This window comes from Oncorhynchus tshawytscha, linkage group LG21 (assembly GCF_018296145.1).
Source record: "Oncorhynchus tshawytscha isolate Ot180627B linkage group LG21, Otsh_v2.0, whole genome shotgun sequence".
Classification (NCBI taxonomy): domain Eukaryota; kingdom Metazoa; phylum Chordata; class Actinopteri; order Salmoniformes; family Salmonidae; genus Oncorhynchus; species Oncorhynchus tshawytscha.
This window is the reverse complement of record NC_056449.1, coordinates 37555801-37627889: the sequence shown is the minus strand read 5'-3', so window position 1 is coordinate 37627889 and position 72089 is coordinate 37555801. Positions and strand designations below refer to the sequence as shown.

The 72089-nt window shown below is 43.5% G+C and overlaps 2 protein-coding genes across 6 annotated transcripts in view; both read right to left on the bottom strand.

The window, feature by feature from the left end:
- The window catches only part of LOC112237239 (mothers against decapentaplegic homolog 5-like), a 20369-nt gene extending 7661 nt beyond the window's left edge, over positions 1–12708 (bottom strand). The window contains exons 1-6 of one of the 5 annotated variants that reach the window (XM_042303454.1): positions 12544–12708; positions 8113–8411; positions 7770–7963; positions 7357–7572; positions 6403–6681; positions 1070–1171 (exon numbers count right to left, since the gene is read on the bottom strand). In XM_042303454.1, coding sequence (XP_042159388.1) covers positions 1070–1171; positions 6403–6681; positions 7357–7572; positions 7770–7956 — 784 coding nt within the window. In that variant the 5' untranslated portion in view covers positions 7957–7963; positions 8113–8411; positions 12544–12708. Of the gene's footprint in view, positions 1–1069; positions 1172–6402; positions 6682–7356; positions 7573–7769; positions 8412–12543 lie in introns of all 5 variants that reach the window. The other 4 variants (XM_042303456.1, XM_042303455.1, XM_042303457.1 and 1 more) reach the window with 4 other exon arrangements.
- A 24877-nt stretch (positions 12709–37585) lies between these two features.
- On the bottom strand, positions 37586–71857 carry LOC112238133 (transforming growth factor-beta-induced protein ig-h3). Its single transcript, XM_024406722.2, has 17 exons — positions 71679–71857; positions 71289–71387; positions 62400–62464; positions 62025–62182; positions 59048–59212; positions 58400–58546; positions 57872–58013; positions 56676–56888; positions 55817–55954; positions 55495–55637; positions 54349–54485; positions 46899–47029; positions 44875–44999; positions 40152–40254; positions 39987–40045; positions 38375–38402; positions 37586–38275 (listed from the first exon to the last, which is right to left on the bottom strand). Exons 1-17 carry the CDS (start codon positions 71792–71794, stop codon positions 38214–38216), a joined length of 2031 nt encoding a protein of 676 aa, XP_024262490.1. The 5' UTR covers positions 71795–71857; the 3' UTR covers positions 37586–38213.
- Between the last annotated feature and the right edge of the window lie 232 nt (positions 71858–72089).

Here is a 72089-nt window from a genome sequence, read left to right as displayed (position 1 = left end):
CCACGTAAAACCTTAATACGACTGACTGACATGAGAAATAGTCGTTTTTGTAATTAGTGATCATAAATCGTATCCAGAAAATTGCCCATTTCTGTTACAAGACTCGTTTGGTCCAACTACTCAGCACATCCCCTAATGTAGTAGTAGTCTCCTTTCATGTTTAGAAGAAGTGGCGGCTAAATGCTAATTCCCGTTCCTATAAGATGATTAGCATAGCTAGCATACAGAAATCGGTGGTGTTTTTTTATTTTTACTGTAATGCAGTTCATTGGTGTTGACATGAACAAGTGTTGGTCTTGACATCCATACAAGCATTATACTCCGATTTTTACTTAAACACTGACATACATGTAAACAATTCCCTAAATGTAGGTTCGTTTTTCTGGGGGGGAATGAGGAGACACTGGATTTCCCCCCCCCCCAAAACGTTTCCATGGCAATTCCATTGTTTTGGTCTAGTTCGATTTACCTCTTTACTGCATCTATATAAGGGGTCTGACTTCATCCAAGCTATACAGTCTCACGTTTGAAAACCTGTCCATGTTTAACCTCTAAAAGTACAAGCAGTTGGGGGGGGGCTGTCCCTGTTCCAACTGGGTTACAAAACTGCCCATTTTAGAGTGGCCTTTTCTTCTCCCCCAGCACAAGGTGCACCTATGTAATGTTCCAGCTGTTTAATCAGCTTCTTGATATGCAACACCTGTCAGGTGGATGGATTAGCTTGGCAAAGGTGAAATGCACAGGGATGTAAACAAATTTGAGCGAAATCATCTTTCATTTTAGCTCATGAAACCAACCCTTTACATGCTGGGTTTATATTGTTGATCAGTATAGATCCTTCAACCGAAGTCACGGGAGTGCGACTCCCCGTAGTATGTTGTACCTCGTTTCTCTCCTTCAGGGAACAGTAGGATTTCAGTTTGTATTGACTGCCATGTGATCAGGTCAACGTAGACAATTAGGATAAATCAGTTCCAATGAATAAAGGATATGATGTCAGGAAACAGGAATTCCCAATTGATTAAAGTAGAGGTAAAAACATCCTAAAGTGTAAGGTCAGACTCCTCACCCCCACTAGGCATGTTCCTGGGCCCGCTGCTGCTGGTCTCCATGGACCCCTCCTGTCCCATCTGCTCGTCAGGGGGCATGTAAGCCGGGGGTGGGGTATCAGCTGGAGAAAAAAAACACCACAATGGACAGATAGTTAAGAGACCAGATGCAGCTGATGACAAATGGCTGTCCACACACACAGAGGACGGACACATATATACACACACACACACAGACGGACAACTCCCATGAGGAGTTAAAACCCATCCGCCACCACAGGATCTTTCTCTACCCGGAAACAGGTGTAGGGTTTCACACACATCCGCCACATAGAACACTAATGTATGGACAGTCCCATAAGTGTTGTATTACACAACCACTGATGAAGACTGAAATTGAGAAACCTTTCAAGTGGGGTATGGGTGGGGACTGTTGGTAATGTTTTCTAATGAGAAGACTGGTCTTCCTACAGACCAAGCACCAGTGACTCGGTCAATAATTTAAAAAATAAATGTAAAAAAGTGGTCAGATGAAGCAGATGCTAACACTACAGGTCTGTTGTGCTAGCACAGACTGGTTTTATGTTCCGAGATTCTTCCAATGGCATTGAGTACTACACCACATCAGTCACTGGCTTTATCAAGAAGTGCATCAAGGACATCATCCCCACAGTGACTGTACGTACATACTCCAACCAGAAGCCATAGATTACAGGCAACATCCGCACTGAGCTAAAGGGTAGAGTTGCCACTTTCAAGGAGCGGGGACTCTAACCCGGAAAAGAAATCCCGCTATGTCCTCCAACGAACCATCAAACAGGCAAAGCGCCAATACAGGACTAAGCTCGAATAATACTACACAGGCGCCGACACTCGTCGGATGTGGCAGGGCTTGCAAACCATTACAGACTGAAGGGAAGCACAGTCGAGAGCTGCCCAGTGACAGGGGCCTATCAGAAGAGCTAAACTACTTCTATGCTTGCTCCAAGGCAAATAACACTGAAACATGCATGAGAGCACCAGCTGTTTCCAGACGACTGTGTAATCATTTGATCCGCAGCCAATGCGAGTAAGACCTTTCAACAGGTCAACATTCAGAAGGCCGCAGGGCCAGACGGATTATCAGGACGTGCACTTCGAGCATACGCTGACCAATTGGCAAGTGTCTTCACTGACATTTTCAACTTCTCCTTGTCCGAGTCTGTAATACCAACATGTTTACAACACCCTAGTGCCCTCAAAGCTCATCAATAAGCTAAGAACCCTGGGACTAAACATCTCCCTCTGGACATCCGCCAAGCTGATCCTCAATACAGGGGCCACTCAGGGGTACGTGCTAAGTCCCCTTCTGTACTCATGACTGCATGGCCAGGCATGACTCCAACACCATCATTAAGTTTGCCGATGACACAACAGTGGAAGGCCTGATCACCGACAACGATGAGACAGCCTATAGGGAGGAGGTCAGAGACCTGGCCGTGTGGTGCCAAGACAACATCTCCCTCAATGTGATCAATACAAACGAGATGATTGTGGACTAGAGGAAAAGGAGGATCGAGCACGCCCCCATTCTCATCGACGGGGCTGTAGTGGACCATGTTGAGAGCTTCAAGTTCCTTGGTGTCCACATCAACAAACTAACATGGTCCAAGCACACAAAAACAGTTGAAGAGGGCACGACAAAACCTATTCCCCCTCAGGAGATTGATTTTTTTTAGCATGGGCCCCCAGATCCTCAAAAGGTTCGACAGCTGCACCAGAGCATCCTGACGTTGCATCACCGCCTGGTATGGCAACTGCTCGGCATCTGACTAAGGCGCTACAGAGGGTAGCGACTAAGGCCCAGTACATCACTGGGGCCAAGCTTCCTGCCATCCAGGACCTCTATACCAGGCGGTATCAGAGGAAGGCCCCAAAGAAAATTGTCAAAGACTCCAGCCACCCTAGTCATATACTGTTCTCTCTGCTACCGCACGGCAAGCGGTACCGGAGTGCCAAGTCTAGGTCCAAGAGGCTTCTAAACAGCTTCTAACCCCAAGACATAAGACTCCTGAACATCTAATCAAATGGCTACCCAGACTATTTGCATTGCCCCCCCACCCACTATTTTGCACCAATGCTACTCGGTTATCTATGCATAGTCACTTTAATAACTCTACCTACATGTACACATTACCTCAATTAACCGGTGCCCCCGCACATTGACTCTGTACCAGCACCCCTTGTATATAGTCGGCATTGTTATTTTACTGCTGCTCTTTAATTACTCGTTACTTTTATTTCTTATTCGTATATTTTAAATTGCATTGTTGATTAGGCGCTTGTAAGTAAGAATCTCACTGTAAGGTCTACACCTGTTGTATTCGGTGCATGTGACAAATAAAATTGGATTGGAATTATTTTTTTAAATAAAAGCAACAAATAATTGAACAGCAGCAGTAAAATAACAGTAGCAAGGCTATAATCAGGGTGTTACGGTACAGAGTCAATGTGGAGGCTATAATCAGGGTGTTACGGTACAGAGTCAATGTGGAGGCTATAATCAGGGTGTTACGGTACAGAGTCAATGTGGAGGCTATAATCAGGGTGTTACGGTACAGAGTCAATGTGGAGGCTATAATCAGGGTGTTACGGTACAGAGTCAATGTGGAGGCTATAACAGGGGTACGGTACAGAGTCAATGTGGAGGCTATATACAGGGGGTACCGGTACAGAGTCAATGTGGAGGCTATATACAGGGGGTACCGGTACAGAGTCAATGTGGAGGCTATATACAGGGGGTACCGGTACAGAGTCAATGTGGAGGCTATAATCAGGGTGTTACGGTACAGAGTCAATGTGGAGGCTATATACAGGGGTACCGGTACAGAGTCAATGTGGAGGTTATATACAGGGGGTAGGGTACAGAGTCAATGTGGAGGCTATATACAGGGGGTAGGTACAGAGTCAGTATGGAGGCTATATACCGGTACAGAGTCAGTATGGAGGCTACATACAGGGGGTACCGGTACAGAGTCAATGTGGAGGCTATATACAGGGGGTACCGGTACAGAGTCAATGTGGAGGCTATATACAGGGGGTACCGGTACCGAGTCAATGTGCGGGGGCACCGGTTAGTCGAGGTAATATGTACATGTAGGTAGAGTTAAAGTGACTATGCATAAATTCTAAACAGAAAGTAGCAGCAGTGTAAAAGATGGGTCTGGGTAGCACATAGAAGTGACAGCACTCTAGCACTGCAGTGATTCAACCCTGGGGGTAATTCACCATAATTAAAAAGACAAAAAGCTATTTTCCCTGCTGCCATTATGCTACAGCGGCCCATGCATCTTTTCATCAGCAAATCTCACTGGCTGGGGATATATAGTTGAAGTGGGAAGTTTACATACACTTAGGTTGGAGTCATTAAAACTCATTTTTCAACCACTCCACAAATTTCTTATTAACAAACTATAGTTTTGGCGAGTCAGTTAGGACATCTACTTCACGCATGACAAGTAATTTTTCCAACAATTGTTTAGTCAGATTATTTCACTGTATCACAATTCCAGTGGGTCAGAAGTTTACATACAATAAGTTGACTGTGCCTTGGAAAATTCCCGAAAATGATGTCATGGCTTTAGAAGCTTCTGATAGGCTAATTGACATAATTTGAGTCCATTGGAGGTGTACCTGTGGATGTATTTCAAGGCCTACCTTCAACCTCAGTGCCTCTTTGCTTGACATCATGGGAAAAATCAAAAGAATATCAGCCAAAAACTCCAAATTATTTTTTTAAGACCTCCACAAGTCTGGTTCATCCTTGGGAGCAATTTCCAAACGCCTGAAGGTACCACGTTCATCTGTACAAACAATAGTACACAAGTACCATGGGACCACGCAGCAGTCATACCGCTCAGGAAGGAGACGCAGTCGGTCGCCTAGAGATGAACGTACTTGTGCTAAAAATGCTAAATCAATCCCAGAACAACAGCAAAGGACCTTGTGAAGATGCTGGAGGAAACAAGTACAAAAGTATCTATATCCACAGTAAAACGAGTCCTATATCGACATAACCTGAAAGGCAGCTCAGCAAGGAAGAAGCCACTGCTCCAAAACAGCCATAAAAAAAGCCAGACTACGGTTTGCAACTGCACATGGGGACAAACATCGTACCTTTTGGAGAAATGTCCTCTGGTCTGATGAAACAAAAATAGAACTGTTTGGCCATAATGACCATCGTTATGTTTGGAGGAAAAAGGGGGAAGCTTGCAAGCTGAAGAACACCATCCCAACTGTGAAGCATGGGGGTGGCAGCATCATGTTGTGGGGGTGCTTTGCTGCAGGAGGGACTGGTGCACTTCACAAAATAGATGGCATATTGAGGGAGAAAAATTATGTAGATATATTGAAGCAACATTTCAAGACATCAGTCAGGAAATTAAAGCTTGGTCGCAAATGGGTCTTCCAAATGGACAATGATCCCAAGCATACGTCCAAAGTTGTGGCAAAATGGCTTAAGGACAACAAAGTCAAGGTATTGGAGTGGCCATCACAAAGCCCTGACCTCAATCCTATAGAACATTTGTGGGCAGAACTGAAAAAGCATGTGAGCAACATGGCCTACAAGCCTGACTCCGTTACACCAGCTCTGTCAGGAGGAATGGGCCAAAATTCACCCAACTTATTGTGGGAAGCTACCCGAAACATTTGACCCAAGTTAAACAATTTAAAAGGCAATGCTACCAAATACTAATTGAGTGTATGTGAACCTCTGACCCACTGGGAATGTGATAAAAGAAATAAAACCTGAAATAAATCCTTCTCTGTACTATCATTCTGACATTTCACATTCTTAAAATAAAGTGGTGATCCTAACTGACCTAAGACAAGGAATTTTTCCTAGGCTTAAATGTCAGGAATTGTGGAAAAACTGAGTTTAAATGTATTTGGCTAAGGTGCATGTAAATTCAACTGTATTTATACACACACTAGAATAGGAGCTATGTTGGGCCCAGCGATGAGCACAGTGACTGACAGTCAACCTGATGCCAGGCTTTGTGACACTAGTTTAGTTGGCATTTTGATTGTTCCTCCTGGCTGTCAGAGGACCCTGGTTTGTATCATGGACCATTATCCCAAACTGTTAGAAATCAAACCAAATTGTCCTCCACTGATTTCTAAAATCACATTTTCACCAGGATCTATTTTTTCTACATTCTCAGAGGTCAAAGGGCAGTGTGAGACCAGGTGAAGTGTACAAGTGTGAATATATGACATGAGCTAACAACATATTATGTTGTAATAGCAGCCATGGTAACGGACCATCAATAAACACATAGGTGCATGATATATGATAGGAGTGAATACTGACATCTACCTGGAAGCTGGAAGGGGCTGGAGGGTCCGGAGCTGGCAGGAGAGTTGGGGTAGGTGCCCACCCCTCCGCTGGAGGCTGGGGAGGGAGGGTAGGGGGAGTTGGGGGAGATTGGGAAGGAGGAGCCACTGCCCCCGCTGTGCTGCTGGAAGGACTCTGGGAAGGTGGCGTTCAGGGGCATGTGGGGCTCGTTGTGAGTCATGTTCCTGAACTGGACCAAGAGGCTGTGTTGGGGGTTGAACTCACTGTGGCGAGGCACCAACACCGGAGGCAGCACTGGTGGAGAAGATATTTTTTTTTTTAAATAATATATACACTGGGATTGAAGAGACTTTTAAAAAGAAACCTTGAGACACTACAGTATTTCATCTGAAACTTGTGAAAACATATGTTCTCATCAGCATGACCAGTCATCATTTGGCACTGTTGTGCATGTCAATTGAAAGGACTTGCATCTAGCCTTCACATTTGAATGAAAGTGCTTTCAATACCAGTTCTCTTCTTATTTCCATTACATTCAACAACAACAAACAATATACTATGATGCAGATCCAATTGATCAGGTCATTTTGAAAGTCCTTGTCCTGTGCTCTGCTCCTCCCCCTCCCTGACTGACAGCTCCGCATTAACCAATTCAAGGGTAGATGTCACTCACGAGGAGACAAGAGAACACTTCCTATCTCGAAGGAAGCAGCCAGAATGCCCCATATTGTTTTGATGAAATCACCTTGAGGGATATTTATTGGAAACTCTAATCTATAGTGTGAATAGTCTGTACTCTCCTTCACTTAATTTAAACGGTAACTTAAGACAGATTAGCCTTACTGTGTCCTACACATTTCTTGTTGAAAGACATGGACAAAAGCCACAAATTAATCACACGTTTAGACTAAGGTCTTGCAATGCATTAGATTGAGTCAATACTGTAATAGGAATGACCACATGACGTACCTGGGCTCTCTACTCTCTTGTAGTGGTAGGGGTTAATGCAGACCTCCTTCTGCTTGGAGCCGAAGGGGTAGTCACACACCTCCAGAGGTTTGAGCTCGTGGTGAGACTGTAGGTCAGGCCACCTCCACACTCTGCAGTAGATAACGTGGGGGAGACCCTTCCTGTGAGACACCTGGAGACGACCGTCCAGAGACCGAGGGATGGTCACACACTTACCTGGCAGGGCAGGAGGTAAGAGAAATGGGTTTTAGGGAAGGTGAGAAAATATCTGGACCAAGTATTATGATGATCGCACTCTTAGTCATCTAGAACACTCTATGATCCAGAGAGAGACACACACACCTGGTCTGAAATGGACCAAGTATGACACCGCACACACACACAGTACACTACAGACAGACAGGGTCACTCACTGGGTTGTCCTGGGCTGCTGAGGGCTTTCTCCAGGTCCTCCATGGCTCCCTTCTTCTTCTTCAGTTTCTTGACCAGAGCGTCAACAGCCTTCTCAGCCCATTTCTCCTCCTCGTCCCCCTGCTTCCACCCCAGCAGACGCTTCACAGCTGGACTGGTGAAGGAGAACAGGCTGGACATAGAGGTCATGGTGCTGCTGTCCAGGGTGAGAAGGAGTGGAGGGAGGGAGAGAAATGTACCAGGAAGTTAAGGGATTGACGATTCCTCTTCTTGGATCGTGTACAACAGGGAGAGTGTGTGTGTTTGGGGAAGGGGAGTGTAGAGAGGAGGCTTAGCCTTGCACACCAAGGACAGGAAATAGAGGCAGGACGCAGGCAGGACACAGCTGCTGCTGCTCAGGAAAGGAAAGCCTGCCGTGAGATGTACCTTGGAGCTGGGTCACAACCAACCCCACTGAGGGGAGTGCAGTTTGTGGAACAAGTTCAGCTGCGATCAGGCCTCTGGGACACAACAGCCCAGAGGATTTACAAACGTAGCTAGTCAATAGGCAGACATAAATAGGAAAAGGACCCTCCTCTTCTCCCTCTGGTTAGGTCCGTACCATATGAGGTGGCCAGAGCCTGGGTAAAGGTCTAGTGTGGAACCTGGAGGGGGAAAAAGAAAAGCTGTGTTGGAAATATATTGCACAACAGAATCCTCAGGTCAGGTGACATCTACCACTTAATATAATGTTTACATACCCCACATTACTCAATATCATCTACTGCATCTTGCCATCTTTATGTAATACATGTATCACTAGCCACTTTAAACAATGACACTTTTATATGTTTAAATACCCTACATTACTCATCTCATATGTATATATTGTACTCCATACCATCTACTGCATCTTGCCTATGCAGTTCTGTACCATCACTCATTCATATATCTTTATGTACATATTCTTTATCCCTTTACACTTGTGTGTATAAGGTAGTAGTTTTGGAACTGTTAGGTTAGATTACTCATTGGTTATTACTGCACTGTCGGAACTAGAAGCCACAAGCATTTCGCTACACTCGCATTAACATCTGCTAGCCAGGTGTATGTGACAAATAAAATTTGATTTGATCTAAGCCCGGGACGATACTAGTATCACCATACCTCTTTGTATCATGGCAAGGAAACAAAACACTTAGTGGATTTGACTTGTTTAGGAAAACAGCACCAATGTTGGAAACACAAGTCATAATGCGGTTTTGTCATTTACCAACCTATAGCAGACAATATTTCACATACAGCCGCTTTTTAAGGACCAAAGAGTTGGTCGACAAAGATGTTTTTTGTCAAGCAGTGGCAAATATTTAAGTAATAAGGCACGAGGGGGTGTGGTTTATGGCCAATTTACCACGGCTAAGGGCTGTTCTTAGACACAACGCAATGTGGAGTGCCTGGACACAGCCCTTAGCAGTGGTATATTGGCCATATACCACAAACTCCCGAGGTGCCTTATTGCTATGATAAACTGGTTAACAACGTAATTAGAGCAGTAAAAAATAAATATTTTCTCAAAACCCATGGTATACACTCTGATACATCACAGCTGTCAGCATTCAGGGCTCTCGAACCACCCAGTTTATAAATAAAAATATTTTATGGCACACCAGATGCCTGTCTGAGTGGACTAGTCTATAGTGGAGGCCGCAGGGATGGCACACCAGATGCCTGTGAGTGGACTAGTCTATAGTGGAGGCCGCAGGGATGGCACACCAGATGCCTGTCTGAGTGGACTAGTCTATAGTGGAGGCCGCAGGGATGGCACACCAGATGCCTGTCTGAGTGGACTAGTCTATAGTGGAGGCCGCAGGAATGGCACACCAGATGCCTGTCTGAGTGGACTAGTCTATAGTGGAGGCCGCAGGGATGGTACACCAGATGCCTGTCTGAGTGGACTAGTCTATAGTGGAGGCCGCAGGGATGGCACACCAGATGCCTGTCTGAGTGGACTAGTCTATAGTGGAGGCCGCAGGGATGGCACACCAGATGCCTGTCTGAGTGGACTAGTCTATAGTGGAGGCCGCAGGAATGGCACACCAGTGAGGAAAGTTCCGCTTTATTTCATTCCATTTATGACTTGTTCATTTTAGTAGTGGTCTTCTGTTTGGAGTGCTCCTGTCAATCTTGAGTAAGGATGTGCACCTGATTAGGCCTACTTCTATGCCCATCGGCTACCTGGCCTGCGTGCAAATGTAGGCCTATAAAAATGTGTCCATTTGGGGATCTGATACTGTTTTTGGAGTGTTTTCTTTACCTCAAAAACAGCAAGTAAACTAAGTCCGTCTGTACATCCATTGAGAATGACAATAGTTCCTCAACGTAGCCTATTTGACAAATCTTTCCAGCTCTCTTCCCCGTCGATGACCACTCAGCATTGAAATGGGGGGGTGTCACGCTCTGATCCGGTGTAAACGTCATAAAATAGGCCTACCTGATTACTTCTTATCCCTTGCACAAATAGCCTTCAGCTGTGTCTGTCTGGGGCACACTGGTGTTAATAGTTTATACAATGTTTCAGGTTCTGTGAAGACAGGCCATGCGTGGCCCAGGTGATTTATAGGATTTTTAAAAATATTTTTAAAAGAAAAATCAGGCTATTTTCTACCTGTGAGCTGCAATGTTTTTATTTGTTGGCTTTATGTAGGCTACTTTTACATATTGCCAATGGCAACAAATGTTACATTTAAATAGAATTTTGATTAACCACATGCCATTGATTTTGAGCTATGAAGACTATAAATTAAACTGTTCCACGAAAATGTGCATATGAAAATCGTAACTGACACACAGACCAGCGAAAATGGTACGTTAACTTGGCACTCAGTTGTCTATTACCGGCAACTGCAGGAACATAAAAAGGCAGAATCTGCAAAGGCCAGCAGCAGCAGAAGGATCGGGAAGAGGTTTATTTGCGATATTGATCTCTGGCTCCCTCTTTAGTAATTTGCGTCTTCATTTTTAATTCACAGTGCTTAAAGCATCAGACTTGCTCAGTAGCCTACATATAGTTGATTTTATTCAAACACAGGGTGTGTCTATATATGGAAAAACGTTTTAAAAAATTGGTCGAATCGATTGGTTGAAAGAACAGACTCCTCTCGGTCGACCAATATATATATATTTTTTGTCTGGGACAGCCATACTGGGTGGACAGAGACAGAAAGAAGACAGAAAATACAGGCATTGCTGCACAGCTGTTGAAAACAGCCCTAGCAGAGAGGATGTGAGGCCACTGAAAGCTCCTTTCTCATCATATCCCTTCCCTTACGGCACACAGCTGTCCAACAGCACCAGGCAGTTTAGAGCTTCATGTTTCATTGTTACAATAGGGAAAAAAGCAATAGTGGAGTCCTATAGGGAATGAAATATACCCTACACTTCAGTCAACACAGGAAAAAATTGTGAGCTTTGCATGTGTGAAGAAGTGAGATGGCAGGGAATACAAGGACAACAAAATGTAGCAGATACTAGCTAGGCTATTCACGGACTCTCTAAAGATCCATGTAGGTGTGTTGTTTCATCCATGAACATATGGATAAGTTGGTAAGCAAGCTCTCTGGACACAGCCTGTCTGGTTTCTGTTGCTGTGAGGCTGTAACGCCAAGTGAGCGATGACAGCAATACAATAACATTAACGACAGGAAACGAGGTGCACAGAGCCCCGAGTCCAGTGACTGATAACATCACTTCACACCTAAGTATTTTCCTGCCTGGCTGTCCTGTAAGCAGGGTCAGGAAGCAACAACACAAACAGTGTCTGGATGAAGAGTCTGACCGTCACCATGGGTACCAGGTTTGGAGAGTGCCTCACTTCAATAACCATAGGGCAGAACAACATAATCTTGTTGAGATGAAGCTGAGAAATTCATCAAAATGTATAGCAACATTCAACAGACTTGAGAAAATAATACTGAACGTTGAGACAATTCTGACATGGTATAGGATATATATACACATCTGGCTACACGATGAAAGTGAAGGGCGAAACAAAGGATGGTTCTGGTAACTAAGCATGAGATGTCTCCCCATTCCCCACCCAAGGTGATACTCGACCCATAATCACAACCATTATACCACTGAAGCTTGAAATCAACACAACATGTCCCGATTCCCTGGAATACACCTTTTGTCGACGTTGAACAAAGTAGCTAACTTCCAAAGTAGACATTACAGTTAACTAGTAAGTTTTCAATTGGATTCAATACACATAGCTAGCTAGCCATGTGTATTTCGTTTTCAGATATTCTCTATTTAATCATTTTACGTATGTAGCTAAGTTTAAGTGATTATGGCTAAGAGTGGAAAATATGAATTTTATATCCATTTCGCTCATTTTGCTAGTTCGTTAGCTCGTTGGCTAATCTTAGCCAAGTAGCTACCGTTAGCTAGCTCGACACGCTACCAGTTAATGAAGTCAGCCAGTTGGGTTATCGACTTGAACCGAATTGATGGTACAATCAAAAGTTGTTGTTGTGGTTTTATATGGCTGACGTTAACGAGAACACGTCCTATTTTGACCACAAATATCGTCTTTATCCCCACCCCAATTCCTAGCTATGTTCTCCTTCTCCACCATTCCAGAGATAACTTTTTCAATCACTTCTCCAGCTAGCTACACCCCACCCCCCTCTGGAAAAGTACCCAAGCCTAGCTTTACTGATTAAAACTTGGTAATTGTGTAGCCTACCCATGGAAACATGCTTATCTAGTGGGTAAAGCTATCATTTCATCGCATACCTTTCAAGAATTGAGGCAGGCTGGTCGCTTCCTTAGGTACTTTTTTCTCTATTTAAAGCCGGGGTTGTTTTTTTTGTGTGTGTGTGTGAGTTTTTTTCCCCTCCAAAGCCTTCGCCTAACTCTCCCGACTCATCTGTCCCAGCGTCAAGTAGACCCGGAGGCGGAGCGCAATATCCCTCCGCTAAATGAGAGATTTGACTCTCAAATGTTCTTCATCATCTGTTTCTTCTTCTTCTTCTTCTTCTTCTTCTTCTTCTTCTTCTTCTTCTTCTTCTTCTTCTTCTTCTATTTTACACTTTGTCACGAGTCTTCTTCAAATGAGGGCTATTCCATGTGAACAGAGTGATGCTGATACATTTTAAAGTGAAACATCTGAGTAGGTCAAACAAAAGCCGACGATTGCAACCATACACACACAACTCTATGTAAAATGATGACTTTTAAACAATTTCACCAATTTTATTGGTCACCTATTGGTCACCTATCTGGTGACCAATAACACAGAGACAGGAACAATCACCCACGAAACACTCAAAGAATATGGCTGCTAAATATGGTTCCCAATCAGAGACAACGAGAATCACCTGCCTCTGATTGAGAACCGCTTCAGGCAACCATAGACTTTGCTAGAACACCCCACTAAGCCACAATCCCAAAACCTACGAAAAAAACCCAATACACAAACACACCACAAAATAAACCCATGTCACACCCTGGCCTGACCAAATAAATAAATAAAACACAAAATACTAAGACCAGGGCGTGACAGAGCCCCCCCCAAGGTGCGGACTCCCGGCCGCACACTTAAACCCATAGGGGAGGGTCCGGGTGGGCATCTGTCCACGGTGGCGGCTCCGGCTCGGGACGTGGACCCCACTCCAACCAAGTCTTAGTCCCCCTGTAACGCGTCCTTTGATTGGCGACCCTCGCCGCCGACCTTGGCCTAATAACCCTCACCAAGGACCCCACTGGACTGAGGGGCAGCTCAGGACTGAGGTAGAAGCTCGGGACTGAGGGGTAGCTCGGGACTGAGGGGTAGCTCGGCACTGAGGGGTAGCTCGGCACTGAGGGGAAGCTCAGGCAGGTAGTTGGCTCTGGCAGATCCTGGCTAGCTGGTGGTTCGGGCAGATCCTGGCTGACTGGCGGTTCCGGCAGATCCTGGTTGACTGGCGGATCCTGGCTGAATGGTGGATCCTGGCTGAATGGCGGATCTGGAAAATCCTGGCTGACTGGCGGATCCTGGCTGACTGGCGGATCTGGAAGATCCTGGCTGACTGGCATCTCTAGCTGCTCTGGCTGCTCCATGCAGACAGGCAGCTCTGGCTGCTCCATGCAGACTGGCAGCTCTGGCTGCTCCATGCAGACTGGCAGCTCTGGCTGCTCCATGCAGACTGGCAGCTCTGGCTGCTCCATGCAGACTGGCAGCTCTGGCTGCTCCATGCAGACTGGCAGCTCTGGCTGCTCCATGCAGACTGGCAGCCCTGGCTGCTCCATGCAGACTGGCAGCCCTGGCTGCTCCATGCAGACTGGCAGCCCTGGCTGCTCCATGCAGACTGGCAGCCCTGGCTGCTCCATGCAGACTGGCAGCCCTGGCTGCTCCATGCAGACTGGCAGCTCTGGCTGCTCCATGCAGACTGGCAGCTCTGGCTGCTCCATGCAGACTGGCAGCTCTGGCTGCGCTAAACAGGCGGGAGACTCCGACAGCGCTAAACAGGCGGGAGACTCCGACAGCGCTGGAGAGGAGAAAGGCTCTGGCAGAGCTGAACAGGCAAGGCGCACTGAAGGCCTGGTGCGTGGTGCTGGCACTGGTGGTACTGGGCCGAGGACACGCACAGGAAGCCTGGTGCGGGGAGCTGCCACCGGAGGACTTGTGTGTGGAGGTGGCACTGGATAGACCGGACCGTGCAGGCGCACTGGAGCTCTTGAGCACCGAGCCTGCCCAACCTTATCTGGCTCGATGCCCACTCTAGCCCGGCCAATACGAAGAGTTGGTATGTACCGCACCGGGCTATGCACCCGCACTGGAGACACTGTGCGCTCCATAGCATAACACGGTGCCTGCCCGGGCTCTTTAGCCCCCCGGTAAGCACAGGAAGTTACCGCAGGTCTCCTACCTGGCGTAGCCATACTCCCTGTGAGCCCCCCCCAATAAATTTTTGGGGCTGACTCTCGGGCTTCCATCCGCGTCGCCGTGCTGCCTCTTCATACCAGCGCCTCTCCGCTTTCGCCGCCTCCAGTTCTTCTTTGGGGCGGCGATATTCTCCAGGCTGTGTCCAGGGTCCTTTTCCGTCCAATATCTCCTCCCAAGTCCAGAAGTCCTGTGATCGCTGCTCCTCACGATAAACAGGGGGAGTTGGCTCAGGTCTGAACCCTGACTCTGCCACACTCTCCCTGAGCCCCCAAGACATTTTTGGGGCCGACTCTCGGGCTTCCTTCTGCGCCGCCGTGCTTTTCTCTTCAACTCCATTCTCCTATAGCCCTCCTCGCACTGCTCCAGCGAATCCCAGGCGGGCTCCGGCACTCTCTCTGGGTCGACCGCCCACCTGTCTATTTCCTCCCAAGTCGTATAATCCAACCTTGGTTTCTCCTGCTGCCGCTGCCTGTCACCACACTGCTTGGTCCTGGTGTGGTGGGTGATTCTGTAACGGTGTTCGTCTGTCGAAGGAGAGTCGGACCAAAATGCAGCGTGGTTAATACGATACATGTTTAATAAATGAATAAACACGACAATACAAAAACAAGAAACGGAACGTGAAAACCTATACAGCCTATCTGGTGACCAATAACACAGAGACAGGAACAATCACCCACGAAACACTCAAAGAATATGGCTGCTAAATATGGTTCCCAATCAGAGACAACGAGAATCACCTGCCTCTGATTGAGAACCGCCTCAGGCAACCATAGACTTTGCTAGAACACCCCACTAAGCCACAATCCCAAAACCTACGAAAAACCCCAATACACAAACACAACACAAAATAAACCCATGTCACACCCTGGCCTGACCAAATAAACAAAGAAAACACAAAATACTAAAGACCAGGGCGTGACACATTGTGGTCTACTGGCCAGTGCCAAAATTCATTATGTTCAGTATGTAAATCTTAGTAGGGAAAATTCACATTGTTTATTTATATGCATGCTAGCAAAGCCACAACACAACACTACACAACACTACACAACACAACACAACACAACACTACACTACACAACACTACACAACACTACACTACACAACACAACACTACACAACACTACACTACACAACACAACACAACACTACACTACACAACACAACACTACACTACACAACACAATACTACACAACACAATACTACACAACACTACACAACACTACACTACACAACACAACACTACTACACAACACTACACAACACCACACAACACAACACTACACAACACAACACTACACAACACTACTACACAACACTACACTACACAACACAACACAACACTACACAACACAACACAATACTACACAACACTACACTACACTACATGACACAACACTACACAACACTACACAACACTACACTACACAACACTACACAACACAACACTACACAACACAACACTACACAACACAACACAACACTACACTACTACACAACACAACACAACACTACACTACACTATTCTTGGATGGGCACTTCTAATGTAAATCTATGGCAGCACCCAGTGGTGGAAAAAGCAAGGCGGCTTGAACCTCGTAGCTCTCTATGTAGATTTAGCAGTGAAATAGTGTCCCCATGAGTGACAGAACACTGAGCCAATCACGGCGCAACTAGAGAAGATTACTAACCCCTACACTCTGTATTTTTTGCGGCCTTACCCAAGAAAGCAAAAAGAGACTACTTTATTAACTCGGTACATTTTTTTTTTTTTTTACATTGTTTGCAAACTGTTGTGTCATGACTCTCATGTGTGGATCCAAGGATCAGGTTACAGTGGACCAGCGTTCAATAGAGCCCACTCACCCGTGATTAATGTGGGGGTTTTATGACACCTCACGTCGATCGTAAATTGTAATGCAGCAGACCGACTCCTTCCTGGTTTCTAGTTTGGGTGAATGGAATGTTCTGTTTTTACAGAAGATGTTGCCGCCCAAAACTTCAACATCAAACAATGGACACTGTGACAATATATTTCAACATCCGAATGTTGGGAATGATGAGAGATGGAATATGGAAAATCATTTTTTTGTGATGCCATTAAAATTGTTGTAAAGACATTATAATGAAAACATTGTAACTTGAAGAGCATTTACACAGTGTATAGGTTTATATTCTTTACGTTGTGTAGAAAATATCAAGGATATTTTTTTGTGATTGATTATAGGATTGTGATTTTAGTTCTATAACGAGATCATAGTAATTATGATGCCTTGCCTCGTAACTAGCCACGCCCCCAGAGAGCGTTTTACCCGAGGGTATAAAAGATTGAGTTAAAAACGAACATATCAGACTAAAACGGACCACAGCTGCAGCGAGGTCTATGATAGTCACGACCCCCAGAACGCAACACGAGGTTGAAGAAGACAAACGATCCTCTAACGATCCGATGCTACGGTTGAGTACTGTATCTAAGAAGGGGAATTTAAGTAGGATCATCCGGTTATTCTCTTCAAATCATCGTCGCCTACCACTGCTCTCATCACCACTGCTTTACGTCCCTGCATATCAGTCCCTTTCAGATGATCCCCCCCCAATCAATTTTGACTTGACGTTCCCCTTTCAATCCCCATGTTTTAGACATGAGGCGTGACATGTGGAACATCAGGCTCATCCCACGAGAAGCAGTTTATGATCAATAACACCCTCAACAATGAGAACTGCTGGAAGTGATGTACTCTCTCATCTGGCATTTACCAGAAAAGGAAGATCCACACAACAAAGGGGGGTAAGAAATAATTTAAATTTGTATGTAATATAATCTATTCTGGCAGCCTAGTGTGTGTGTGTGTGTGTGTGTATGAACAGGTACTGACAGGAGTACCGATGAGAATGCTGATTCAGTGCCCCCCCCACAAAAAATAAACTGATTGGAATAAAAAAGATTTCTAAGAAATGTACAGATGTCCACTGTTCAGTGCCAACTTTGGGAGCATGTGGTCTATGACAAAATCCTGCAGTCCAGCAATATGTGTCTCCCAGCAGTCGTCATGGGAATGGTGATGGAGGCTTTGGTGGTCCACATGATGAAGAAGCAAGAGTCTCCTTCCAGTGATGTACACCTGCCCTTGGACCTGGTCTCCTCCTCCTGGATATAGAAGTCCTTCGACTTAAGTGCCTCTGCAATGGTTCAATGGTAAGGTCGCCTTGCACCATACGGACACTTGACATCCACCACTGCCGTGGTTCCCACCAGACCGTCCGGTGAGGCGCCCAGGATCCCAGACCCCGCGACCCAAAGCCCTGACTCCTGCATATCCATCCCTGTAGACATTTTGAATGCCTTGATACCCTCATCTTCATTATCTGGGTGGCAGGGGAGCCTAGTGGTTAGAGCGGTGGACAGGTTCAAGTTCAAATCCCCCACCCGTAGCACGCGCTCCAGCAGGTATATCTCACTGGTCATCCCCAAAGCCAACACCTGCTTTGGCCGCCTTTCCTTCCAGTTCTCTGCTGCCAATGACAGGAACGAATTGCAAAAATCGCTGGAGACTTACATTTCTCTCACCAACTTTAAACATCAGCTATCTGAGCAGCTAACCGATCGCTGCAGCTGTACATAGTCCATCTGTAAATAGCCCACCCAATCTACCTACCTCATCCCCATATTGTTTTTATGGTGTTATTGACTGTATGTTTGTTTATTCCATGTGTAACTCTGTATTGTTGGTTGTGTCGAACTGCTTTGCTTTATCTTGGCCAGGTTGCAGTTGTAAATGAGAACTTGTTCTCAACTGGCCTACCTGGTTAAATAAAGGTGAAATAAAAATAAAAAAATAAAATAATGGGGAAAAAAGGATCGGAACCATTATCGGGTTTTAACTCTAGGTTTTATGGGTATTATGACACTTCCACTGTGCCGGACTACATGGAGGAGGTCAGAGACTGCCAGGACAACAACCTCTCCCTCAACGTCAGCAAGACAAAGGAGCTGATCGTGGACCACAGGAAATGGAGGATCTAGCACGCCCCCCATCAACATCGATGGGGCTGTAGTGGAGCTGATCGTGTACCACAGGAAATGGAGGATCTAGCACGCCCCCCATCAACATCGATGGGGCTGTAGTGGAGCTGATCGTGGACCACAGGAAATGGAGGATCTAGCACGCCCCCATCAACATCGATGGGGCTGTAGTGGAGCTGATCGTGGACCACAGGAAATGGAGGATCTAGCACGCCCCCCATCAACATCGATGGGGCTGTAGTGGAGCTGATCGTGGACCACAGGAAATGGAGGATCTAGCACGCCCCCCATCAACATCGATGGGGCTGTAGTGGAGCAAGTCGAAAGCTTCAAGTTCCTCGTGTCCACATCACTAAGGAATTAACATGGTCCACATAAACCCACACAGTTGTAAAGGGGGCACGACAGTGCCTCTTCCCCCTCAGGATGCTGAAAAGATTTTGGCATGGTCCCTCACATCCTCAAAGACCTCTATACCAGGCGGTGTCAGAGGTATGGCCCAAAAAATGTCAGCCTCCAGCCACCCAAACCATAGACTGTTCTCTCTACCACCGTACGGCAAGCGGTACCAGTGCACCAAGTCTGGAAACCAACAGAGCCCTGAACAGCTTCTACCCCTAAGCCATAACACTGCTAAACAAGACTGCTGAATAGTTAATCAAATGGCTATCATTTTTTGCACTAACTCTCTTGCACTGACTTTGCACACATACTGGACTCTACCCACACACTCACACATAATCACACTGACACCCCAACACACACATACTGGACTCTACCCACAAACTCACACATAATCACACTGACACCCCAACACACACATACTGGACTCTACCCACACACTCACACATACTCACACTGACACCCCAACACACACATACTGGACTCTACCCACACACTCACACATACTCACACTGACACCCCAACACACACACACACTCACACATACTCACACTAACACCCCAACACACACTCACACTAACACCCCCCAACACACACATTCACACATACTCACACTGACACCCCAACACACACTCACACTGACACCCCAACACACACTCACACACCCCAACACACACATTCACACATACTCACACTGACACCCCAACACACACTCACACTGACACCCCAACACACACACTCACACTGACACCCCAACACACACACTCAAACTGACACCCCAACACTTTTACACTCACACTGACACCCCAACACACACACTCACACTGACTCCCCAACACACACACTCACACTGACACCCCAACACACACACTCACACTGACACCCCAACACACACACTCACACTGACACCCCAACACACACACTCATACTGACACCCCAACACACACACACTCACACTGACACCCCAATACACACACTCACACTGACACCCCAACACACACACTCACACTGACACCCCAACACACACACTCACACCCCAACACACACACTCACACTGACACCCCAACACACACACTCACACCCCAACACACACACTCACACTGACACCCCAACACACACACTCACACTGACTCCCCAACACTCACACTCACACTGACACCCCAACACACACACTCACACTGACACCCCAACACACACACTCACACCCCAACACACACACTCACACCCCAACACACACACTCACACTGACACCCCAACACACACACTCACACTGACACCCCAACACACACACTCACACTTACACCCCAACACACACACTCACACTGACACCCCAACACACACACTCACACTGACACCCCAACACACACACTCACACTGACACCCCAACACACACACTCACACTGACACTCCAACACACACACTCCCTCTGACACCCCAACACACACACTCACACCCCAACACATACACTCACACTGACTCCCCAACACTCACACTGACACCCCAATACACACACTCACACTGACACCCCAACACACACACTCACACTGACACCCCAACACACACACTCACACTGACACCCCAACACACACACTCACACTGACACCCCAACACACACACTCACACTGACACCCCAACACACACACTCACACTAGGGGAGGACAGCTCATAATAATAACTGAATGGCATTAAACACCTGTGTTTATACCTTCTTACTGATTCTGCTCCATTAGATCGAGCCCGTCCTCACCAAATAAGGTCCCACCAACCACCTGTGATACACACACTCACACACACATGCATACTGACGCCACACACGCGTTCATACCCACCATATAATACTGCTGCTGCCGTCTATTATCTATCCTGTTGTCTAGTCACTTTACCCCTACCTACAGTATACTGCTGTTACTGTCTATTATCTATCCTTTACCCCTACCTACAGTATACTGCTGTTACTGTCTATTATCTATCCTTTACCCCTACCTACAGTATACTGCTGTTACTGTCTATTATCTATCCTTTACCCCTACCTACAGTATACTGCTGTTACTGTCTATTATCTATCCTTTACCCCTACCTACAGTATACTGCTGTTACTGTCTATTATCTATCCTTTACCCCTACCTACAGTATACTGCTGTTACTGTCTATTATCTATCCTTTACCCCTACCTACAGTATACTGCTGTTACTGTCTATTATCTATCCTTTACCCCTACCTACAGTATACTGCTGTTACTGTCTATTATCTATCCTTTACCCCTACCTACAGTATACTACTGTTACTGTCTATTATCTATCCTATACCCCTACCTACAGTATACTGCTGTTACTGTCTATTATCTATCCTTTACCCCTACCTACAGTATACTGCTGTTACTGTCTATTATCTATCCTTTACCCCTACCTACAGTATACTGCTGTTACTGTCTATTATCTATCCTTTACCCCTACCTACAGTATACTGCTGTTACTGTCTATTATCTATCCTTTTCCCCTAACTATATGTACATAAGGTAGCTACATATGCCTCGTACCCCTGCACATTGACTTGGTACTGGTACTCCCTGTATATAACCATGTTATTACCTCGTACCCCTGCGCATTGACTTGGTACTGAATCTCTCCTGTATATAGCCATGTTATTACCTCGTACCCCTGCACATTGACTTGGTACTGGTACTCCCTGTATATAGCCATGTTATTACCTCGTACCCCTGCACATTGACTTGGTACTGGTACACCTTGTATATAGCCATGTTATTACCTCATACCCCTGCACATTGACTTGGTACTGATACTCCCTGTATATAGCCATGTTATTACCTCGTACCCCTGACCATTGACTTGGTACTGGTACACCCTGTATATAGCCATGTTATTACCTCGTACCCCTGCACATTGACTTGGTACTGATACTCCCTGTATATAGCCATGTATTACCTCGTACCCCTGCACATTGACTTGGTACTGATACTCCCTGTATATAGCCATGTTATTACCTCGTACCCCTGACCATTGACTTGGTACTGATACTCCTGTATATAGCCATGTTATTACCTCGTACCCCTGCACATTGACTTGGTACTGGTACTCCTGTATATAGCCATGTTATTACCTCGTACCCCTGACCATTGACTTGGTACTGGTACTCCTGTATATAGCCATGTTATTACCTCGTACCCCTGACCATTGACTTGGTACTGGTACTCCCTGTATATAGACATGTTATTACCTCGTACCCTGCACATTGACTTGGTACTGGTACTCGTTGTATAGAGCCATCTTATTACCTCGTACCCCTGCGCATTGACTCGGTACTGGTACTCCTGTATATAGGCATGTTATTACCTCATACCCCTGCACATTGACTTGGTACTGATACTCCCTGTATATAGCCATGTTATTACCTCGTACCCCTGCACATTGACTTGGTACTGGTACTCGTTGTATATAGCCATGTTTTACCTCGTACCCCTGCACATTGACTTGGTACTGGTACTCGTTGTATAGAGCCATGTTATTACCTCGTACCCCTGCACATTGACTTGGTACTGATACTCCCTGTATATAGCCATGTTATTACCTCGTACCCCTGCACATTGACGTGGTACTGATACTCCTGTATATAGCCATGTTATTACCTCGTACCCCTGCACATTGACTTGGTACTGATACTCCCTGTATATAGCCATGTTATTACCTCGTACCCCTGCACATTGACTTGGTACTGATACTCCTGTATATAGCCATGTTATTACCTCGTACCCCTGACCATTGACTTGGTACTGATACTCCTGTATATAGCCATGTTATTACCTCGTACCCCTGCACATTGACTTGGTACTGATACTCCCTGTATATAGCCATGTTATTACCTCGTACCCTGCACATTGACTTGGTACTGATACTCCCTGTATATAGCCATGTTATTACCTCATACCCCTGACCATTGACTTGGTACTGGTACTCCCTGTATATAGCCATGTTATTACCTCGTACCCCTGCACATTGACTTGGTACTGGTACTCCTGTATATAGCCATGTTATTACCTCGTACCCCTGCACATTGACTTGGTGCTGGTACTCCCTGTAAATAGCCATGTTATTACCTCGTACACCTGCACATTGACTTGATACTGGTACTCCTGTATATAGCCATGTTATTACCTCGTACCCCTGCACATTGACTTGGTACTGGTACACCCTGTATATAGCCATGTTATTACCTCGTACCCCTGCGCATTGACTTGGTACTGATACTCCTGTATATAGCCATGTTATTACCTCGTACCCCTGCACATTGACTTGGTACTTGTACTCCTGTATATAGCCATGTTATTACCTCGTACCCCTGCACATTGACTTGGTACTGGTACTCCTGTATATAGCCATGTTATTACCTCGTACCCCTGCGCATTGACTTGGTACCGATACTCCTGTATATAGACATGTTATTACCTCGTACCCCTGCGCATTGACTTGGTACTGAATCTCCTGTATATAGACATGTTATTATCTCGTACCCCTGCGCATTGACTTGGTACTGAATCTCCTGTATACAGCCATGTTATTACCTCGCACCCCTGCGCATTGACTCGGTACTGGTACTCCCTGTATATAGCCATGTTATTACCTCATACCCCTGCACATTGACTTGGTACTGATACTCCTGTATATAGCCATGTTATTACCTCGTACCCCTGCACATTGACTTGGTACTGGTACTCGTTGTATATAGCCATGTTATTACCTCGTACCCCTGCACATTGACTTGGTACTGGTACTCATTGTATAGAGCCATGTTATTACCTCGTACCCCTGCACATTGACTTGGTACTGATACTCCCTGTATATAGCCATGTTATTACCTCGTACCCCTGCACATTGACTTGGTACTGATACTGCACATTGACTTGGTACTGATACTCCCTGTATATAGCCATGTTATTACCTCGTACCCCTGACCATTGACTTGGTACTGGTACTCCCTGTATATAGCCATGTTATTACCTCGTACCCCTGCACATTGACTTGGTACTGGTACTCCCTGTATATAGCCATGTTATTACCTCGTACCCCTGCACATTGACTTGGTACTGATACTCCCTGTATATAGCCATGTTATTACCTCGTACCCCTGCACATTGACTTGGTACTGATACTCCCTGTATATAGCCATGTTATTACCTCGTACCCCTGCACATTGACTTGGTACTGATACTCCCTGTATATAGCCATGTTATTACCTCGTACCCCTGCACATTGACTTGGTACTGATACTCCCCCTGTATATAGCCATGTTATTACCTCGTTATTACCCCTGACCATTGACTTGGTACTGATACTCCCTGTATATAGCCATGTTATTACCTCGTACCCCTGCACATTGACTTGGTACTGATACTCCCTGTATATAGCCATGTTATTACCTCGTACCCCTGCACATTGACTTGGTACTGATACTCCTGTATATAGCCATGTTATTACCTCATACCCCTGACCATTGACTTGGTACTGGTACTCCTGTATATAGCCATGTTATTACCTCGTACCCCTGCACATTGACTTGGTACTGGTACTCCTGTATATAGCCATGTTATTACCTCGTACCCCTGCACATTGACTTGGTGCTGGTACTCCTGTAAATAGCCATGTTATTACCTCGTACACCTGCACATTGACTTGATACTGGTACTCCCTGTATATAGCCATGTTATTACCTCGTACCCCTGCACATTGACTTGGTACTGGTACTCCCTGTATATAGCCATGTTATTACCTCGTACCCCTGCGCATTGACTTGGTACTGATACTCCCTGTATATAGCCATGTTATTACCTCGTACCCCTGCACATTGACTTGGTACTGGTACTCGTTGTATATAGCCATGTTATTACCTTGTACCCCTGCACATTGACTTGGTACTGGTACTCCCTGTATATAGCCATGTTACTACCTCGTACCCCTGACCATTGACTTGGTACTGATACTCCTGTATATAGCCATGTTATTACCTCGTACCCCTGCACATTGACTTGGTACTGGTACTCTGGTTGTATAGAGCCTGTATATAGCCATGTTATTACCTCATACCCCTGCACATTGACTTGGTACTGATACTCCTGTATATAGCCATGTTATTACCTCGTACCCTGACCATTGACTTGGTACTGATACTCCCTGTATATAGCCATGTTATTACCTCGTACCCCTGCACATTGACTTGGTACTGGTACTCCCTGTATATAGCCATGTTATTACCTCGTACCCCTGACCATTGACTTGGTACTGGTACTCCCTGTATATAGACATGTTATTACCTCGTACCCCTGACCATTGACTTGGTACTGGTACTCCTGTATATAGCCATGTTATTACCTCGTACCCCTGCACATTGACTTGGTACTGATACTCCTGTATATAGCCATGTTATTACCTCGTACCCCTGCACATTGACTTGGTACTGATACTCCCTGTATATAGCCATGTTATTACCTCGTACCCCTGACCATTGACTTGGTACTGATACTCCCTGTATATAGCCATGTTATTACCTCGTACCCCTGCACATTGACTTGGTACTGATACTCCCTGTATATAGCCATTTTATTACCTCGTACCCCTGCACATTGACTTGGTACTGATACTCCCTGTATATAGCCATGTTATTACCTCGTACCCTGACCATTGACTTGGTACTGATACTCCTGTATATAGCCATGTTATTACCTCGTGCCCCTGCACATTGACTTGGTACTGATACTCCTGTATATAGCCATGTTATTACCTCGTACCCCTGACCATTGACTTGGTACTGGTACTCCCTGTATATAGCCATGTTATTACCTCGTACCCCTGACCATTGACTTGGTACTGGTACTCCCTGTATATAGCCATGTTATTACCTCGTACCCCTGCACATTGACTTGGTACTGATACTCCCTGTATATAGCCATGTTATTACCTCATACCCTGACCATTGACTTGGTACTGATACTCCCTGTATATAGCCATGTTATTACCTCGTACCCCTGCACATTGACTTGGTACTGATACTCCCTGTATATAGCCATGTTATTACCTCGTACCCCTGACCATTGACTTGGTACTGATACTCCCTGTATATAGCCATGTTATTACCTCGTACCCCTGACCATTGACTTGGTACTGGTACTCCCTGTATATAGCCATGTTATTACCTCGTACCCCTGACCATTGACTTGGTACTGATACTCCCTGTATATATTCATGTTATTACCTCGTACCCCTGACCATTGACTTGGTACTGATACTCCCTGTATATAGCCATGTTATTACCTCGTACCCCTGCACATTGACTTGGTACTGATACTCCCTGTATATAGCCATGTTATTACCTCATACCCCTGACCATTGACTTGGTACTGATACTCCCTGTATATAGCCATGTTATTACCTCGTACCCCTGCACATTGACTTGGTACTGATACTCCCTGTATATAGCCATGTTATTACCTCGTACCCCTGACCATTGACTTGGTACTGATACTCCCTGTATATAGCCATGTTATTACCTCGTACCCCTGACCAAATCAAATCAAATCAAATCAAAATCAAATCAAATCAAATTTTATTTGTCACATACACATGGTTAGCAGATGTTAATGCGAGTGTAGCGAAATGCTTGTGCTTCTAGTTCCGACAATGCAGTAATAACGAGCAAGTAATCTAACTAACAATTCCAAAAAAAACTACTGTCATACACAGTGTAAGGGGATAAAGAATATGTACATAAGGATATATGAATGAGTGATGGTACAGAGCAGCATAGGCAAGATACAGTAGATGATATCGAGTACAGTATATACATATGAGATAAGTATGTAAACCAAGTGGCATAGTTAAAGTGGCTAGTGATACATGTATTACATAAGGATGCAGTCGATGATATAGAGTACAGTATCAACGTATGCATATGAGATGAACAATGTAGGGTAAGTAACATTATATAAGGTAGCATTGTTTAAAGTGGCTAGTGATATATTTACATCATTTCCCATCGATTCCCATGATTAAAGTGGCTGGAGTAGAGTCAGTGTCATTGACAGTGTGTTGGCAGTAGCCACTCAATGTTAGTGGTGGCTGTTTAACAGTCTGATGGCCTTGAGATAGAAGCTGTTTTTCAGTCTCTCGGTCCCAGCTTTGATGCACCTGTACTGACCTCGCCTTCTGGATGGCAGCGGGGTGAACAGGCAGTGGCTCGGGTGGTTGATGTCCTTGATGATCTTTATGGCCTTCCTGTAGCATCGGGTGGTGTAGGTGTCCTGGAGGGCAGGTAGTTTGCCCCCGGTGATGCGTTGTGCAGACCTCACTACCCTCTGGAGAGCCTTACGGTTGAGGGCGGTGCAGTTGCCAAACCAGGCGGTGATACAGCCCGCCAGGATGCTCTCGATTGTGCATCTGTAGAAGTTTGTGAGTGCTTTTGGTGACAAGCCGAATTTCTTCAGCCTCCTGAGGTTGAAGAGGCGCTGCTGCGCCTTCCTCACGATGCTGTCTGTGTGAGTGGACCAATTCAGTTTGTCTGTGATGTGTATGCCGAGGAACTTAAAACTTGCTACCCTCTCCACTACTGTTCCATCGATGTGGATGGGGGTGTTCCCTCTGCTGTTTCCTGAAGTCCACAATCATCTCCTTAGTTTTGTTGACGTTGAGTGTGAGGTTATTTTCCTGACACCACACTCCGAGGGCCCTCACCTCCTCCCTGTAGGCCGTCTCGTCGTTGTTGGTAATCAAGCCTACCACTGTTGTGTCGTCCGCAAACTTGATGATTGAGTTGGAGGCGTGCATGGCCACGCAGTCGTGGGTGAACAGGGAGTACAGGAAAGGGCTCAGAACGCACCCTTGTGGGTCCCCAGTGTTGAGGATCAGCGGGGAGGAGATGTTGTTGCCTACCCTCACCACCTGGGGGCGGCCCGTCAGGAAGTCCAGTACCCAGTTGCACAGGGCGGGGTCGAGACCCAGGGTCTCGAGCTTGATGACGAGCTTGGAGGGTACTATGGTGTTGAATGCCGAGCTGTAGTCGATGAACAGCATTCTCACATAGGTATTCCTCTTGTCCAGATGGGTTAGGGCAGTGTGCAGTGTGGTTGAGATTGCATCGTCTGTGGACCTATTTGGGCGGTAAGCAAATTGGAGTGGGTCAAGGGTGTCAGGTAGGGTGGAGGTGATATGGTCCTTGACTAGTCTTTCAAAGCACTTCATGATGACGGATGTGAGTGCTACGGGCGGTAGTCATTTAGCTCAGTTACCTTAGCTTTCTTGGGAACAGGAACAATGGTGGCCCTCTTGAAGCATGTGGGAACAGCAGACTGGTATAGGGATTGATTGAATATGTCCGTGAACACACCGGCCAGCTGGTCTGCGCATGCTCTGAGGGCGCGGCTGGGGATGCCGTCTGGGCCTGCAGCCTTGCGAGGGTTAACACGTTTAAATGACTTACTCACTTCGGCTGCAGTGAAGGAGAGACCACATGTTTCCGTTGCAGGCCGTGTCAGTGGCACTGTATTGTCCTCAAAGCGGGCAAAAAGTTATTTAGTCTGCCTGGGAGCAAGACATCCTGGTCCGTGACTGGGCTGGGTTTCTTCCTGTAGTCCGTGATTGACTGTAGACCCTGCCACATACCTCTTGTGTCTGAGCCGTTGAATTGAGATTCTACTTTGTCTCTGTACTGGCGCTTAGCTTGTTTGATAGCCTTGCGGAGGGAATAGCTGCACTGTTTGTATTCAGCCATGTTACCAGACACCTTGCCCTGATTAAAAGCAGTGGTTCGTGCCTTCAGTTTCACACGAATGCTGCCATCAATCCACGGTTTCTGGTTAGGGAATGTTTTAATCGTTGCTATGGGAACGACATCTTCAACGCACGTTCTAATGAACTCGCACACCGTATCAGCGTATTCGTCAATGTTGTTGTCTGACGCAATACGAAACATCTCCCAGTCCACGTGATGGAAGCAGTCTTGGAGTGTGGAGTCAGCTTGGTCGGACCAGCGTTGGACAGACCTCAGCTTGGGAGCTTCTTGTTTTAGTTTCTGTCTGTAGGCAGGGATCAACAAAATGGAGTCGTGGTCAGCTTTTCTGAAAGGGGGCGGGGCAGGGCCTTATATGCGTCGCGGAAGTTAGAGTAACAATGATCCAGGGTCTTTCCACCCCTGGTTGCGCAATCGATATGCTGATAAAATTTAGGGAGTCTTGTTTTCAGATTAGCCTTGTTAAAATCCCCAGCTACAATGAATGCAGCCTCCGGATAAATCGTTTCCAGTTTGCAGAGAGTTAAATAAAGTTCGTTCAGAGCCATCGATGTGTCTGCTTGGGGGATATATACGGCTGTGATTATAATCGAAGAGAATTCTCTTGGTAGATAATGCGGTCTACATTTGATTGTGAGGAATTCTAAATCAGGTGAACAGAAGGATTTGAGTTCCTGTATGTTTCTTTCATCACACCATGTCACGTTGGCCATAAGACATACGCCCCCGCCCCTCTTCTTACCAGAAAGATGTTTGTTTCTGTCGGCGCGATGCGTGGAGAAACCCGCTGGCTGCACCGCTCGGATTGCGTCTCTCCAGTTAGCCATGTTTCCGTGAAGCAGAGAACGTTACAGTCTCTGATGTCCCTCTGGAATGCTACCCTTGCTCGGATTTCATCAACCTTGTTGTCAAGAGACTGGACATTGGCAAGAAGAATGCTAGGGAGTGGTGCACGATGTGCCCGTCTCCGGAGTCTGACCAGAAGACCGCTTCGTTTCCCTCTTTTTCTGAGTCGTTTTTTTTTTTTTGGTCGCTGCATGTGATCCACTCGGTTACACTGGTTGTAAGGCAGAACACAGGATCCGCGTCGCGAAAAACATATTCTTGGTCGTACTGATGGTGAGTTGACGCTGATCTTATATTCAGTAGTTCTTGTCGGCTGTATGTAAAGAAACCTAAGATGACCTGGGGTACTAGTGTAAGAAATAACACGTAAAAAAACAAAAAACTGCATAGTTTCCTAGGAACGCGAAGCGAGGCGGCCATCTCTGTCGGCGCCGGAAGGCATTGACTTGGTACTGGTACTCCTGTATATAGCCATGTTATTGACCATTGACCTACTGATACTCCCTGTATATAGCCCCTGACCATTGACTTGGTACTGATACTCCCTGTATATAGCCATGTTATTACCTCGTACCCCTGACCATTGACTTGGTACTGGTACTCCCTGTATATAGCCATGTTATTACCTCGTACCCCTGACCATTGACTTGGTACTGGTACACCCTGTATATAGCCATGTTATTACCTCGTACCCCTGCACATTGACTTGGTACTGATACTCCCTGTATATAGCCATGTTATTACCTCGTACCCCTGCACATTGACTTGGTACTGATACTCCCTGTATATAGCCATGTTATTACCTCGTACCCCTGACCATTGACTTGGTACTGGTACACCCTGTATATAGCTACTTCATTTTTACTCCTTATTGATATTCGTTATTCACTGTGTATATATTCCTTGTGTCATTATTTAAAATGTTTATTCTATTTTCTCTCTGCATTGTTGTAGATGGACCCGTAAGTAAGAATTTCACTGTTAGTCTACACCTGTTGTTTACGAAGCATGTGACAAATACGATTTGATTTGATTAAAAAAACAAGATAGATTTTGATTCAAGAATAGGGCTAGCTAGAAGAACGTGTGAATGCATTTATTTTCATGGATGAAATCAATTCTAATCATATTTCATTCATATTTTGAACATATGTGTTATGTATACTTGCAATAGGCTCCATTCCCTGTAACAATGTTTCGAGATTTGAATTCTAGGGTTGTGCTTCGGCTCTGGTACGTCACACAAGTTGGCTCCATGTTGTCTGGGGGTCACTTCACGAGAGAGAGAGGGGCAACTAATAGAAAGTGTGTACGCAAATTTATATTGCAATCCTTACCAAATGAATTTACTTACCGTGACACACGTTTTCCAGCTGCTATCTTTTCTATGGCACTTGTCTTTTTACCTTAGAAAAAAATGATCAAGTTATTTGTATCCTAGTGAGAATCACGTCAAGCCGTTTGCACACCCCCACAACAAACTGAAACAAACGAAATTGAACAAAAAGCAGAGTTGGTGATATGTGCGCGGCTCATCTGTGTGGCGTTTTGTTTTGTCTCATTCGACACGTCCAATCGGCGTTTGATAAGACAGTGGCTACAGCTGCTCCAATAGATACAACTGGAAGGGTCAGCCACTAGTGGGCAGTCTTCCTTCACACGTAGTAAGTTCTCTTCTGATGAGACAGCCTGACAGAGACAGACAGGAAGGCAGACAGACAGACAAATTCCCAACAATATATTAAACATTGGAATATTGAAGATAATTTATTTTAAAAATGAAGTATGTAGATTAAATTATATCTTAATCAGACAATGGACATGATACAGCTGTAACCTATGCTGACCTACCAAGCAAAAAGGAGTAAGTGCTCTTTTAAAAAAATTTTTTTAAACAGGCAAGTCAGTTAATAACAAATTCTTATTTACAATGACAGCCTACCAGGGAACAGTGGGTTAACTGCCTTGTTCAGAAGGGCAGATTTGTACCATATCAGCTCAGAGATTTGATCTAGCAGGGTAGCCTAGTGGTTAGAGTTCAAACCCCCAAGCTGACAAGGTACAAATCTGTCGTTCTGCGCCCTGAACAGGCAGTTAACCCACTGTTCCTAGGCCGTCATTGAAAATAAGATTTTTTTCTTAACTGACTTGCCTAGTTAAATAAATAGCAACCTTTCAGTTACTGGCCCAATACTCTAACCACTAGCCTACCTGCCACTCACTGCATGGATCTGAGAAAAATTGCTTTGGTTTTACACTAACTATGCAGTTACTGCTAACATGACCCCCATTTTCTCCAAAACACAATACAATAGAGGCAGAATACTTGTCTACATGATTAAGCATATATTTAATGTAGCAAAAAATGACATTAACTCATTTTCGACCATTTTCATTTTTTCATTTTTCCATTTTCATTCTCATTTTCGACCAGTTACAGTCTTTTTTGCTTGGTAGGGCAGTTTGGGAGAATCATGTACCTACAGTATCCTCAGAATGAAAAAGCCTAACAGTATGATAATGCTGCTGGGGAGGTAATGCTGCCCGGGAGGTAATGCTGCCCGGGAGGTAATGCTGCCGGGGAGGTAATGTTGTTGGGGAGGTAATGCTGTCTGGGAGGTAATGTTGCCGGGGAGACCCAAACTCCTTCAATGGGTTCTAGAACAGAACTGCGAGGGACGGCGCGTTCTGCAACAGAATGTAAGTACACAGCAATGTCAATAACAGACAGAAGCGACATGGTGATACTGTATTCCAAGGCTTGAGGTACAGAAAACATGTTAGGTGTCTGTCTGTTTTGTGGTTTTCATTCATTCATTATCTCTTATTTATGTTAATATCTTTTTTTTAAATAGGACTACAGTTTACTCTGTCCTCATTTATTTACTTAGCCTATGGGCTATTATTTTAGCCAATAAGGTCTCCTGAGTGGCACAGCGGTCTAAGGCACAGCATCTCAGTGCCATGGGGTGTTACTACAGACCCTGGTTTGATACCAGGCTGTATCACAACCGACCGTGATTGGGAGTCCCATTGTGAGGCGCACAATTGGCCAAGTGTTGTCTGGGCTAGGGCAGTCATTGTAAGTAATAATTTGTTCTTAACTGACTTGCCTAGTTAAATATATATATATATATATATTGTTTAAGTCCCATGCTCTATGAATCACCCAATACACAGATACTCTCCCTTTGATGGAAGGAAATTAATTGATTTGTAGATCTTCATTGACAGCTCTTTCACAATAACGCAAGAGATACAATACCTATTTGATCTGTTCCTTAAATTACCGTCCGCATCTTGGGTGTTCTCTTGACATAAGTGGGCCATTGTAGGTCAAGCCTGGCCAAGCCTGGTCAAGCCTGGTCAAGCCTGGTCAAGCCTGGCCAAGTTAATAGGATGTATCAGGGGGCAATAGGTGGACCACAGATCAACCATGGTACAGGGAAGCTGGAGGCCTTCCGTTCTGGGGAGAAACATCTGCCTCTATCAACACAGAGAGAAGGACATCATCTTATGTAACAAGTCTCTGAGGAGCAAAAGCTTAGTCCCAGATCTGTTTGTGCTGATCATCAATATGGTGATCAATGACCTTCAGGAGTTGGAAATACAGCATAAACTGACCTGGGGCCCCACAAGGGTGCGTTCTCAGCCCCCTCTTGTACTCCCTTTTCACCCATGACTGTGTGGCCATGCACGCCTCCAACTCAATCATCACGTTTCCAGACGACACTACAGTGGTAGGCTTGATTACCAACAACGATGAGACGGCCTACAGGGAGGAGGTGAGGGCCCTCGGAGTGTGGTGTCAGGAAAATAACCTCGCACTCAACGTCAACAAAACAAAGGAGATGATCATGGACTTCAGGAAACAGCAGAGGGAGCAGCCCCCTATCCACATCGACAGGACAGTAGTGGAAAAGGTGGAAAGTTTTAAGTTCCTCGGCGTACACATCACGGACCAACTGAATTGGTCCACCCACACAGACAACGTGGTGAAGAAGGCGCAACAGCGCCTCTTCAACCTCAGGAGGCTGACGAAATTTGGCTTGTCACCAAAAACACTCACAAACTTTTACTGATGCACAATCGAGAGCATCCTGTCGGGCTGTATCACCGCCTGGTACGGCAACTGCTCCACCCACAACCGTAAGGCTCTCCAGAGGGTAGTGAGGTCTGCACAACGCATCACCGGGGGCAAACTACCTGCCCTCCAGGACACCTACACCACCCGATGTCACAGGAAGGCCAAAAAGACCATCAAGGACAACAACCACCTGAGCCACTGCATCCAGAAGGCGAGGTCAGTACAGGTGCATCAAAGCGGGGACCGAGAGACTGAAAAACAGCCTCTATCTCAAGGCCATCAGACTGTTAAACAGCCATCACTAACATTGAGTGGCTGCTGCCAACATACCGACTCAACTTTAGCCACTTTAATAATGGAAAAATAGGATGTAATACATGTCACTGTTAACAATGCCACTTTTTAAAATGTTCACATAACCTACATTACTCATCTCATATGTATATACTGTACTCTTACATACCCTACATTACTCATCTCATATGTATATACGGTACTCTTACATACCCTACATTACTCATCTCATATGTATATACGGTACTCTTACATACCCTACATTACTCATCTTATATGTATATACTGTACTCTTACATACCCTACATTACTCATCTCATATGTATATACTGTACTCTTACATACCCTACATTACTCATCTCATATGTATATACGGTACTCTTACATACCCTACATTACTCATCTCATATGTATATACTGTACTCTTACATACCCTACATTACTCATCTCATATGTATATACGGTACTCTTACATACCCTACATTACTCATCTCATATGTATATACTGTACTCTTACATAACCTACATTACTAATCTCATATGTATATACTGTACTCTTACATACCCTACATTACTCATCTCATATGTATATACGGTACTCTTACATACCCTACATTACTCATCTCATATATATACGGTACTCTTACATACCCTACATTACTCATCTCATATGTATATACTGTACTCTTACATACCCTACATTACTCATCTCATATGTATATACGGTACTCTTACATACCCTACATTACTCATCTCATATGTATATACGGTACTCTTACATACCCTACATTACTCATCTCATATGTATATACGGTACTCTTACATACCCTACATTACTCATCTTATATGTATATACTGTACTCTTACATACCCTACATTACTCATCTCATATGTATATACGGTACTCTTACATACCCTACATTACTCATCTCATATGTATATACGGTACTCTTACATACCCTACATTACTCATCTCATATGTATATACGGTACTCTTACATACCCTACATTACTCATCTCATATGTATATACGGTACTCTTACATAACCTACATTACTCATCTCATATGTATATACGGTACTCTTACATAACCTACACTACTTATCTCATATGTATATACTGTACTCTATACCATCTACTGCATCTTGCCTCTGCCGTTCGGCCATCGCTCATCCATATATTTATATGTACATATTCTTATTCATTCCTTTACACTTGCGTGTGTATTAGGTAATTGTTGTGAAATTGTTAGATTACTTGTTAGATATGACTGCATGGACGGAACTAGAAGCACAAGCATTTCGCTACACTCCACATTAACATCTGCTAACCATGTGTATGTGACCAATAAAATTTGATTTGATTTGGTACCAGGCTATAAAAAAAACTTTAGGTATAACCAGTGAATGTCAGGTCAAGACTCCCTCTTCACTGATGTCGTGCCACATCCTGCTCTTTTTAAAAATATATATTATTATTTAACCTTTATTTAACCAGGCAATGACTGCCTAGGAACAGTGGGTTAACTGCCTGTTCAGGGGCAGAACCACAGATTTGTACCTTGCCAGCTCGGGGGTTTGAACTTGCAACCTTCCGGTTATTAGTCCAACGCTCTAACCACTAGGCTACCCTGCCGTCTGTCAGAGACGAGTGATCATTGTTGTAATTTCAACTTTTAATATAGGAAGAACAAAGCTCTTAGGCTTAGTAAGCTCTCTGTCTTTCCTCTCCTAGGAAGGGTAACAGCTGTCTTCAGGGATGAGAATGTTATGGCTAGGTGTCTCAAAGAAGTGTTAAAGCCACGGGAACAGGACCAGTAGAGGAATACATGAGGTGAAAGCAGTACTAATACCTTGGTGTTTTTAATAGTACCACACGTGCTCCATGTTACAGGGCTAATAACGGGCGCTAGGCCGACTTCATCATAGTCCGGGAGGGCACAGAATAAAGAATAAATGAAACAGAGGATTGAACTTAAACAATGGTCACATTGACATGGAAACCCTCTGAACTTGTACAACTTTTGCTTTTAAAATGGTGTGTCAATCTACCATGTCTTGCTGAAACAAAATACTATAGGCTACTAGTAGCAATAAATAACGTAATAAACTACATGACATCCAGCAACAACATTGAGTCTCTACATGTTTGGTTACGAATGTAATGGTAAAGATGTAACAGCAGTATTATTCTCCCTGACGGTCTTTGCTCCATCTATTACCTTGAGCTCTAAGTCTCGTATAGAATCCGAACTCTGACATTCGAGAGAGTTCTAGAATCCGGTGGGAATTCCAGAGCTCTAAAGAGTGCCGTGACCTTTGCCTTCTCCATAATCTGTCTCAAAATATTTAGACTTGTTAAATTGTTGCTTGGCATGCAGACCAGTCAGTGGCCTTCAGTTCCTGACCAGGACTCCTAGTCAGGGGTCTCTCTGCCCCCTGTAGCTCCAACAGCTTGGTAGTGTCTGCTCCAGAGTGTTGAACACTTTTGGAATGTTTCATTCATTGTTTCGGATCATTTGCCGGGAGACCTGCCAACTGGGAGAAGGCTATTGCATGCATATATCTGTCTCCCCCTCTCTATCTCTCTCTCCCTTACAACACTCCTATACACGGCCCTTCCCAGGCGCTCAACCAAGAAACTGGAACTCACAGTAGGGGTTCCTATGTTCTAAATTCTTTACAAAGAACAATTCTCCCCCCAGAGAAAATACAGAAACAAACTTCAAAGAGTTTTTAAAACTTAACATTAAAGTCAATGTTAGTGAGTGGTGAGTTGAAGGTATCGGTCTTGGATTCAATTATTATTGATATCACATGGATGAGATTAACTTTGAAAAATGTCCCAATTCAGTTTTCAGTTCCTGTACAGTGAGGTGTTGACGTTGTTCTACAGATGGACCTGTGTCGGTGGTTTTCAGCAGGAGTTTGTCTAATTCAAACAAAAGAAAGACATTGTTCTCAGACATTTTTGCCCATCTACCATTCCAGTGTTTAATTGCCATATTGTAATTACTTCGCCACCATGGCCTATTTATTGCCTTACCTCACCTCATTTTCACTCACTGTATATAGACTTTGTTTTCTTTTGTTCTACTGTATTATTGACTGTATGTTTTGTTCATTCCATGTGTAACTCTGTGTTGTTGTATGTGTCGAACTGCTATGCTTATTCTTGGCCAGGTAGCAGTTGTAAATGATAACTTGTTCTCAACTAGCCTTCCTGGTTAAAGGTGAAATGAAAAAATTTAAAAAACATTGAGTATGGTACATCCCAAAGGCACCCTGTGTCCTATACAGTACACTACCGTTTGACCAGAGCCCCTATGGACCATGGTCAAAAGTAGGACTTTAAACAGGGAATAGGATGCCATTTTTGATGCAGATAATATAGACAAGTGCCGTGCCAATATCTTGAAACACTTAGGTGTCGTCATGGATAGAACTTGAATAAATCCCAACAAACTACAAAATGAACATTTAATTTTTTGGGATGTGCAGACATTGCTCTTTGGTTTCCACACATAAATATATTGCTACAGTGTGTTACAAATGGAAAGCATGTGACATAACTATGGGTGCATTATTGTTTTTAACAGGTTTAATGGAAGAAAAAAAAATATCAAAGAGAAGCAGAACTTATTTGCATATGCCCGAATAGCTTTTCCGTTCCAGCCTAAATATGAAAACATACTACATCTGTCATATCAAAACAAAATACAGTATATATTTCTCAAGAAAATCCGCTCTGCGTTTACATTTAAAATCAGAAGTCACGTGTGAAAAATTCAAATGAAACTACAGTATATGTAGTCATAGCTAGTTGCTGTGCTTTGGATGTCCATTTTTCACATCAAAAGAAAATACACAAGTAATTCAATTCTTTGGTCTTTGTTATTTGAAAGCAATTATCGAAGATATTCCAATAAAATATACCCCAACTCTGTCTTCATCTAGAGATTGGTTAATATTTACCATCTTTGACAAAATGTGATCCATTACACTTTCTTTTTTCCCCCCAGATAAGAATATATTCCATAAACAAACAGGAACAATCCACTGATTTGTGTTGATGTTTATGTTTTTCTCTTCATTTACTGGATGCGAGTCATCGTTCTGCTGGAGATACTTTTCCTGACCTTCTGGAAGAGATCATCTGAAACAAAAGATCAAAACAACATTTAACACCAGTTCAACAGTAGTTTGTTTTGTGGAATGCACCACACGAGACTGTGAGAGATCCAAGAATATTTACCATTTTTGACTCCGATTCTTGAGTCCGTCTGTGAATAAAGGAATACAACAACATCTACAGTTGAAGTTGGAAGTTTACATACACCATCAGCCAAATACATTTAAACTCAGTTTTTCACAATTCCTGACGTTTAATCCCAGTAAATATTCCTTGTCTTAGGTCAGTTAGGATCACCACTTTATTTTAAGAATGTGAAATGTCAAAATAATAGTAGAGAAAATTATTTCTTTCATCACATTCCCAATGGGTCAGAAGTTTACATACAGTCAATTAGTATTTGGTAGTATTGACTTTAAATTGTTTAACTTGGGTCAAAGATTTCAGGTAGCCTTCCACAAGCTTCCACAATAAGTTGGGTGAATTTTGTCCCATTCCTCCTGACAGAGCTGGTGCAACTGAGTCAGGTTTGTAGGCCTCCATGCTCGCACACGCTTTTTCAGTTTTGCCCACATATTTTCTATAGGATTGAGATCAGGGCTTTGTGATGGCCACTCCAATACCCTGACTTGTTGTCCTTAAGCCATTTTACCACAACTTTGAAGTATACTGGGGTCATTGTCCATTTGGAAGACCCATTTCGACCAAGCTTTAATTTTCTGACTGATGTCTTGAGATGTTGTTTCAATATATCCACGTAATTTTTCTTTCTCAAATATGCCATCTATTTTGTGAAGTGCACCAGTCCCTCCTGCAGCAAAGCACCCCACAACATGATGCTGCCACCCCCGTGCTTCCTGGTTGGCGTGGTGTTCTTCGGCTTGCAAGCCTCCCCCTTGTTCCTCCAAACATAACGATGGTCATTATGGCCAAACAGTTCTATTTTTGTTTCATCAGACCAGAGGACATTTCTCCAAAAAGCACGATGCAAACCATAGTCTGGCTTTTTTATGGCGGTTTTGCAGGAGTGGCTTCTTCCTTGCTGAGCGGCCTTTCAGGTTACGTCGATATTGGACTCGTTTTACTGTGAATATAGATACCTTTGTACCTGTTTCCTCCAGCATCTTCACAAGGCCCTTTGCTGTTGTTCTGGGATTGATTTGCACTTTTCGCACCAAAGTACGTTCATCTCTAGGAGACAGAGCGTGTCTCCTTCCTGAGCGGCATGACGGCTGCATGGTCCCATGGTGTTTATACTTGAGTACTATTGTTTGTACAGATTAACCTGGATGAACCAGACTTGTGGAGGTCTCCAAATTTTTTTCTGAGGTCTTGGCTGATTTCTTTTGATTTTCCTATGATGCCAAGCAAAGAGGCACTGAGTTTGAAGGTAGGCCTTGTAATACATCCACAGGTACACCTCCAATTGACTCAAATTATGTCAATTAGCCTATCAGAATCTTCTAAAGCCCTGACACAATTTTCAGGAATGTTCCAAGCTGTTAAAAGGCACAGTCAACTTATTGTATGTAAACTTCTGACCCACTGGAATTGTGATACAGTGAATTATAAGTGAAATAATCTGCTGTAAACAATTGTTAGAAAAATTACTGTCATGCACAAAGTAGATGCCCTAACCGACTTGCCAAAACTATAGTTTGTTAACAAGAAATTTGTGGAGCGGTTGAAAAACGAGTTTTAGTGATTCCAACCTAAGAGTCTATAAATGTCTTACTATCATGGAAGAGGCAGTCCTGATGGGGTCATCAGCCTGTTCCCTGTCAACCTTAGGAGCTGGAGGAGAGAGAACAAGACAGGGTTAGAATGACAATTGGAGGATAATACAGTAATGTGAGATGGTTTATTCAGTATTTATGGACAGTGAAGCAATTGCTCTTACACAGTGGCTTTATGATGGCTCCCACAGCATGGACAACTCCATTGGTGGCCATCAAGTCGGCTTCAACCACTGGGACCTTGTTGATGTACACCGTCTGGTTCCTCTGAAGAAGAAAAAGATACAGGGTATATATAAGGTGATACTTAATATTTTCATAACAGGGGTTCACGACAATCAAGTCATGTTGAAAGAATGTACAGTACCAGGCAAATGTTTAGACAAACCTACTCATTCCAGGGGTTTTCTTTATTTTTTAAAACTATTTTCTACATGGTAAAGAAAATAGTGTTTTTCTTTATTTTCTACATTGGTATACACTACAATGTGAGATGGTTTGGGATGACTCGGACCGCAGAGTGAAGGAAAAGCAGCCAACAAGTGCTCAGCATATGTGGGAACTTTTCCAAGACAGTTGGAAAAGCATTCCAGGTGAAGCTGGTTGAGAGAACGCCAAGAGTGTGCAAAGCTGTCATCAAGACAAAGGGCGGCTACTTTTAAGAATCTCAAATCTGAAATAGATTTTGATTTGTTTAACACTTTTATGGTTACTACTATATGTGTTATTTCATAGTTTGATGTCTTCACTATTATTCTACAAGGTAGAAAATAGTAAAAAATAAAGAAAAACCCTGGAATGAGTAGGTGTGTCCAAACTTCTGACTGGTACTGTATATCAATACATTGTGCACAATGTAAATTATGTAAGTCATAGAAATACACAATAAAAAAAGTAGCATTTTCTCCACTGAAAACAAAATCATAAATAGTAGACTGGTTTCATAAACTGGTAGTACATGTTATACTGGTAGTACAGCTAAACGACTACCGCCCCGTAGCACTCACTTCCGTCATCATGAAGTGCTTTGGGAGACTAGTCAAGGACAATATCACCTCCACCCTACCTGACACCCTAGACCCACTCCAATTTGCTTACCGCCCAAATAGGTCCACAGACGATGCAATCTCAACCACACTGCACACTGCCCTAACCCATCTGGACAAGAGGAATACCTATGTGAGAATGCTGTTCATCGACTACAGCTCGGCATTCAACACCATAGTACCCTCCAAGCTCGTCATCAAGCTCGAGACCCTGGGTCTCGACCCCGCCCTGTGCAACTGGGTACTGGACTTCCTGACGGGCCGCCCCCAGGTGGTGAGGGTAGGCAACAACATCTCCACCCCGCTGATCCTCAACACTGGGGCCCCACAAGGGTGCGTTCTGAGCCCTCTCCTGTACTCCCTGTTCACCCACGACTGCGTGGCCACGCACGCCTGCAACTCAATCATCAAGTTTGCGGACGACACAACAGTGGTAGGCTTGATTACCAACAACGACGAGACGGCCGACAGGGAGGAGGTGAGGGCCCTCGGAGTGTGGTGTCAGGAAAATAACCTCACACTCAACGTCAACAAAACTAAGGGAGAGCAGAGGGAACACCCCCCTATCCACATCGATGGAACAGTAGTGGAGAGGGTAGTAAGTTAAGTTCCTCGGCATACACATCACAGACAAGCTGAATTGGTCCACTCACACAGACAGCATCGTGAAGAAGGCGCAGCAGCGCCTCTTCAACCTCAGGAGGCTGAAGAAATTCGGCTTGTCACCAAAAGCACTCACAAACTTCTACAGATGCACAATCGAGAGCATCGGGTTGTATCACCGCCTGGCAACTGCTCCGCCCACAACCGTAAGGCTCTCCAGAGGGTAGTGAGGTCTGCACAACGCATCACCGGGGGCAAACTACCTGCCCTCCAGGACACCTACACCACCCGATGTTACAGGAAGGCCATAAAGATCATCAAGGACAACAACCACCCGAGCTACTGCCTGTTCACCCCGCTATCATCCAGAAGGCGAGGTCAGTACAGGTGCATCAAAGCTGGGACCGAAAGACTGAAAAACAGCTTCTATCTCAAGGCCATCAGACTGTTAAACAGCCATCACTAACATTGAGTGGCTGCTGCCAACACACTGACTCAACTCCAGCCACTTTAATAATGGGAATTGATGGGAAATGTAAAATATATCACTAGCCACTTTAAACAATGCTACCTAATATAATGTTTACATACCCTACATTATTCATCTCATATGTATACGTATATACTGTACTCTATCATCTACTGCATCCTTATGTAATACATGTATCACTAGCCACTTTAACTATGCCACTTTGTTTACATACTCATCTCATATGTATATACTGTACTCGATACCATCTACTGTATCTTGCCTAAGCTGCTCTGTACCATCACTCATTCATATACCTTTATGTACATATTCTTTATCCCCTTACACTGTGTATAAGACAGTAGTTTTTTTTGGAATTGTTAGTTAGATTACTTGTTGGATTATTACTGCATTGTTGGAACTAGAAGCACAAGCATTTCGCTACACTCGCATTAACATCTGCTAACCATGTGTATGTGACAAATAAAATTTGATTTGATTTGATTTTACATGTTAATACTGGTAGTACATGTTAATACTGGTAATACATGTTAATACTGGTAGTACTGGTAGTACATGTTAATACTGATAGTACATGTTATACTGGTAGTACATGTTAATACTGGTAGTACATGTTAATACTGATAGTACATGATATTACTGGTAGTACATGTTAATACTGGTAGTATATGTTAGTACATGTTAATACTGGCAGTACATGTTAGTACTGGTAGTACATGTTAATACTGGTAGTATATGTTAGTACATGTTAATACTGGCAGTACATGTTAGTACTGGTAGTACATGTTAATACTGGTAGTATATGTTAGTACATGTTAATACTGGCAGTACATGTTAGTACTGGTAGTACATGTTAATACTGGTAGTTCATGTTAGTACTGGTAGTACATGTTAATACTGGTAGTACTGGTAGTACATGTTAATACTGGTAGTACATGTTATACTGGTAATACTGCTAGTACATGTTAATACTGGTAGTACATGTTAGTACTGATAGTACATGTTAATACTGGTAGTGTATGTTAGTACATGTTAATACTGGCAGTACATGTTAATACTGGTAGTTCATGTTAGTACTGGTAGTACATGTTAATACTGGTAATACTGCTAGTACATGTTAATACTGGTAGTACATGTTAATACTGGTAGTACATGTTAATACTGGTAATACATGTTAATACTGGTAATACATGTTATACTGGTAGTACATGTTAATACTGATAGTACTGGTAGTACATGTTAATACTGATAGTATATGTTAGTACATGTTAATACTGGCAGTACATGTTAGTACTGGTAGTACATGTTAATACTGGTAGTTCATGTTAGTACTGGTAGTACATGTTAATACTGGTAGTACTGGTAGTACATGTTAATACTGGTAGTACATGTTATACTGGTAATACTGCTAGTACATGTTAATACTGGTAGTACATGTTAGTACTGATAGTACATGTTAATACTGGTAGTGTATGTTAGTACATGTTAATACTGGCAGTACATGTTAGTACTGGTAGTACATGTTAATACTGGTAGTTCATGTTAGTACTGGTAGTACATGTTAATACTGGTAATACTGCTAGTACATGTTAATACTGGTAGTACATGTTAATACTGGTAGTACATGTTAATACTGGTAGTACATGTTAATACTGGTAATACATGTTAATACTGGTAATACATGTTATACTGGTAGTACATGTTAATACTGATAGTACTGGTAGTACATGTTAATACTGGTAGTACTGGTAGTACATGTTAATACTGATAGTACTGGTAGTACATGTTAATACTGGTAGTATATGTTAATACTGGTAGTATATGTTAGTACATGTTAATACTGGTAGTACATGTTAATACTGGTAATACTGCTAGTACATGTTAATACTGGCAGTACATGTTAGTACTGGTAGTTCATGTTAGTACTGGTAGTACATGTTAATACTGGTAGTACATGTTAATACTGGTAGTACATGTTAATACTGGTAGTACATGTTAGTACTGGTAGTACATGTTAATACTGGTAGTACATGTTAATACTGGTAGTACATGTTAATACTGGTAGTACATGTTAATACTGGTAGTACATGTTAATACTGGTAGTACATGTTAATACTGGTAATACTGCTAGTACATGTTAATACTGGTAGTACATGTTAATACTGGTAGTACATGTTAATACTGGTAGTACATGTTAGTACATGTTAATACTGGTAGTACATGTTAATACTGGTAATACTGGTAGTACATGTTAACTGGTAGTACATGTTAATACTGGTAGTACATGTTAATACTGGTGGTACACATGTTAGTACTGGTAGTACATGTTAGTACTCTTATTACATGTTAATACATGTTATAGCAGTACTAACATGTACTACCAGTATATGTTAGTAGCCTTTCAGTTCAGATCATGTTAGTACATGTTCATATTGTTATTACATGTTAGTACTGGTAGAACTGGTGGTACACATGTTAGTAGTATCAATATCAAACATTGTGTTGCAGGATCAAATTGTTCCAGGATTGTGTGTTCTAGAATCGTGTGTTCCAGGATCGTGTGTTCTAGGATCGTGTGTTCTAGGATCGTGTGTTCCAGGATCGTGTGTTCCAGGATCGTGTGTTCTAGGATCGTGTGTTCCGGGATTGTGTGTTCTGGGATCGCGTGTTCTAGGATCGCGTGTTCTAGGATCGCGTGTTCCAGGATCGTGTGTTCCAGGATCAAACAGTCATGAGGGCCTACTGTACCATGTTCAGCTCCAGCTTGTCTCCCTGCAGAGGCTTCAGTCTGGTATGGGAGCCCACTCCTCCACTGACCAGAATCTCCTTAGCCATGTGGTACTTCAAAACACTGGCCAGCTCCTGGGGGTTGCCTACACAACAAGCTGGTATTAGAACACCTACCAGATCATGTTGTATCTCTATGGTCTAGATGTTTACAAACAGAGGAAACTGAGGAACACTGCTGAGGGATGAATGCTTAAAAAGTGAAAAGGAATTGGTTGTGCAACATGGAACTGATGAGTTAAGGTACTTCGCATAACTTTAGCATTACAGCTACATTCTCAAGTCATTGAACATGAAGTCATTGAACATGAAGTCATTGAACATGAAGTCATTGAACATGAAGTCATTGAACAAGTCATTGAACATGAAGTCATTGAACATGAAGTCATTGAACATGAAGTCATTGAACATGAAGTCATTCAACATGAAGTCATTGAACATGAAGTCATTGAACATGAAGTCATTGAACATGATGTCATTCAACATGATGTCATTCAACATGATGTCATTCAACATGTCATTGCACATGAAGTCATTGAACATGTCATTGAACATGAAGTCATTGAACATGAAGTCATTGAACATGAAGTCATTGAACATGATTCTATTTGTCTAAACGTGTCCTGCTCATCTAAACAGTTGTTGTTGCAAAACAGTTAGGCAATCATTAACAAACAGCAGTGTTTATTCATTACACATTATTTTATATACCCAAAAAACAGTAATTGTAGCTGCAGTATACTGTAGGTAGGTCATACTGTAACTGAACAACTGGCTCCAGTTAACCACAGATGTTTGGCATTCATACGTGTGCTAGCATCCAAGATGCATTCTACCATGTCATCATTTCCTGAGTGTAGATAGGTTATTAGGTTCATTCAAACAGTTCTGTCTGTCTGCCGAACATAGTTTCACTGTGGGACGAATCAGATTGTCCTTAGGTATCATTGATTTTTCTTTGCTGGAAAAGTACAGTGTTTTGCAAAGCCAGTCATGTGAAACCTGTTCACAGTTTGGTTGTTTGTAAGGCAGGATGCCAGTCACCCAAATACACTACACATACACTACACATATGACATACACTACACATATGACATACACTACACATATGACATACACTACACATATGACATAAATTATATACACTACACATATGACATACACTACATAAATTATATACACTACACATATGACATACACTACATAAATTATATACACTACACATATGACATACACTACATAAATTATATACACTACACATATGACATACACTACACATATGACATACACTACACATATGACATACACTACACATATGACATACACTACACATATGACATACACTACACATATGACATACACTACATAAATTATATACACTACATATATGACATAAATTATATACACTACACATATGACATACACTACATAAATTATATACACTACACATATGACATACACTACATAAATTATATACACTACACATATGACATATAAATTACTACACATATGACATACACTACACATATGACATACACTACACATATGACATACACTACACATATGACATACACTACACATATGACATACACTACACATATGACATACACTACACATATGACATACACTACACATATGACATACACTACACATATGACATACACTACACATATGACATACACTACACATATGACATACACTACACATATGACATACACTACATATATGACATACACTACATATATGACATAAATTATATACACTACACATATGACATACACTACACATATGACATACACTACATATATGACATAAATTATATACACTACACATATGACATATACTACATACACAACATACATGGCGGAGAGGTATCTGTTATAATTATCCTAGTCTTACATTACCAGACCTCAACCCTGTATTCTCGTTTGAGACGGGCTTTGTTCTAGAAAAACTAGAATGTCTGGAGCCAGGGCTGTCCTTACCCATGAGTTTGTTGAGGTCAGCCTTTGGCAAGGCGCTGAAGGCATCGTTGGTGGGAGCGAACACGGTATGGGGACCGGCCTGGTTCATCAGCTCTGTCAAGCCAGCCGTCTGGATGGCACCGACCAACAGACTGGAATAGAAGGGAACACACACTTAGAAAGACCACCCTCAGAGCAACAGAGAAGACTTGACAACTGACTGATTTCCAACACACACAGTTTGCTAAAAAAAACAAACATCTTCAGAGGAAGAAAGAGGACTTCAGTTGACTATTGGGAAAGTTTTTACCACATCGAAGAGTTGTGGTTTCTGATGTGCCAAATATACCAAACATGTATCAGTTGAATCATGGCAGAACAGAACAGATCAATGGTAGTGAAAACACAGAGTAAACGGAAAAGAACCAGGACTCTGAACGTGGGTGGAAATGAAGCAGCATATTGCCTTTTGAGCTTTTCAGTTCTGGAAAAACCATTAAGATGCTTGGAGGTCTATAGCTACAGAAGAAGAACACACGCTGTGCTACGTAGGCAGAAGCTACACTGTTAAAATGAAGTGTATTGTAACACCAAAACCAGTGGCAACTGAGCTGCCACCAACTTGAAGGAGACAAAAACCTTCACTTTGCTTCAGTATTGAAACACATCATCCTGAGATGTTCTGAAACATGACAAGGTGTGTCGTAACACAACTTAATCAAGTGTTGTGTAACACCTTGCCAGGGACTAGGACCACTAACCGAAAAAAGATTGAAAACACTATTATGGTGTTTCGTGTCCTGTTCAGCGCAGAATTAGATACCGTCTCTATTGGTGTAGTTTCCTCTCTCTAAAGCTTATAAACCCCATTATGATGTTTTGAATCCTGTCTAGTGCAGAATTAAATCCCCATGTCTGGTGTCTTAATGGTAACATTGTTTTATGTATTTGATAATTTGCCATTTTATACCGGTTTGGCAGGCACTGTGTTTAAACCACCGGCACTAACTGGATGTAGAACTGCAAGACATGAGGATTCTGTACTTGCCTCTTCCACTGACAATCGTGAATGTCGGAATGGGTTCTGTGCTCATTGAACGTCAATGTCTTGACGGTTCCTGATATGCGTTCATCACGATCCATTACACCTCGTGCACAACAAGCTTAATACTAATTTAGAAATATACTTTTCTTTCTTCAAAACATTCATACCACATTGTGTGAAAGAATCAAAAAGTCTTCTTTTTTTTATTTTTATTTATAAACCACAATCCTCTAAAAACAGAATCACGTGGCAAGATAAGGAAATGCAATGTGGTTTTAAACAAATGATTTCCAATGAGTTCAATCTTGTTGGTTATACTCATGAAAGATAATTATGTTTTTAACAACATATTCAGTTTGATTCTTTTTTTACATTATTTTTGGTCAATTGAAATGAATAAATCATTGAAATGACTAGCATACATTTAAAAAAAAAAAGAAGACAGTTATGAAATGAGAAAAGGGACACAGATAAGATGGGAGAAACAGACTGAAGGGTTGGAACAGGTGATTACAGGTAGATGGGAGAAACAGACTGAAGGGTTGGACAGGTGATTACAGGTAGATGGGAGAAACAGACTGAAGGGTTGGAACAGGTGATTACAGGTAGATGGGAGAAACAGACTGAAGGGTTGGAACAGGTGATTACAGGTAGATGGGAGAAACAGACTGAAGGGCTGGAACAGGTGATTACAGGTAGATGGGAGAAACAGACTGAAGGGTTGGAACAGGTGATTACAGGTAGATGGGAGAAACAGACTGAAGGGTTGGAACAGGTGATTACAGGTAGATGGGAGAAACAGACTGAAGGGTTGGAACAGGTGATTACAGGTAGATGGGAGAAACAGACTGAAGGGTTGGAACAGGTGATTACAGGTAGATGGGAGAAACAGACTGAAGGGTTGGAACAGGTGATTACAGATAGATGGGAGAAACAGACTGAAGGGTTGGAACAGGTGATTACAGGTAGGTGGGAGAAACAGACTGAAGGGTTGGAACAGGTGATTACAGGTAGATGGGAGAAACAGACTGAAGGGCTGGAACAGGTGATTACAGGTAGATGGGAGAAACAGACTGAAGGGTTGGAACAGGTGATTACAGGTAGATGGGAGAAACAGACTGAAGGGTTGGAACAGGTGATTACAGGTAGATGGGAGAAACAGACTGAAGGGTTGGAACAGGTGATTACAGGTAGATGGGAGAAACAGACTGAAGGGTTGGAACAGGTGATTACAGGTAGATGGGAGAAACAGACTGAAGGGTTGGAACAGGTGATTACAGGTAGATGGGAGAAACAGACTGAAGGGCTGGAACAGGTGATTACAGGTAGATGGGAGAAACAGACTGAAGGGTTGGAACAGGTGATTACAGGTAGATGGGAGAAACAGACTGAAGGGTTGGAACAGGTGATTACAGGTAGATGGGAGAAACAGACTGAAGGGTTGGAACAGGTGATTACAGGTAGATGGGAGAAACAGACTGAAGGGTTGGAACAGGTGATTACAGGTAGATGGGAGAAACAGACTGAAGGGTTGGAACAGGTGATTACAGGTAGATGGGAGAAACAGACTGAAGGGTTGGAACAGGTGATTACAGGTAGATGGGAGAAACAGACTGAAGGGTTGGAACAGGTGATTACAGGTAGATGGGAGAAACAGACTGAAGGGTTAGAACAGGTGATTACAGGTAGATGGGAGAAACAGACTGAAGGGTTGGAACAGGTGATTACAGATAGATGGGAGAAACAGACTGAAGGATTGGAACAGGTGATTACAGGTAGGTGGGAGAAACAGACTGAAGGTTTGGAACAGGTGATTACAGGTAGATGGGAGAAACAGACTGAAGGGTTGGAACAGGTGATTACAGATAGATGGGAGAAACAGACTGAAGGGTTGGAACAGGTGATTACAGGTAGATGGGAGAAACAGACTGAAGGGTTGGAACAGGTGATTACAGGTAGATGGGAGAAACAGACTGAAGGGTTGGAACAGGTGATTACAGGTAGATGGGAGAAACAGACTGAAGGGTTGGAACAGGTGATTACAGGTAGATGGGAGAAACAGACTGAAGGGTTGGAACAGGTGATTACAGGTAGGTGGGAGAAACAGACTGAAGGGTTGGAACAGGTGATTACAGGTAGATGGGAGAAACAGACTGAAGGGTTGGACAGGTGATTACAGGTAGATGGGAGAAACAGACTGAAGGGTTGGAACAGGTGATTACAGGTAGATGGGAGAAACAGACTGAAGGATTGGAACAGGTGATTACAGGTAGGTGGGAGAAACAGACTGAAGGTTTGGAACAGGTGATTACAGGTAGGTGGGAGAAACAGACTGAAGGTTTGGAACAGGTGATTACAGGTAGATGGGAGAAACAGACTGAAGGGTTGGAACAGGTGATTACAGGTAGATGGGAGAAACAGACTGAAGGGCTGGAACAGGTGATTACAGGTAGATGGGAGAAACAGACTGAAGGGCTGGAACAGGTGATTACAGGTAGATGGGAGAAACAGACTGAAGGGTTGGAACAGGTGATTACAGGTAGATGGGAGAAACAGACTGAAGGGTTGGAACAGGTGATTACAGGTAGATGGGAGAAACAGACTGAAGGATTGGAACAGGTGATTACAGGTAGATGGGAGAAACAGACTGAAGGGTTGGAACAGGTGATTACAGGTAGATGGGAGAAACAGACTGAAGGGTTGGAACAGGTGATTACAGGTAGATGGGAGAAACAGACTGAAGGGTTGGAACAGGTGATTACAGGTAGATGGGAGAAACAGACTGAAGGGTTGGAACAGGTGATTACAGGTAGATGGGAGAAACAGACTGAAGGGCTGGAACAGGTGATTACAGGTAGATGGGAGAAACAGACTGAAGGGTTGGAACAGGTGATTACAGGTAGATGGGAGAAACAGACTGAAGGGTTGGAACAGGTGATTACAGGTAGATGGGAGAAACAGACTGAAGGGTTGGAACAGGTGATTACAGGTAGATGGGAGAAACAGACTGAAGGGTTGGAACAGGTGATTACAGGTAGATGGGAGAAACAGACTGAAGGGTTGGAACAGGTGATTACAGGTAGATGGGAGAAACAGACTGAAGGGCTGGAACAGGTGATTACAGGTAGATGGGAGAAACAGACTGAAGGGTTGGAACAGGTGATTACAGGTAGATGGGAGAAACAGACTGAAGGGTTGGAACAGGTGATTACAGGTAGATGGGAGAAACAGACTGAAGGGTTGGAACAGGTGATTACAGGTAGATGGGAGAAACAGACTGAAGGGTTGGAACAGGTGATTACAGGTAGATGGGAGAAACAGACTGAAGGGTTGGAACAGGTGATTACAGGTAGATGGGAGAAACAGACTGAAGGGTTGGAACAGGTGATTACAGGTAGATGGGAGAAACAGACTGAAGGGTTGGAACAGGTGATTACAGGTAGATGGGAAAAACTGACTGAAGGGTTGGAACAGGTGATTACAGGTAGATGGGAGAAACAGACTGAAGGGCTGGAACAGGTGATTACAGGTAGATGGGAGAAACAGACTGAAGGGCTGGAACAGGTGATTACAGGTAGATGGGAGAAACAGACTGAAGGGTTGGAACAGGTGATTACAGGTAGATGGGAGAAACAGACTGAAGGTTTGGAACAGGTGATTACAGGTAGATGGGAGAAACAGACTGAAGGGTTGGAACAGGTGATTACAGGTAGATGGGAGAAACAGACTGAAGGGTTGGAACAGGTGATTACAGGTAGATGGGAGAAACAGACTGAAGGGTTGGAACAGGTGATTACAGGTAGATGGGAGAAACAGACTGAAGGGTTGGAACAGGTGATTACAGGTAGATGGGAGAAACAGACTGAAGGGTTGGAACAGGTGATTACAGGTAGATGGGAGAAACAGACTGAAGGGTTGGAACAGGTGATTACAGGTAGATGGGAGAAACAGACTGAAGGGTTGGAACAGGTGATTACAGGTAGATGGGAGAAACAGACTGAAGGGTTGGAACAGGTGATTACAGGTAGATGGGAGAAACAGACTGAAGGGTTGGAACAGGTGATTACAGGTAGATGGGAGAAACAGACTGAAGGGTTGGAACAGGTGATTACAGGTAGATGGGAAAAACTGACTGAAGGGTTGGAACAGGTGATTACAGGTAGATGGGAGAAACAGACTGAAGGGTTGGAACAGGTGATTACAGGTAGATGGGAGAAACAGACTGAAGGGCTGGAACAGGTGATTACAGGTAGATGGGAGAAACAGACTGAAGGGTTGGAACAGGTGATTACAGGTAGATGGGAGAAACAGACTGAAGGGTTGGAACAGGTGATTACAGGTAGATGGGAGAAACAGACTGAAGGGTTGGAACAGGTGATTACAGGTAGATGGGAGAAACAGACTGAAGGGTTGGAACAGGTGATTACAGGTAGATGGGAGAAACAGACTGAAGGGTTGGAACAGGTGATTACAGGTAGATGGGAGAAACAGACTGAAGGGTTGGAACAGGTGATTACAGGTAGATGGGAGAAACAGACTGAAGGGTTGGAACAGGTGATTACAGGTAGATGGGAGAAACAGACTGAAGGGTTGGAACAGGTGATTACAGGTAGATGGGAGAAACAGACTGAAGGGTTGGAACAGGTGATTACAGGTAGATGGGAGAAACAGACTGAAGGGTTGGAACAGGTGATTACAGGTAGATGGGAGAAACAGACTGAAGGGTTGGAACAGGTGATTACAGGTAGATGGGAGAAACAGACTGAAGGGTTGGAACAGGTGATTACAGGTAGATGGGAGAAACAGACTGAAGGGTTGGAACAGGTGATTACAGGTAGATGGGAGAAACAGACTGAAGGGTTGGAACAGGTGATTACAGATAGATGGGAGAAACAGACTGAAGGGTTGGAACAGGTGATTACAGGTAGATGGGAGAAACAGACTGAAGGGTTGGAACAGGTGATTACAGATAGATGGGAGAAACAGACTGAAGGGTTGGAACAGGTGATTACAGGTAGATGGGAGAAACAGACTGAAGGGTTGGAACAGGTGATTACAGGTAGATGGGAGAAACAGACTGAAGGGTTGGAACAGGTGATTACAGGTAGATGGGAGAAACAGACTGAAGGGTTGGAACAGGTGATTACAGGTAGATGGGAGAAACAGACTGAAGGGTTGGAACAGGTGATTACAGGTAGATGGGAGAAACAGACTGAAGGGTTGGAACAGGTGATTACAGATAAGATGGGAGAAACAGACTGAAGGGTTGGAACAGGTGATTACAGATAGATGGGAGAAACAGACTGAAGGGTTGGAACAGGTGATTACAGGTAGATGGGAGAAACAGACTGAAGGGTTGGAACAGGTGATTACAGGTAGATGGGAGAAACAGACTGAAGGGTTGGAACAGGTGATTACAGGTAGATGGGAGAAACAGACTGAAGGGTTGGAACAGGTGATTACAGGTAGATGGGAGAAACAGACTGAAGGGTTGGAACAGGTGATTACAGGTAGGTGGGAGAAACAGACTGAAGGGTTGGAACAGGTGATTACAGGTAGATGGGAGAAACAGACTGAAGGGTTGGAACAGGTGATTACAGGTAGATGGGAGAAACATACTGAAGGGTTGGAACAGGTGATTACAGGTAGATGGGAAAAACAGACTGAAGGGTTGGAGAGGGGAATTTAACTTCGGTCTTCGGTTGGGAGAGGGATGATGTCTCTCATCCGGGGGCGTTACTGCTAGACAACGGGTTTAGCGCGATTTGCATTCATTTTTATTAAGTATATGTTTTTTTGTGTGTGTGTTAATTTCAATTAACCCAAGAATAATTTTTAATATTGTGGCTGTGTGATTGAGTGGATAAAAATCAGAGGAAATGTACCACCGTAATGCCCCTCCTGTTTCTAATCTGTATAAATAAAGCATTGAAAAAATAAAAGTGGAAAAAAAACGATTCTCCATAGGCCTCCTCCATCAATCAATATTTAGACTATTAAACCATTTGCATTTCTAAACTGATTGTATGAGAACTTCACGTGTTTTGATGTTGCCTTTTACATTCACTGAAACCCCCAAAAGTGTTTCACAACACTATATTCAGGTTGAAGAACCACTTTGGGTGTTTCAGAGTACTTCTGTTTTAAAATCTATGATGTGTATCATACCATTTACATTGGGTTTACATTCAAACACCCTCCAAACACCAGATTTCAGTTTAGGTGTACTACTTGTCATGTTTTCATTACACACCCATGGTGTTTTGAGACTTTTGATTTTTACACTGTACCCTCTTGTGCATATGCTACATCTACATACGTCTGTTCTTATTCTTCTGAAATAGAATCATGGTGCCTCAAGATATTATTAAAGAAAACCTTGGTAAGCCTTTCCATTGAATCATTCACTGATTCATTGACTCTCACCTGAATCGGTCATCAGACTTCAGGACATCCATGATGGTGCCCATTGGGGGAGTCAGGACCTTGTCGACTGTGAACATGCTGCCAAAACGTCCGGTCTTGTCGTGGGCAGCGATACAGGAGTTCTCTATGCACAGGCTCTGTTATTGAGAGAGAGAGATAGAGTGTGTGAGTGAGTGAGTGTGTGAGTGAGGTTAGAGTCATGTTTGATCTACCATCACCATGATTGCATCCCATTACCTCAATCAATCAAATATATTTATAAAGCCCTTTTTACATCAGCCGATGTCACAAAGTGCTATACAGAAACCCAGCCTAAAACCCCAAACATCAAGCAATGCAGAAGCACAGTGACTAGGAAAAACTCTCTAGAAAGGCCAGAACCTAGGAAGGAACCAGGCTATGAGGGGTGGCCAGTCCTCTTCTGGCTGTGCCGGGTGGAGATTATCTCTCTCTCTCTCTCTCTCTCTCTCTCTCTCCACATCCTCATACTGTAGAATGAGAGAGGGACTCTCTTGTGTCATTGGCTCAACATCTGTTTTTGAGATTATAACTTCACGTAATAGGCCTTCTTCCCTGAGTCATTTGGAGAATGTTAATATGAAAACAGCACAATCACGCTTTGTATAACTTGGTATAGTGTATTTTGGGTAATCTATGTAATGAGTTAGCCCTTAGGAAGAGAGTAATCTACATAATGAGTTTACCCTCTTCCTAAAGGTTATCTACATAATGAGTTAACCTTTAACCTTTAGGAAGAGAGTAATCTACATAATGAGTTAACCTTTAGGAAGAGGGTAATCTACATAATGAGTTAGCCTTTAACGTTTAGGAAGAGAGTAATCTACATAATGAGTTAACCTTTAGGAAGAGAGTAATCTACATAATGAGTTAACCTTTAGGAAGAGAGTAATCTACATAATGAGTTAACCTTTAGGAAGAGAGTAATCTACATAATGAGTTAACCTTTAGGAAGAGAGTAATCTACATAATGAGTTAACCTTTAGGAAGAGAGTCATCTACATAATGAGTTAACCTTTAACCTTTAGGAAGAGTATTGTCTTCTCTTAATTCAGCTCAACCTGAGTCTTTTGCATCATGGGATGCCCGCTGTAGGTCCTCCAGAGGGATTTGATCTGTGGTACTTACATTACGGTAGACCAACACTCTGAGTTTGATTCCTCCCAGAGTCTCTAGCTCTTGTCTGTGGTACAGTACACCGGAAGACAGTTGCTCCTTCAGGATGTGGTTCTTCAACAGCTTCTTCAGCTCACCAGTCATCGTCACACCCTCTGTTAACAATAGATACAGAAGTTATTAGATTTATGAAATGGCTCAAGAATCATGGCTAAAGTCACTCCTGTTTGGTAGCATAGAGAGAAGGAGACAGAGAGGGAGACAGACAGAGAGGGAGAGAGAGATGGAGATGGGGGGAGAAAAAGATGGAGGGAGCGCCATCGATCAATGATACCTTTGAAAGCTTCATTCTGAGGGGTCAGGATGGTCAGAGCCTCTGAGCCAGAAAGGTGGGAGCCAAGACCAGCATCAACAAACAGCTTGGTCGCTGTGGTAATGACAGATCCCTGGGCCAGCTCCAACAAGGTTTTAGCTTAAAAAGAGATCAGTACATAAATGAACATTTCTCATTGAACAGAGATGGAGAAGACTCTTCATTAAGTAGCCTTGAGGTCTTGTCTCAACATGAACCATTGAGTTGAATCTACTTTATATTCGCTGCAGTAGCATTCCATACAGACACACGTAGACTAGACTCAACTCCTATGGCAGTCGGAGACCTTCTCAGACTCTCAACTCCTATGGCAGTCAGAGACCTTCCAGACTAGACTCTCAACTCCTATGGCAATCAGAGACCTTCTCAGACTAGACTCTCAACTCCTATGGCAGTCAGAAACCTTCCAGACTAGACTCTCAACTCCTATGGCAATCAGAGACCTTCCAGACTAAACTCTCAACTCCTATGGCAGGCAGAGACCTTCTCAGACTAGACTCAACTCCTATGGCAGTCAGAGACCTTCTCAGACTCTCCTATGGCAGTCAGAGACCTTCCAGACTCTCAACTCCTATGGCAATCAGAGACCTTCTCAGACTCTCAACTCCAATGGCAGTCAGAGACCTTCTCAGACTAGACTCAACTCCTATGGCAGTCAGAGACCTTCTCAGACTCTCCTATGGCAGTAATCTCCTAAAAGAAGGCAGAAGTCCAATAGTTATATATATATATATTTATATATATTATATATATAATAGCCTTATATTTTGGCATTGACGCAACAACTATCAACTTAAGGATCTGACTTTGATTTGAATACCCGAGTCTGGGATGAGGAGCTCGTTGATGTAGTGGACGACTCCGTTGGTCCCCAGCTGGTCTTTCTTCTGGATGATGGCCTTCCCGTTGAGGGTCATGTCACTCCCATCACAGCCCACCTCTAGAACGGTCCCCTGTAGGGTCTCCAGGGGAGTACCAGATGTGATGGACTCTGCACACTGCATGTTCTTCAGGATGTGGTAGTTCAGCAGGTCTGGATGGAGAGTACAGACACAAGTAGAACTTAGTTCACGTTAATAAGTCATTGGGTTCCCATATCCGATATCTATCTCCCTGTTCTATATCCAATATCTATCTCCCTGTTCTATATCCAATATCTATCTCCCTGTTCTATATCCAATATCTATCTCCCTGTTCTATATCCAATATCTATCTCCCTGTTCTATATCCAATATCTATCTCCGTGTTCTATATCCAATATCTATCTCCCTGTTCTATATCCAATATCTATCTCCCTGTTCTATATCCAATATCTATCTCCCTGTTCTATATCCAATATCTATCTCCCTGTTCTATATCCAATATCTATCTCCGTGTTCTATATCCAATATCTATCTCCCCGTTCTATATCCAATATCTATCTCCGTGTTCTATATCCAATATCTATCTCCGTGTTCTATATCTAATATCTATCTATCTCCCGTTCTATATCCAATATCTATCTCCGTGTTCTATATCCAATATCTATCTCCGTGTTCTATATCCAATATCTATCTCCCGTTCTATATCCAATATCTATCTCCCCGTTCTATATCCAATATCTATCTCCCTGTTCTATATCCAATATCTATCTCCGTGTTCTATATCCAATATCTATCTCCCTGTTCTATATCCAATATCTATCTCCCTGTTCTATATCCAATATCTATCTCTATCCCTGTTCTATATCCAATATCTATCTCCCCTATTCTATATCCAATATCCAATATCTATCTCCCCGTTCTATATCCAATATCTATCTCCCTGTTCTATATCCAATATCTATCTCCCTGTTCTATATCCAATATCTATCTCCCCGTTCTATATCCAATATCTATCTCCCCGTTCTATATCCAATATCTATCTCCCCGTTCTATATCCAATATCTATCTCCGTGTTCTATATCCAATATCTATCTCCGTATTCTATATCCAATATCCATCTCCCCGTTCTATATTCAACTGTCCTGAGATTCACCTCTCAGAGCCACGGGGTCTCCTAGGATCCTCTTGAGCATTTCAGGGGGGATCTTCTCGAAGGCTTCGTTGGTTGGAGCGAACACCGTGTAGTGACCATCGCTCTCCAGCATTTGGGTCAGACCAGCAGCAGCAACAGCAGTCTAAAAAACATAGAATCACAAACTGAATCAACACGGAATCAAAACTGAATCACAAACTGAATCAACACCGAATCAAAACTGAATCAACACCGAATCAAAACTGAATCACAAACTGAATCAACACCGAATCAAAACTGAATCAAAACTGAATCAAACTGAATCAACACCGAATCAACACTGAATCACAAACTGAATCAACACCGAATCAACACTGAATCATATCATATGTTCATCATGTATAAAATGGTAAGAGAGTTCTGTATGATATACTCTTCTGTGAATGAATGAATGAATGAATGAATGAATGGATGAATGAATGAATGGATGAATGAATGGATGGATGAATGGATGAATGAAGCGACAAACTGCTAAAGTCGTTTACTTACACGAAGAGTCTCCAGATCATCATCGGTGTCGATGAAAGTGTGCACGTTGTTGGTAACCGCGGTGATGACTCTGTCCACGACGTGCACGATCCCGTTGGTCGCATGCTGGTCTGTTTTCACCAGACGAGCACAGTTCACTGTTACAATCTGCAATGACAAGAGAACATTTTGTGATCTTTTGTTCAGCCGGCTTTTCGATCGATGGTCTACGTGACCATTTGAAAGATTACCAAAACAACATATCTGTTCATGTTTTGTTGTTGAGCTGTCTCTCTAGAGGTTCCAACTTGCACAAACATATCTGTTCATGTTTTGTTGTTGAGTTATCTCTCTAAAAGGTTCCAACTTGCTTGGTCATATTGCACAAATAGATCTGGGACCAGGCCAAGTCACAACATCATATACCTTCCAATCACAGGAGGCTGGTGAGGGCAGGGTGGCTCATAATAATGACTGAAATGAAGTGAATGGAATGCTATCAAACAGATGGAAAACCCTGTGTTTGATCTGTCGATACCATTCTTCTACCATTCAATACCATGCAATTCCAGTCATTACTATGAATCCGTCCTCACCCAAATGAAGGTGCTACCAGCCACCGGTGCTTCCAACAAATTGCAACATTAACATTGGACAGATGCTACTCACTCCGTTGGGGTAGTGGTGGATGTGAACGTTGAAGTCTTGGTACATGGAGGGGAAGGCTGATCCGTGCTTCAGGTCCTCAGAGGTCAAACGGTGGTTCACCATGTGGTAGTGGAGCGCGTTGAGCAGCTCAATATTCACGTTGCTCACCAGAGCATCCAGGATTTCCTACATAAAAACCAGAGTCATATTTTCATCAGATTAACAAATCAGTCACAAGCTAACAATATATAGTAAACAAAAAAATATAAAACGCAACATTTAAAGTGTTGGTCCCATGTTTCATGAGCTGAAATAAAAGATCCCAGAAATGTTCTGTACGCACAAATTGTTTATTTCTCTCAAATGTGCACAAATTTGTTTACATCCCTGTTAGTGAGTATTTCTTCTTTGCCAAGACAATACATCCACCTGACAGGTGTGGCATATCAAGAAGCTGATTAAACAGCATGATCATTACACAGGTGCACCTTATGCTGGGGACAATAACAGGCCACTCTAAAATGTGCAGTTTTGTCACAGAACACAATGCCACAGATGTCTCAAGTTTTGAGGGAGAGTGCAATTGGTATGCTGAATGCAGGAATGTCCACCAGAGCTGTTGCCAGAGAATTGAATGTTAATTTCTCTACCCTAAGCCTCCTCCAATGTTGTTTTAGAGAATTTGGCAGTACATCAAACCGGCCTCAACAGCAGACCACGTGCATTGTGTCGTGTGGGTGAGCGGTTTGCTGATATCAACGTTGTGAACTGAGTGCCCCATGGTGGCGGTGGGGTGGTATGGGCAGGCATAAGCTACGGACAACGAACACAATTGAAGTTTATCGATGGCAATTTGGATGCGCAGATATACCGTGATGAGATTCTTGAGGCCCATTGTTGTGCCATTCATCCACCGCCATCACCTCATGTTTCAGCATAATAATGCACGGCCCCCATGTCGCAAGGATCTGTACACATTTCCTGGAAGCTGAAAATGTCCCAGTTCTTCCATGGCCTGCATACTCACGAGACATGGTCACCCACTGAGCATGTTTGGGATGCTCTGGATCGACGTGTATGACAATGTTCCAGTTCCTGCCAATATCCAGTAACTTCGCACAGCCATTGAAGAGGAGTGGGACAACATTCCACAGGCCACAACAGCCTGATCAACTCTACACGAAGGAGACGTCGCGCTGCATGAGTCAAATGGTGGTCACACCAGATACTGACTGGTTTTCTGACCCACGCCCCAACTTTATTTTCTTTTTTAAGGTATCTATGACCAACAGATGCATATATGTATTCTCAGTCAAGTGAAATCCATAGTCTAGGGCCAAATGAATTTATTTCAATTGACAAATTTCCTTATATGAACTTTTGTTGCATGTAGCGTTTATATTTGGTTCAGTATACACAGTGCATTTGGTAAGTATTCAGACACCTTGACTTTTTCCACATTTTGTTACATTATAGCCATATTCTAAAATGGATTAAAACATTTTTCCCCTCTCATCAATCTACACAATAATGACAAAGTAAAAACAGGTTTTTAGATGTTTTTGCAAATGTATAAAAAACAAAAACCTGAAATATCACATTTACATCAGTATTCAGGCACTATCCTCAGTACTTTGTTGAAGCGCCTTTGGCAGCGATTACAGCCTCGAGTCTTCTTGGGTATGAATGACGCTACAGCTATTTTCAGGTCTTACCAGATATATTCGATCGGGTTCAATTCCGGGCTCTGGATAGGCCACTAAAGGACATTCAAAGATTTATCCCGAAGTCACTCCTGCGTTGTCTTGGCTGTGTGCTTAGGGTCGTTGTCCTGTTGGAAAGTGAACCTTCGCCCCAGTCTGAGCCCTGAGTGCTCTGGAGCAAGATTTCATCAAGGATCTCTGTATTTTGCTCTGTTCGTCTTTCTCTTGATCCTGACTAGTCTCCCAGTCCCTGCTGCTGAATATTATCGACACAGCATGATGCTGCCACCACCATGCTTCACCGTAGGGATGGTGCCAGGTTTCCTCCAGACGTGACGCTTAGCATTCAGGCCAAAGAGTTCAATCTTGGTTACATTAGACCAGAGAATCTTGTTTCTCAGGGTATGAAAATCCTTTAGGTGCCTTTTGGCAAACTCCAAGCGAGTTGTCATGTGCCTTTTACTGAGGAGTGGCTTCTGTCTGGCCACTCTACCATAAAAGGTCTGATTGGTAGAGTGCTGCAGAGATGGTTGTCCTTCTGGAAGGTTCTCCCATCTCCACAGAGATGGATGGAGGCAACTGTGTTCTTGGAGACCTTCAATGCTGCAGAAACAATGCTGCAGAAACATTTTGGTAGCCTTCCCCAGATCTGTGCTTCAACACAATCCTGTCTCGGAACTCTACGGACAATTCCTTCGACCTCATGGCTTGTTTTTTGCTCTGACATGCACTGTCAACTGTGGGACCTTATATAGACAGGTGTGTGCCTTTCCAAATCATGTCCAATCAATTTGAATTTACCACAGGTGGACTCCAATCAAGTTGTAGAAACATCTCAAGGATGATCAATGGAAACAGGATGCATCTGAGCTCAATTTTGAGTCTCATAGCAAAGGGTCTGAATACTTATGTAAATAAGGTATTTCTGTTTTATATTATTGATACATTTGCATTTTCGCTTTGTCATAATGGGGTATTGTGTGTAGATTGATTAGGAAAATGTAATTAAATGTAATCCATTTTGGAATAAGATTGTAACGTAACAAAATGAGGAAAACGTCAAGGGGTCTGAATACTTTCAGAATGCACTGTATATATTAAAAAAGACATGAACTTGGTTATAGCTACTGCCTCTAAAAAGGATCTTTGAGGTTGTGTGGTTGGTTAGGCTGATAACACGTAGTCTGGGGTCAGAATAATACAACATCTCTAGATGCAACAGGATTGGGGTGAATTATATTTCATTTTCTGGTTTCTCTCTCAGTGTATCCCTCTCCTGTGAAGATGAGACTCACAGTGGGTAGGGCCGCCCAGGCCTGGTTGCTGGGAGCGAAAAAGGTGAAGCTCCCTGGTCCCTCGATCTCCTCCCTCAGCTGAGCCCTCTCTGAGTACATCTTAGTGGTGGCGGCTCCAACCACACCCAGCGTGTTGTAGATGTTCACCAATGGCAGGGCTGGGAAAAAAATACACTCTTAAACGTCATATGGGGGAATGTATGAAAATCAAATGTTGACTTGATGGATGTATATTTCACAACCAAAGTGAGATGCCATGTTTCGTTTGACCAAGCCTCTTGTCCAGAAATAATTATCCTAAATTGATAACTAGATGTGGCATCATACGGATAGTAAGTAACTGAGCTATAACTTGATTTGCATATTTCTTCTTACCAGCAGGACAACCCTTCTCTCCTGAAAGCTTCTCGTAACCGGGGCAACACTCATAGCTGATCACCCTGTCGACCAATAAGAACACAGGTTGAGGATGACTGCAGCCAATCAGAGATGAAAACAACAGGTCAGTTTCTCATTACGCTTTCAAATCAAAAGACTCTAGCCTTCTCCCAGATATTGTTTGTGTTGTCTTGCCACAAACAGATCTGTGACCGGGCAAAAAAAGATTGAGCAATGTGTCTTAGGCTAAATGATTCAACCACATGCTATACACAAAGTTCTGCCATTTTGTGCATTTAAGATATTTCCACAATAAATCTAAACTGGGCTCAGCTGGAAGGTCATAAAAGCTCATTTCCTCAGAGAGAGACAAAGAGGGAGCAGAGGAATCCACTGACCCAGGGTTGGCCAAAGGAAACTCCAAAAAGGGGACTAAGGGACCGATACTGAGGCTCCCGTCCAGTAAAAACAAAAGGAGAACAGACAAGCGAAGGTGTACCACTAAGCTACCAGATAAAAATGTGAACCTTAACGCTACGTAAACAATAAGTGGTCTATCTCCACGAAAAGGAAGCTTTTAACTAGCTACAGTTGAAGTCGGAAGTTTACATACACTTAGGTTGGAGTCATTAAAACTTGTTTTTTAAACCACTCCACAAATTTCTTGTTGACAAACTATAGTTTTGGCAAGTCGGTTAGGACATCTACTTTGTGCATGACGCAAGGAATTTATTCAATTGTTTACAGATGTCACGCCCTGACCTTAGAGTTCCTTTTTATTCTCTATGTTTGGTTAGGTCAGGGTGTGACTCGGGTGGGGAAGTCTATGTTGTCTATTTCTTTGGTTTTGTTCGTGTGTGTGTGTGTGTGTGGTTCCCAATCAGAGGCAGCTGTCTATCGTTGTCTCTAATTGGGGATCAGATATAAGTTGTAATTTTCCTTTTGGTTTCTTTTGGGGGGGGGATCTTGTTTTCTGTTTAGTGTTTTTGCCTGACAGAACTGAGCGCTTTCCTTTCCGCTTTTTGTCATTTTGTTGGAGTGTTTTTTTGAACATTAAAATCATCAACACTTCCCACGCTGCACCTTGGTCCACGCTTCATTCAACAAACGAGAGCTGTTACAACAGACAGTTAGAATCACTTCTAGTTCACTGTGTATCACAGTTCCAGTGGGCCAGAAGTTTACATACACTAAGATTACTGTGCCTTTAAACAGCACTGAAAATTCCAGAAAATGATGTCATGGCTTTAGAAGCTTCTGATAGGCTAATTGACGTAATTTTAGTCACTTGAAGGTGTTCCTGTAGATGTATTTCAAAGCCAACCTTCAAACTCAGTGCCTCTTTGCTTGACGTCATGGGAAAATCAAAAGAACTCAGCCAATACCTCAGAAAAAAACATTGTAGACCTCCACAAGTCTGGTTCATCCTTGGGTGCAATTTCCAAACACCTGAAGGGACCACGTTCAGCTGTACAAACAATAGTACGCAAGTATAAACACTATGGGACCACGCAGCCTTCATACCGCTCAGGAAGGAGACGCGTTCTGTCTCCTAGAGATGAACGTACTTTAGTGCGAAAAGTGCAAATCAAACCCAGAACAGCAGCAAAGGACCTTTTGAAGATGCTGGAGGAAACAGGTACAAAAGTATCTATATCCACAGTAAAACAAGTCCTATATCGACATAACTTGATAGGCCGCTCAGCAAGGAAGAAGCCACTGCTCCAAAACCGCCATAAAAAAGCCAGACTACGGTTTGCAACTGCACATGGGCACAATGATCGTACTTTTTGGAGAAATGTCCTCTGGTCTGATGAAACAAAAATGGAACTGTTTGGCCATAATGACCATTGTTATGTTTGGAGGAAAAAGGGGGAGGCTTGCAAGTCGAAGAACACCATCCCAACAGTGAAGCACGGGGGCGACAGCATCATGTTGTGGGGGTGCTTTGCTGCAGGAGGGACTGGTGCACTTCACAAAATAGATGGCAACATGAGGGAGGAAAATTGTGGATATATTGAAGCAACATATAAAGACATCAGTCAGGAATTTAAAGCTTGGTTGCAAATGGGTCTTCCAAATGGACAATGACCCCAAGCATACTTCCAAAGTTGTGGCAAAATGGATTAAGGACAACAAAGTCAAGGTATTGGAGTGGCCATCACAAAGCCCTGACCTCAATCCTATAGAACATTTGTGGGCAGAACTGAAAAAGCGTGTGCGAGTAAGGAGGCCTACAAACCTGACCTCAGTTACACCAGCTCTGTCAGGAGGAATGGGCCAAAATTCACCCAACTTATTGTGGGAAGCTTGTAGAAGATTTAAAGGCAATGCTACCAAATACTAATTGAGTATGTAAACTTCTGACCCACTGGGAATGTGATAAAAGAAATAAAAGCTGAAATAAATCATTCTCTCTACTATTATTATGAATAAAGTGGTGATCATAACTGACCCAAGACAGGGTATTTCTACTGGGATTAAATGTCAGGAATTGTGAAAAACTGAGTTTAAATGTATTTGGCTGAGGTATATGTAAACTTCTGACTTCAACAGTACATTCGGTGGCAAGTTCTTCATACAACCAGAAAACAAGCAAAATGACGAAAAGGATGCTAGTCCATTGTGTAAACATTAGTATTACTAATCCAACAGTGGGACACATAGGTTATAGTGTGGAACACACAGTGGCAATATTAACAATACATAACACATAAAAAAAGACAAGGCAAAAGCTGTGGAAAACTACACAAAAATAATTTGGCATTTTGCAGCCCCTTGCAAGCCCTACACTCCAACCCAAGTACTCCCAAGGGAGGTCAGATCCCACTCAGATCAGTCAAAGCTCTTTAGCAGAGTACCTGCCCATTTTCTGAAAACATCTGAACCCCTCTCTTCAAACTGTAGCCCCACCCCCCCATAGCTTCTTTACTGAGGAAAATGTAGGAAAGGGAGATACCAGTTGTACAACTGAATGCCTTCAACTGAAATGTGTCTTCCACATTTAACCCAACCCCTCTGAATCAGAGAGGTACGGGGGGGCTGCCTTAAATCGACATCCACAGTGCACAGGGAACAGTGGATTAACTGCCTTGCTCAGGGGGGCAGAACAGATTTTTTTACCTTGTCAGCTTGGGGATTCAATCCAGCAATCCCAATGCTCTAACCACTAGGCTCCCTGATGCCCCAGGAGGCTCTAACCACTAGGCTCCCTGATGCCCCAGGAGGCTCTAACCACTAGGCTCCCTGATGCCCCAGGAGGCTCTAACCCAGGCTCCCTGATGCCCCAGGAGGCTCTAACCACTAGGCTCCCTGATGCCCCAGGAGGCTCTAACCACTAGGCTCCCTGATGCCCCAGGAGGCTCTAACCACTAGGCTCCCTGATGCCCCAGGAGGCTCTAACCACTAGGCTCCCTGATGCCCCAGGAGGCTCTAACCACTAGGCTCCCTGATGCCCCAGGAGGCTCTAACCACTAGGCAATTTACTATGACTGACATATGTGATTGTCACACCTAGCTATTTTAAGATGAATACACCTAGTGTAAGTCACTCTGGATAAGTGACTAAAATGTCAAAGAAGACAAACTCTGAGTCCTAACATTGATGAAAGTCAATGGAAAACTACCTGAGCCAGATACAGTCTATACCCACATGTTACGTCAACCCTAGTTAACCACACCATCCCCTTCAAGCATAATGAACTATACTGTATAAGCTGTTTAAGACCAGACAATGATCTGAGCTACTGTTATACTCCTAAGGAGAGGGTAGTTGGTAGCTCAGAAACATGGTTAGGGGACAATCCTAACATTCAGCGAGGGGGGGGGGGCGACCCCTGTAAAACACAGTAGCCAGGAAACCAGCCCAGACTGATTATCAAAACAGATGATCACTCAACTTAGATTTTTTTTCTCCGCAAGCATAAACAAAGATGGTAGCCATGGATTTCTGTCTAAATAAACAGCAAGGTTGTAGAATTCCAACACTGTGTACATTGAGATGTCTGAGTGTTGAAGCAAGCTGTCCACCATGTAGAAGTACTAAAGAAGTACACTGAAGGTCCATTTGACTTTACGGGGTCCATGTTGACATCAGCATGCTAGATAGATTTGGATTCCCCACACAGTCATCTCTCACTTTGGCTTTATCTTCATAGGTACTGTATCAACATATATATATATTTATGTTTTCTTGCTTTATTGATTAAGAATAGACAACAAAAAAACGTTTCTTTCCCAGACAATATAACAAGATCAAATCAAATTTTATTTGTCACATACACATGGTTAGCAGATGTTAATGTGAGTGTAGCGAAATGCTTGTGCTTCTAGTTCCGACAATGCAGTAATAACCAACAAGTAATCTAACTAACAATTCCAAAACTACTGTCTTATACACAGTGTAAGGGGATAAAGAATATGTACATAAGGATATATGAATGAGTGATGGTACAGAGCAGCATAGGCAAGATAGAGTAGCTGATATAGAGTACAGTATATACATATGAGATGAGTATGTAAACAAAGTGGCATAGTTAAAGTGGCTAGTGATACATGTATTACATAAGGATGCAGTCGATGATATAGAGTACAGTATATACGTATGCATATGAGATGAATAATGTAGGGTAAGTAACATTATATAAGGTAGCATTGTTTAAAGTGGCTAGTGATATATTTTACATCATTTCCCATCAATTCCCATTATTAAAGTGGCTGGAGTTGAGTCAGTGTCAGTGTGTTGGCAGCAGCCACTCAATGTTGTGTGTTAACTATTTAACTGTACTAGAATGATTAAAAGGCAGCAAAAATTTTAAATATCGGTTATCGGTATCGGACAAAAATGTCATATCTGTGAATCCCTTTTTGAAATCTTTTTTTTTTTTAAACGTTCTGTGATTTGTTTTTTGCTTGCCTGGCCTAACAGGACAATCTAATAGTCCCAAACGTGCAAACCCCTGCACATCCGGCACTACAGACAGGCTAAAGGATACAAGGATTAGAAATATTCTACATAGTATTTTAACTCAACGCTCTCTTGTCTGTCTCTGTCTGGAAATGTAATTAAATCCAAACTGATAAAAGCTTTTTGAAACCTTTGTTGACACAAGCCCAGGTTTGTCCTTTCGAGCGCAACTCTCAATCTCCCAGTCCCAGCCCTCTCAAATTGACACAGTTAGGCCGAGCTTGCTATGGAAAAAGTACATTTTTCATGGCTCCCTTATGAATGATTAGTGTGCGTTTAGGGACGGAAGTCCCTCAACAGTACCCTCTAAAGCCATCATTTCCTCCAAACATCCCAGCGCCCACAGCAAAGTTTCTCTTCCTCTTCAACTTTCATGAGATTTCCAATGAAAGAAACACTGTTCTGAATCGCCAGCAAACGTCTCCCGTTACAAAAGACATCAAGTTTGTGTCTGTGGTAAAAACAATTCTACAGGAAACATCATGATCATGTCACAATACTCATCAAGGGAGATCAAATGACAAGAAAAATCCAGGAACAGAAGACTCTATCTCTCACACAACTCACACAACAAGACCCACTTATTTTAAATAGCGAATGCCTGTTTTCTTAACACACCCATTCCCATGCACTGCAGGGCAAGGCAGTATAATGGTGCATTGGTCGACACACGACTTTCCCATGCCACACAAAACCTACAACACAATCTGTCTACGGAATGTTAGACAGAGCAATAACCAATAGCATCTTGCCCCCTGCAGGGACGTTAACATTGACGTTGATCAAACCACCGCTACTGTGGAAGGCTGTCAGTGCCTTTACTGCCCAGGGTCCAGGACAGGGCCTATCTGGAAGATTGATGTTGGTAACCTGAGTTGTCCTTTTACCCTCAGAGGTGGTCAAGCTGTTTAACACTACCCGGACTGATTGATTAGAGAGACACAAGGTTTCCATTATCTACTGTGTAACTACCTAGCTAACCCAGTTATTTGTCTCCCCCAAAACTAACTCCCTAACTAACCCCAACTAATTACCTAGCTAACCCAGCTATTTATCTCCCCAAAACCCAGCTATTTATCTCCCCAAAACTAACTACCTAGCTAACCCAGCTATTTATCTCCCCAAAACTAACTACCTAGCTAACCCAGCTATTTGACTCCCCCAAACTAACTACCTAGCTAACCCAGCTATTTATCTCCCCAAAAATAACTACCTAGCTAACCCAGCTATTTATCTCCCCAAAACGAACTACCTAGCTAACCCAGCTATTTGACTCCCCCAAACTAACTACCTAGCTAACCCAGCTATTTGACTCCCCCAAACTAACTACCTAGCTAACCCAGCTATTTAACTCCCCCAAACTAACTACCTAGCTAACCCAGCTATTTATCTCCCCAAAACGAACTATTTATCTCCCCATACTAACACTAAAACGTATCAAACTTCCAGTCCATGTCAACGTCACAAAAAGAGAAGAGGACTCAGCAACAAAGCGGACGATTCAATGATTCATGGACGAGTCATTTCCTAAGTCATTTCGCAATTTTACATCAAACTAAGATTTTTGGTGCAGTATTTCCAAATGAAAAAAAATGTGATTGAAAACGAGTCGTCTCACGTTGAATGACAACAACGTCTTTATTGAAGAATCGCTACTGTTGACGAATCACCAACGGATGGGTGTAAACCTTGGCTACTGACTTCGGCTTGCTTCAAGAAAATGTTGTGTGCCTTTTGGTTACTGGCCCAATGCTCTAACCACTAGGCTACCTCCCGCCCCTACACTCTAACCACTAGGCTACCTCCCGCCCCTACACTCTAACCACTAGGCTACCTCCCGCCCCTACACTCTAACCACTAGGCTACCTCCCGCCCCTACACTCTAACCACTAGGCTACCTCCCGCCCTACACTCTAACCACTAGGCTACCTCCCGCCTCTACACTCTAACCACTAGGCTACCTCCCGCCTCTACACTCTAACCACTAGGCTACCTCCCGCCTCTACACTCTAACCACTAGGCTACCTCCCGCCTCTACACTCTAACCACTAGGCTACCTCCCGCCTCTACACTCTAACCACTAGGCTACCTCCCGCCACTACACTCTAACCACTAGGCTACCCTGCCGCCCCTACACTCTAACCACTAGGCTACCTCCCGCCCCTACACTCTAACCACTAGGCTACCCTGCCGCCCCTACACTCTAACCACTAGGCTACCTCCCGCCCCTACACTCTAACCACTAGGCTACCCTCCCGCCTCTACACTCTAACCACTAGGCTACCTCCCGCCCCTACACTCTAACCACTAGGCTACCTGCCGCCACTACACTCTAACCACTAGGCTACCCTGCCGCCACCAACACTCTAACCACTAGGCCACCTGGACCATTAAGTCATTAACATTTTTAGAAGATTTTCTCTCCCAGGACTGTTGGGACATCTTGCATAATAGCAGACTATACATCCCAAATGGCACCCTATTCATCCCAAATGGAACCCTAGGGTCCCTGGTCAAAATAAATAGGTTTCTGGTTTAAAGTAGTGCACTATATAGGGAATAGGGTGACAATTGGGACACACTCACTGTCTCATCTACACTGGCATCAGACTGTCCTGGCAGGACCCAACGACCGAAGGAGAAGTTCTCTCCCATTTCGAACGTACTCACTGTCTCATCTCCTCTGGCATCACACTGTCCTGGCAGGACCCAACGACCGAAGGAGAAGTTCTCTCCCATTTCGAACGTACTCACTGTCTCATCTCCTCTGGCATCACACTGTCCTGGCAGGACCCAACGACCGAAGGAGAAGTTCTCTCCCATTTCGAACGTACTCACTGTCTCATCTCCTCTGGCATCAGACTGTCCTGGCAGGACCCAACGACCGAAGGAGAAGTTCTCTCCCATTTCGAACGTACTCACTGTCTCATCTCCTCTGGCATCAGACTGTCCTGGCAGGACCCAACGACCGAAGGAGAAGTTCTCTCCCATTTCGAACGTACTCACTGTCTCATCTCCTCTGGCATCACACTGTCCTGGCAGGACCCAACGACCGAAGGAGAAGTTCTCTCCCATTTCAAACGTACTCACTGTCTCATCTCCTCTGGCATCACACTGTCCTGGCAGGACCCAACGACCGAAGGAGAAGTTCTCGTAAAATGATGAAGAAAAAGCATTGCCCACTTCAACATTCTGGTTACCAACTGAACCAATCTTAACAAGGTTTTGAAACCTCGATCCCAGCAGATGATTGAAAACAGACCTCACTGCATGTCATTTTACCACAGCGAGTCATTATGGTTAGCGACTTAAATAGTTGGGCTACTGATTCAGGAAGGAATTCCACTAATGTGCTCTTTAAAACTGTCACCTTCATCATACTTAACTCTTTGAAGATAGAGATTTTATGCAAGCTGATGTTTGGGACTAATTTGAGCATAACTCAAAGTCAAATCAATTCCTTCTCACTGAATGCCATTTACTGCACCTCTATGCTATGGTTACCTCCCAAATCAGTTGGTTTCTGTCCTTACCCCCTGCTGCTTCCAGCAGAATAGAGGTGAAGGTTCAATGTTTTCACTTGACAATCTTAGTTGGGAGTTCTCCTTCATGAAGCCCACACTAAAGAAAAATTCCTCATTTAAACCAGTGGAAAACTCAGAAATCCTTCTTAAAATCTATTGTTTGCGTATCTAAATGAACAATAAAGACAGTGGTCTGCTCAGCACAAATTACAAAGAAAGTTTGGGCTCCTCATCCTTTCTGATGAAGGACATCCTATCCATCCACACTAGATTTATAGTCTACACCAGTAGGCTAAAATACAAAATATATTGACGCAACATGTTATAATAAATCAACTCACTGTCGACCATTTAAAATGAACACGCACGTTAATAACATGTTTATATTACACTCACGTTGGTTTGCCGCAGATCTTGCGATGGTACCATTGCTTGCAGTTGGTGAAGTATTTCTTATCGGTCCCTTGTATCTTTTGCATCGCGCACACGTTTGGTCTAAAAAGAGATGAGAGAATATTTCATTGCGTTTTATTTTTTTTTAGCGGCACATTACAGTAGACAATTGTGAGTTTGCCCATCACATCGAATTACTTGTTCACTGTACTACAAAGCAGTTGTGAAGCACAACAAAGTATGCCATTAAAAATCAGTAGGCGTAGTAAGTCATATATTTTCTAACATAAAACATTAATCATCCTTCGTAATTATACGTCATGTTTGCTTGAAATTGCATAGCGCAAAACGTTCTAAGGGCACACCATATTTTGAATAAGTAAGCAGCCTTACCCATGCTGCCTGCCTCTTATCCTGCTGTGCTGAAGAACTGATTGGTAGGGTGACTTTGCCAAACAAATCGTTGCAATCAAGGTGATCGCCAAAGTGAATAAAGTTAAGTGCTGCATTTTTTTGACCTTTTCCCCTTATTCCGTCCGCCTCCGCACTCCAGACAAGACCGAGGACGACGCGACCCATGAATATATAGTGAAGGAAACCGTTCTGGGGAGGGGCGTGGGGAGTGAGCCAAGATAGGCGTGGGGAATTAAAACCTTTTGCACAAAAAAAGAAAATAAGAAAATAGGTATAACTAACGGAGTCAATCTTATTTTACCACAAATACAGTAATGATATGGAAAGAAAATATATTAATTTATGTGAACAAATATATTTTTTGAGATACATTTTATTGGTCATCAAATT

Excerpts from the sequence above, each read along its gene's own strand:
- LOC112238133 (XM_024406722.2), bottom strand. The coding sequence starts at position 71,794 with ATGCAGCACTTAACTTTATTCACTTTGGCGATCACCTTGATTGCAACG. Across the intron at positions 71,388-71,678 it reads ATAAGAGGCAGGCAGCATGG|ACCAAACGTGTGCGCGATGC; the intron begins GTAAGGCTGCTT and ends ATCTCTTTTTAG. Across the intron at positions 58,547-59,047 it reads TCCACCACTACCCCAACGGA|ATTGTAACAGTGAACTGTGC; the intron begins GTGAGTAGCATC and ends TTGTCATTGCAG.